At 50.4% G+C, this 59,125-nt stretch overlaps 6 protein-coding genes and 1 long non-coding RNA gene across 28 annotated transcripts; 3 read left to right on the forward strand and 4 right to left on the reverse strand.

Annotated features, from left to right (window-relative positions):
• The first annotated feature begins 337 nt into the window (after nucleotides 1-337).
• PRRT3 (proline rich transmembrane protein 3) lies at nucleotides 338-7,850 on the forward strand. The gene is made up of 4 exons (XM_045861853.2): nucleotides 338-714; nucleotides 3,682-4,759; nucleotides 4,973-5,128; nucleotides 5,714-7,850. The coding sequence occupies exons 2-4, from the start codon at nucleotides 3,739-3,741 to the stop codon at nucleotides 7,471-7,473; spliced, it is 2,937 nt and encodes a 978-aa protein (XP_045717809.2). The 5' UTR covers nucleotides 338-714; nucleotides 3,682-3,738; the 3' UTR covers nucleotides 7,474-7,850.
• A 617-nt stretch (nucleotides 7,851-8,467) lies between these two features.
• CRELD1 (cysteine rich with EGF like domains 1) lies at nucleotides 8,468-16,669 on the reverse strand. Of its 4 annotated transcripts, none has more exons than XM_045861867.3 (11): nucleotides 16,544-16,669; nucleotides 15,830-16,022; nucleotides 15,514-15,596; nucleotides 13,036-13,146; nucleotides 12,610-12,701; nucleotides 11,727-11,903; nucleotides 11,547-11,642; nucleotides 10,561-10,644; nucleotides 10,259-10,354; nucleotides 9,919-10,053; nucleotides 8,468-9,110 (listed from the first exon to the last, which is right to left on the reverse strand). In XM_045861867.3, the coding sequence occupies exons 2-11, from the start codon at nucleotides 16,001-16,003 to the stop codon at nucleotides 8,896-8,898; spliced, it is 1,263 nt and encodes a 420-aa protein (XP_045717823.1). In that variant the 5' UTR covers nucleotides 16,004-16,022; nucleotides 16,544-16,669; the 3' UTR covers nucleotides 8,468-8,895. The 4 variants fall into 4 exon arrangements, with proteins under 4 accessions (XP_045717823.1, XP_045717825.1, XP_045717824.1 ...); XM_045861869.3 differs by lacking the exon at nucleotides 16,544-16,669 and adding an exon at nucleotides 16,457-16,479; XM_045861868.3 differs by lacking the exon at nucleotides 16,544-16,669 and adding an exon at nucleotides 16,222-16,387.
• LOC135364538 (uncharacterized) lies at nucleotides 15,657-45,962 on the forward strand. The gene is made up of 2 exons (XR_010411868.1): nucleotides 15,657-15,860; nucleotides 45,762-45,962. It is a non-coding gene; the product is annotated as an uncharacterized LOC135364538 (long non-coding RNA).
• On the reverse strand, nucleotides 16,804-28,412 carry IL17RC (interleukin 17 receptor C). 14 transcript variants are annotated; one of them, XM_064592542.1, is made up of 19 exons: nucleotides 28,095-28,411; nucleotides 27,783-27,804; nucleotides 27,433-27,585; nucleotides 27,072-27,146; nucleotides 26,871-26,980; nucleotides 25,805-25,916; nucleotides 25,422-25,466; nucleotides 23,575-23,714; nucleotides 23,291-23,350; nucleotides 21,478-21,532; nucleotides 21,210-21,391; nucleotides 21,063-21,113; nucleotides 20,159-20,207; nucleotides 19,874-19,995; nucleotides 19,565-19,687; nucleotides 18,994-19,042; nucleotides 17,683-17,778; nucleotides 17,553-17,591; nucleotides 16,804-17,457 (listed from the first exon to the last, which is right to left on the reverse strand). In XM_064592542.1, exons 1-19 carry the CDS (start codon nucleotides 28,197-28,199, stop codon nucleotides 16,847-16,849), a joined length of 2,199 nt encoding a protein of 732 aa, XP_064448612.1. In that variant the 5' UTR covers nucleotides 28,200-28,411; the 3' UTR covers nucleotides 16,804-16,846. The 14 variants fall into 14 exon arrangements, with proteins under 14 accessions (XP_064448612.1, XP_045717815.1, XP_064448632.1 ...); XM_045861859.3 differs by having other exon boundaries at nucleotides 20,159-20,204; nucleotides 28,095-28,410; XM_064592562.1 differs by having other exon boundaries at nucleotides 19,565-19,624; nucleotides 28,095-28,410.
• On the reverse strand, nucleotides 28,486-40,489 carry IL17RE (interleukin 17 receptor E). 6 transcript variants are annotated; one of them, XM_045861857.3, is made up of 16 exons: nucleotides 40,126-40,484; nucleotides 39,760-39,775; nucleotides 39,065-39,184; nucleotides 38,145-38,242; nucleotides 37,738-37,897; nucleotides 37,503-37,642; nucleotides 36,570-36,638; nucleotides 35,570-35,636; nucleotides 34,445-34,620; nucleotides 34,312-34,359; nucleotides 34,184-34,229; nucleotides 33,864-34,012; nucleotides 31,550-31,618; nucleotides 30,999-31,050; nucleotides 30,816-30,914; nucleotides 28,492-30,299 (listed from the first exon to the last, which is right to left on the reverse strand). In XM_045861857.3, the coding sequence occupies exons 1-16, from the start codon at nucleotides 40,255-40,257 to the stop codon at nucleotides 29,704-29,706; spliced, it is 2,037 nt and encodes a 678-aa protein (XP_045717813.1). In that variant the 5' UTR covers nucleotides 40,258-40,484; the 3' UTR covers nucleotides 28,492-29,703. The 6 variants fall into 6 exon arrangements, with proteins under 6 accessions (XP_045717814.1, XP_064448584.1, XP_045717811.1 ...); XM_064592514.1 differs by having other exon boundaries at nucleotides 28,487-30,299; nucleotides 33,864-34,229; nucleotides 40,121-40,488; XM_045861854.3 differs by having other exon boundaries at nucleotides 28,490-30,299; nucleotides 33,864-34,229; nucleotides 40,126-40,486.
• Nucleotides 45,611-48,725, reverse strand: JAGN1 (jagunal homolog 1). The gene is made up of 2 exons (XM_045861870.3): nucleotides 48,503-48,725; nucleotides 45,611-46,559 (listed from the first exon to the last, which is right to left on the reverse strand). Exons 1-2 carry the CDS (start codon nucleotides 48,589-48,591, stop codon nucleotides 46,097-46,099), a joined length of 552 nt encoding a protein of 183 aa, XP_045717826.1. The 5' UTR covers nucleotides 48,592-48,725; the 3' UTR covers nucleotides 45,611-46,096.
• A 3,237-nt stretch (nucleotides 48,726-51,962) lies between these two features.
• LOC123833576 (intraflagellar transport protein 20 homolog) lies at nucleotides 51,963-52,498 on the forward strand. Its single transcript, XM_045861871.3, has one exon. The coding sequence runs from the start codon at nucleotides 52,065-52,067 to the stop codon at nucleotides 52,410-52,412; it is 348 nt and encodes a 115-aa protein (XP_045717827.1). The 5' UTR covers nucleotides 51,963-52,064; the 3' UTR covers nucleotides 52,413-52,498.
• The last annotated feature ends 6,627 nt before the right edge of the window (nucleotides 52,499-59,125 follow it).

A 59,125-nucleotide genomic window follows, 5' to 3' on the forward strand; every position in this document is an offset into this window, starting at 1 on the left:
TTTACATGTCCAACCTCAGGACTGCATCAATAAAAAATTACAGGCTGCCTATATGCTTCAGTTCTTAACAGCAGATACAAGAAATAAGATGGATCTGTAGAAATTTACATGGAAAATGTGCCAGGATATATTTCACAGTGAAGAGAAAAAAGGCAAGTTACAGAACAGTATGTACAGTATGATCTCATTTCTATTTAAAACGTATATGTGACTGTGCATTGAAAAAGATCTGAAGCTACCTCTGAAACTAATTTAAAAAAGTAAAATAAAATAAAGAAAAAGATCTGAGGGATAAACAGCAAGCTGTAGGTAGGATTTCCCTATAGGTAGGTATGTGTGTATGTATCCCTATATATATATATGTATGTATGTATGTATAAAGGAAGTGAGCTCCACGTCCCATGGGGTGTGCAAACCAGGATTGGCTGTCCCTTATTCAGGGATGCTGCGGAAGGGATTTCCAAATCTCTCGGAGGTACCTCGGTTCCCCTCTTAGCCCTGAGAATCTCTGTGAGAGGGGAGGTCGGGCCTGGGAGAAGAATCCACCCCTAAGGGGAAAGGGTTAAGCGGGGATGGCCTTCCTGTGGGCGGGCTCCGCGATCGGCAGCGCCGGGCTCTGTTAGCCAAGTCTGAGCATCTCGGAGGATGCGGCGCGGCGAGCGGCTGCAGGGACGCGCGCAAGGTGAACGCGGGGGCTGCCGGCGCGGCGCCCAGGTGAGGAGCTGGCCCAGGGAGGGGGCGATGGCGGGGCCCAGGCAGGGAGCGTGGCCGGCAGCCCCCTTTCTGGGCACGAGTGGCAGGGCCTGCACCAGCTCCCACCCCCACCCGGGACACTGCGGGAAGGCGCGGAGCCAGCGGAGAGAAGCCAGAGGAGGAGAGGTAACCCGAGATGGACCAGCTCCCGAGGCTGCCCTGCGGCGGCCCTCGCCCTGCCCCCAGGCCGGCCTCTCCCCAGTCCCTAGGGCAGAGAGATACCCCCATCCCTCACCCCACCACCCAAAAAATCTCTCCTGTAGCGGGAACCCAGGACTGGGCAGCCCCCTCCTTGTCCACAGATGCCTACATCTCGTTTGAATTGCGGGTGGTGAGCAGATGGCATATGCTTATTGAAGGCCTAATCAACTGTCTCCTCTGGAAAGCTTTTGGACCCCCTGTTCAAAATGAGCCATTGCGGGTTTCACAACGCCTCGTGTGGCCATTCGCTGGCTGTGTGACCTTGGGCGATTTGCTAAACCTCTCTGAACCTCGCTTTCTTCCCCTATGATATGGTTATACCCACACCTGCTTGGGTTTGGAGGGTTGGATGACATGGAGGACACGCAGCTAATCTTAGCGCAGGAGCCTAACTGGGTAAGTGCTCAACACAGGAGCACTATTATTAACCAGGACATGCGTTAGTGGCCGTTCAGTCCTTCCTCCTCAGCTGGCCCCAACTCCTGACACCAACTGAGGCTTCTCTGCGGGTCCCCAGCACCTAATTTGGGCCAGGAGCAGAGCATGGGGCTCAGTGAACATTTGAGAAATGAACTAACAAGACTTTAAGGCAGAATCTAAACTCAGTTTGGGGGATGGGTTTAAGAGATCTTTGAACCCCCTGAAATTGTCCACAACCTTTGATGAACCTGGGCATTTCCTGGAGTTTTCATTGGCTTCTCAAGGTGCATGTGAACCACCAAGGATGAGGAGCCAGGGAGCTCTGGGCACACCTGCTTCCCAGGGAGAAAAGGAGCAGGGCTTCTGCTCCGAAACACACCCCGGCCTCTCTTCTCTCATGGTTGCTGTGCTCCTGCCCTCTGTCTCCTAGCCATCGGGTCCCTTCCAGCCTCCCTGGCTTAACTAGGGACTCTCGGGAAGAGGAACCTTTAGGGGATATCTACCTGGGGCCAGGCATATGCAGGGGGCTGGAGATAAGAAATAAAGATGCAGATGCAGCCCTTGAGAAGCCCTAGGCCAGTGGAGGAGACAGGAGATTACATTATGTGGCCAGAGTGATGGGAAAGGGTAGAGGGGGTATCAGGGAAAGAAATGTCTAAGCTGAAAAGAGCCACCATCATATCTTACCTGGATTTCTGGACTGGCCTCTCTCCCCCTTTTAAAGATCTTATTTATTTATTTTCTTTGAGAGAGCGCGTTTGTGCGTACGAGTGGGGCAGAGGGAGAGGGAAAGAATCTCAAGCAGATTCTGTGCTAACCATGGATCCCAACGTGGGGCTTGATCTCACGACCCTGAGATCATGACATGAGCCGAAGCCAAGAAACGGACGCTTAATCGACTGAGCCACCCAAGAGCCCCTCTTACCAGACCTTGTTGCCCCCATGCTTAACATCTGCATTGGCTTTCTGTGATACTTAGAATAAAATCCAGGTGCCTCCCTGTGGTTTACAAAGCCCCTTGTGATCTAGCCCTACCTTCCTGATTTTATCTCCCTCTGCTACTTTCTCTTTCATTTGCTATGCTCCAGCCACACTAGCCTTTTCATTTCTTGAATTCACTTGTTCATTCTGCATCAGGGCCTTAGCACTTTCTGTTCCCTTTGCCAAATACTTTTCCCCCATATCTTCAAATGGCTGGCTCCTTCTCATTCAGCATCTAGCTTAAATGTTACCCCAGAGAGGCCTCCTGCTACCCACTGTGTAAAGTAGCCCCCCATCCGTCTGTCTCTTAACCCTGTTTTATTTTCTTCATAGCTCCCCTTATTTAAAACTAGTCATTGTCTGTCTCTTACCCTAGAATGCCAGCTCCGTGAGGGCAGGAATCTTGTCGGTCTGTTCACGGCTTTATCCCCAGGGCCTGGCACAGAGTATGCGTTCAAATTATTTGTTGAAATAGTGAAGGGGGCTGGTGGGAAAGAAAGCTTTCTGGACAAAGGGAAAAGCAAAAGGGCTCTAATGCTTATTAAACCCCTATTATGGGCCTGGCCTATAATGTGTTTTGTTAGGTAAGTTTTGTAAGAGCTCCTTTGAGTTAGGTACCCATTTTACTGATGGAAAAAAACACAATTTGGAGAGGTGAAGTAACTCACCCAGGAAATGGCAAAGCTGGGATTCAAACCCAGATCGCTCTGTCCCTCTCCCTCTCCACCTCTCTGATATTTGAGCCAGGCCTTTGAAGATAGGATTTCAGAGGGCATCTGGGTGGCTCAGTAGCTTAAGCATCCCAGAGTCCTGGGATCCAGCCACACATCGGGGTCTCTGCTCAGCGGAGAGTCTGCTTCTCCCTCTCCCTCTGCCCCACCCCCTGCTTGTGCTCTCTCGCTCTCTCTGTCAAATAAATAATAAAATAAAATCATTAAAAAAACAGGATTTCAGCCAGTGAAGGAGAAGAGAGAGGGCATTCCAGGCTGAGGGAACAGCAGGAGCAAAGGATTGGGGCATTGAACAGCCCAGTGGGTATTGAAGGATAGGTGAGCAGCCTGGTGTGGCCTTGGAAGGCTAGGAGAGGAACTTATATTCTTTCCTGAGGGTGATGGGGAGCCATTGAAGGTTTTGAAGTAGGGCAAGTGGCATGACCAGAGATGCAGTTTTAAAAGGTCACTCTGGGCAGCATGAAGAGGTTGAACAGGAAGGGGCTGCGGGAAGGGGAGTTTCTCGTGTCTCTCTTCTTTCTTTCCCACCATCCCTCTTGGGGCATCTATGGGCACTCCCAGTGTTCACAAGTCATCCCCCTTCTCCTTGTTTCAGGCTCATCCAGAGAGGACTGGACGTTGAGTGTTCTGGGCCCAGGCATCAGAGTGGACCATGGCTCCCAGCCCGTGGGGCCGTGTCCGTGGCCCCCTACTGCTGTGGCTGCTGCTGTCCCAGGGGGCTGGCCCTGCCCTTGGCCAGGGCCTTCCCAAGCCACTTGAGGACTCGGAACCACATCTGATCCCAGGAGACCACCCCCAGGGCCCTATGGGCACAGAGCCCCAGGCCCGCGACTTCCTCTGGGAGAAGTCCAGGGATGAGAGCCCCTGGAACTCCAATGTTCCCCAGGCCCCTGCCGAGAAAGTACCCGAGGAGCCTGCAGACTCTCCCCTTGGCCCAGCCCTGCATGGACCTAAAGCATCCCACAGGGCTCAGAGAGGAGGACTCCCAGTAACTGATGACCTCCAGATGGCTCGAGGGTCAAGTTCTCATGGCTGGACAGGACCTCCTGACTCACAGGAGCCTATAGAGCAAGAAGCACCAGCCCCCCATCCAGTAGGCCTCCCCCATCTCACTTTCATCCCCATAACTCCCAGACTCCAACTTAGGATAGCCACAGTTCCTCCCTCCCCAGGGCCAGAGGAGCCTGGAGGCCAAGTGGAGCAACGACCACCTAGAGATGAGGGTCTGGTGGACAAAGCCATGATCAGAGTCTCAGAGATATCCCCCTTAGAGCACCAGGGCCCTCCTCACACTCTTGCTCCCCACTTGGGAACTACCAGGAGGCCAGTGCTGGAAGAACAGGGTGGGGGTGAGGACTTCCAGGAGGCAGCTCGAGGCCCCCTCTTCACCCAACAGGATCCAGCGGTCCCTCATGTTGGCTTGGTATCCCCAGCTGAGGTGGCATCCTCTCAGGAGCCTCGGTCCCAGCCACACCTGGTATTGACCAAAAGCCTTCCTCCTGCTGAGGAGCTGCCAATTGAGCTCCCCAAGAAGACCAGAGGTGAAGAGACCTGGGAAGTCAGTCTTCCAAGCCCCTCGCCCAAACAGGCTGATCTTCCTGATGTTAGGGACTCACCAAGACCCCAGCCCTCAGGTCCCCCTGCCACAGAGACACCTGATGGGTCTAAGCCAGGTGGGTATCAACGTGAGGGTGCTGAGCAGTGCTGGGAGGGGGACAGTGTTACAGGGTAACTGGATGCCCCAGTTTCTGTGTGACCTCTGGTCCATCTGGGTACCATTTTCCTCATTCTGGCAAATGAGGGTGATTGTGCCTCCCTTTTGGGGGATTAGACCTTGGGGACTGCTGGAAGGTCAGGCAAAGTGATGACTGCTTTTGTTATTTCAGAAATAGCAGCAATGAATGGAGCAGACCCTATCTCCCCCCAGCGGGTGAGAGGAGCATTGGAGACCCCAGGTACCCCCAAGTCCCTCATCCCTGGCCCCTTGGACCCTGGCCCAGCTACAAATCGAACAGAGAGCCCTGTGGGGGCCCTGCAGCCAGGTGAGGGCATGGCTAGGGGTTTGGGAGACAGTGGGTACTCTAATAACTAAAAACCTGTGTGGGGTTTATGGAGGGAGTGAATGGGGACAAACACCTGCTTAAAGGAACTGGCCAGGACTTCCTTCAAAAAACTCAGGATAAATAAACTAATGCTCACTGGGTACTCTGGGACAAGTCATTTGCCCTTTGGGGGCTAGAATATTCTTAAATGTGACTTGGATATATTTAGTGCAGTTTCTCTAACCCCTGCAAATCAGTGGAGGAGATTTTTTAAAATTCCAATACCCAGGCCCCATCGCAAGGAATTCTGATTCACTTGGTCTCCAGGTGATTCTAATGGGCAGCCAATGCTGAGAACTGCTGGTACATTATTAGTACAAGCGGTAGGTCACATCGTTTAACATTACTGGGTGTTGGGCACTATGCTAAACACTTAATCCTCCCCACAACCCAATGAGGTAGGCGCTATTACCATCCCCATTTTATAGATGTGCTTAGAAAAGTTAAATAACTTGCCCACCATACTAGAGAGTGTGAAAAATCAAAAGCACTTTTCAAAGGGCTATTTTGATATTGTTATTGCAGATGAAGCCGAGGAGTGGCCGGGGCGTCCCCAAAGCCATCCCCCAGCACCCCCAGTCCAGGCCCCCTCGACGTCACGCCGGGGCCTCATTCGGGTCACCACGCAGCGCGCCCTGGGCCAGCCACCCCCTCCGGAGCCCTCAGCCAGCTCCGTGGCATCAGCCCCAGCCACCAGTCCCCCGGCCAATGCCACCGCACCCCCTCTGCGCTGGGGTCCCCTGCGGCGGGTGCTGAGCTTTTCCTGGGAGCTGCACGTCTATGGGGTGGGGGTGCTCTTCCTGTTGCCCGCATTGTTGGCACTGGCCTCCCTGGCAGCCGCCCCTGCGGGGCCGCGGCTGGCTCTGGTGGCGGCCGTGCTGGTGCTCCTAGCATCTGGGCTTCGATCTGCCTACATGCTCGCCGACCCGTACGGCTCTCAGGCACGTCTGGGCTTACGCGCCGGCCTGGTACTCTACAACCTGCCCTTCCCCTTGCTGCTCACTGCGCTGGCGGCCCTGACCCTGCTCGGGCTGGGCGCGGGGCTGCCACAGCAGCTGCAGAGCCCGCTCCTGCTGGGAGCGTTGGCGTTGGTGCACGGCGTGGGGTTGCTGACTACTGACCTGCTGTCGGTGAGTCCTGCGCTCAACCTCCTGGCTCAGGGCTTGTCGTGCGCCTGGGGCGCGACCGTGTCTCTGGGCACGCTCTGCCTTTGCCGTCGCCGCCTGCTGGACGGGCCTCGGGGCTGGGATGCCAGCCCGGGCCCGCGGCTGCTGGCCGTGGCGGGCGCGCTGGGGCTGCTGGCCAGTGGCTTGCAGCTGGCGGCTGCGCTCTGGCTATACCCGGGCCCAGGCCGGGTGGGTCGCTTTTCGTGGGCCTGGTGGGGCGTCCACTTCTGGCTGCGCCTGCTGGAGCTGACATGGGCCCTCACCCTGGCGCTGGCCGCTGTGGCCGCCGTGCGGCCCCGGCCGCCCACGGAGCACGCTTGCTGGGCGAAGTTGCTCCGCCTGGCGTGCCCCACGCCCTCGGGCAAGAGTGAGGTGCCTGAGCGACCCAACAACTGCTATGCGGGGCCCAGTGGCGTCGGCGCAGGCGGCTTGGACATCAGCAAGAGCCTCATCCGCAACCCCGCGGAGGGTGGGCCGCCTGCCACGCCCAGTTCAGGCGCCTGGGGCTCGGCTGCGTCTTTGGGCCGCGGCCCCCAGGGTGGCCCGGGACTGTCCCGCAACAGCGTGGGGCCGGCGCCGTCGATGAGCGAGCTGGACCTGCGGCCGCCATCACCCATCAACCTGAGCCGCAGCATCGACGCTGCGCTCTTCCGAGAGCACTTGGTGCGAGACAGCGTATTCCGGCGCTGCGGCCTGCGCGGCCTGGCCTCCCCGCCGCCTGGGGGCGCGCTGCTGCCGCGGCGGGGCAGCCACCCCGACGCCGAGCTCGACGGCGCCGGCTCTTCGCTCCTGCGAGGCCGCTGCCACTCTCTCAGCGACGTGCGCGTGCGCGGCCCGGTCCCGCCACACGTCGCCGATGACCCTGACGGGGCGGCTTCTCGCAGCTCCATGGACAGCTTTTCCCGGGGCTCGCTCAAGATCAGCTGGAACCCGTGGCGTCACGGGCTGTCATCGGTGGACAGTCTGCCCCTGGATGAGCTGCCCAGCACGGTGCAGCTACTGCCTGCCCCAGCCCCTGCCCCGCCCCCCGCCCGGCCCGGGGAACCTGAGAGCGAGGTCCAGCCTCGCTGCAAGCCCGGGGACTCCCGCAGCGCCTCCAGTGACACCATTGAGCTCTGAGGGGTCCAGAAATGCAGGACCAGGGCCCCACCCTCGATGGCCATATGGCGTGGCCCATTAGGACAGAGGAACATTTCAAAAACTGGCATTCCCGGGCTTCCACCTGACAGCCACCCCTGGAAACAGCCGGGCATGAACCTACCCCCGTTCTTTTGTTTGTTTTTTTTAATCTTTTTTTTTTTTTCCCCAGCGGGTATTTTGCACAGAGTCTGTAACTTATGCGGAATACAGGGTGGACATGCATGGATTTGGGTGTGGGATATGGGGTCCATGAACCCCCAGACACCCCTCCAGGCTCCCCAGTGTGGAGAGATGAGGCTTGCTTGTCCAGAATGACCTTCCTCTTTGTGCCAAAGAAATAAACCCTTAGGAGTTGGCTCATGCCTCCCTCTGGCCATGCCAGGATCCTGTTCAGAGAAGAGGTAGCAGTCCCCACCCTCCAGCAGTCCCAAGTCCTCTCTGTGTATGTTGGGGAGGGGATGACTTAAAAAGGAAAGCTACACCACAAGTGTAGCTGCCGTCTGTCACCTTACAAGGCTATTCCAGTACCATTGGCCATACGCTGTGCTGACCCTGGGAGGCTTCTGGAGTAACGGCTACCAATATTTCATAGCACATCTGTCTGTCGTGCACTGTCTTCAGCTCTTCACATCCATCATCTTACTTCTCATATTAAGCCTGAGTTGAAAGCATTACCATGCCCGTTTTAGAGATGGGAAGAGTGAAGTTCAGAGACAAAAGTCATTTGTCCAGGGTCTTTTGGCAAATGATAGCTGGCACTGAACCCAGGAGTCCCACTCCAAAGCCTGGTTCCTCCATCCCCCTTCTCCTAACACTACTTTAGGCCAAGCCTCTCTGTCCTCCCTCTACTGCTCATCCATCAGGATAGCCCTCAGTTTCCCAGGGTTTTCAAAAGTTTCCCCAAGGGCAGGGGCTCTCAGTAGCTCAGGCCAACCGATGGGGAGTAGGAGGCAGGCAGGGAGACTGAAGCGTCTCTCTTTTCCAAGACCTTTATTTCCTGAGATGAATAAATAACCAGTGGCTGAGGGGCAGGGCGTGAGTACGGGACAGGAACTTGTGGCATGCTGCTGGCAGGAGGGGCTGTGACGGGCCCGCCCCTGGAGGGAACCCCCCTCATCCTGGGCAGGGGCCAAAGCCCATCAGCAGCCATCGCAAGGAGATACTTTTTAAAAATTCACACATGTTGTGAAGCCTGCCCACTTCCCCCAGGCCAGGATCTCAAGGCATCCATATTTAGAGCTACTTTTTCACCCCAAGGGCCTCACCTGCCCAGGCCTGGTGGGTAGGGTATGCTTACCCCGCTCAAATATAAAGCAAGCTGCCTCAAGTGTCCAGGCGGGAGAGAGGCCTGACCTCTGGAGACAGCCTGGATCGGAGGAGATCCTGCAGGTGTGGCAGGGATTATCTGCCCTTGATGAAGCCCTCCAGCACACGGTCACTGCGCTCCGACAACCAGTAGCCAGTCATGGCCGCCACAGCCCCAATGAAGATGGCGGTGAAGACCAAGTCGCCCTTGGCGGCCAGTGTGGCCAACGCACAGATGATGACCCCAAAGAACATCTGCTGCAGCACCACCAGCTCGTCCTCTGTCATCTCCGAGAAGAAGCCAGCTGACTCTGTGAAGAACAAGAGAAGCACCTGTTACTCCTCTCCTATTCCTGGAGCTTCCCACATACCTCATCACTGCTGCCACATACCTGCCCGCCTGGCGCACGATGTCATTCACTGCTGAGAACAACTCCAACAGGGGCAGTCATCCCTATCTCACTAAGTGGGACACTGAGGCTCAGAAAAGGAAAGAGGTTTGCCCAAGGCCATGTAGTAGGCAAGTCGGGACAGAGCATGTGTACTAGGCCCAGCTCCAGAGCCAGACTGCCTGGCTTGGGACTCCCAGTTCTGCGACCTGCTTGTCATGTGGCCCTGGGCAAGTTATTTCATCTCTCTGCATCCTAGTTTCCGCTGTGTAAAATGAGGATGAGAATAACGCTAACAACACTGGATTTGTTTTAAAAGTGAAGGACGTTAATACATGCAACATGCTTGGAATAGCATCTGACACACGGTGAGAGCTGTGCAAGTGGTACCTATTGTCATCACTGTGATTGTCCTTCATCTCATCACACCTACGGCCTGCGACCGCTCTCAGCAGTCCAGGGCAAGGACTGGTCCCACTGGACAGATAAGAATGGAGGTAGGGTGATTTGACACCAAGTGGGATTTTCTTTCTACCTTGGGAGGTGTGAGGTGGCTAAAAGTCAGCCTGGAATAAGATGTAGGGTTTGGGTCTCAGTGCAGCCTCTCCGGGGCGGCGTGGCCGTGGGGATCGGGCAGGGCCTGTGGTTGCCTGGAGAAGGGGCTTGCCTGCCTGCCCCTTGGATGAGCACCTCCCCTCCTAAGGCTTCTGGGGGCCACTAGGGGGCTCACCTGGGATCTGCTCCTTCACACAGATGCCCTCGATCTCTTTGTAGCCCTCGGCACAGACACAGCGATAGCTGCCCTCGGTGTTCTCACACTGCTGGTTCTCTCCTGGACACACCTTTGTCTCACATTCGTCTACATCTGGAGGGAGGGTGAGGCGGGGTCAGGCCCCCACTGCCAGGGTCCCACACACAGCAGCCCTGACTCCCATCTCACTCACATCCAGACACTCCAGACAACATTCCACCCTTCCTTCCCATGCCCTGTCCATATGCCCCCAGCTGTTCTCAGTTCGTGGTGGGCAAGGCACTGCCCGGTGTCTGCGCCCCGCTGGCAGGAGACTCACCGAGACACTTGGAGCCCACCTGCTGGTAGCCAGGGCTACACTTCTTACAGCGGCCTGGCCCTGCCCCCATGCAGCCCAGGCAGGCCTGGGAACAGTCTGGAGAAGGAAGAGGAGAGAAAAGGCTGAGAGCTGCCCTTGGGCCCAGTGTGGATTACGGAGGGGGAAGCCCTAGACCAGAAGAGGTCGGGAGTGGGAGGGGAGGGGATGGGTCGGTGCCTGAGAAGGCAGAAATTCGGGGGGAAAGGCATGGAGCAGCTCCTCCTACCCTCCCCACACCCCTCCCCTACAGGATTGGCACTTACCTCGGCACTCATAGGAGCCCTCCGTGTTCACACAGAACTGGTCGGCTCCACAGCTGGCTCGCTCTGTGCCACACTCGTCGATGTCTGCAGAGAGGCCAGCAAGGTGGGAATTTCAGTCCCTACTGCGCTGGCAGGGAAGCTGAGGCAGCGTTGTCGGGGAGTGGACCTGCCCACACTGACAGTGGGCCCGAGAGCGCGGGCTGTGCGGATGCACGGATGCCGCTGGGCTTCGGGCCGCCCAGCCAGAGACTGCGTTTTCTAATCTGCCTCAAAGCTAAGTGTGGCCTGAACCTGAGTTCTGGCCAACAGGATGTAAACAGAAGTGATGTGCTCCACTTTTAGCTCGGCCTTAAAACTACAGAATTGGACTCCTCCATGCACTTTCTTCCCTTTCTCACTTCCTGAGTGTCAGGTCTGGGAACATGGGGGTACCTGTAACCCAACCTCGAACAACAGAAACATCCCCAGGGGATGACCACACAGTAAGACAGGAAGTACTAGGTCCCTGAATGATTCTAACAAGCAGAACTTCCTTGCCAACCTGGACCACTTGTTTCGAGACTGTGATAAGAGATAAAAATAAACCTCTATATTCTTTAAGCCACAGTCTTTGGTGATCTTTTTGTTATAGCAGCTTAGCCTTTACTCTCGTCTATATAAATAGCAGGACAGAGACCAAACCAAGTCTTGAACCCAGGCTTCCTGACCCCAAGTTAAGTATCTTCATTTTCCTGGCTAATCCTTTCCTCAATTTTCAAGACTCGGCCGAAGTGATACCTCCTCCAAGAAGCCTTTCCTGATTCCCCACCACCACAGAGCTGGCTCAGGGACATCTCTAACTGCACAAAGATGAGTCTGTAATCTAACTGCCTGCCTTTCCAACCAAGTTGAGATCTCCATGAAGATGGGGACTGTGGTGGTCTAGCCCAGAGATGTGTGTGTTGATGGGGACCACCTCCCCACACCTAGGGCCAGGCCTCACTCACCTACACACTTGAGGTGATGCAGGGCCCAGCCCTTCTTGCACTGTAAACAGTTTGATTCCTCAGGTCCAGAGCAGCGGGCACAGGGGCCAAAACAAGCTGGGGGCAACGGGGAAAGTGTGAGGATGGGCAGACAGGCACCCCATCTGCTCCTGCCCAGCCCCGCACCTCTTGGCTACCTACCCGAACATACCAGATGGCTGGAGTTGCGCTCGGCCTCAAAGTAGCCGAGGCCACACTGGCCACAGGCCTCGCCCCCGTAGCCGGCTTGGCAGTCACAGTGCCCGCTGCCCCCTCGCGTCCCTTCCCCTTCACACTGCCCGTAGCCACCGCAGGGCTTCTCTGCGCCCCCAGGACAGGCTGTGGGCAGACACCAAACCAGGTAACATCACAAATACAATCGTGAATACAGAGAATATTCCCCCATATCATTAAACATTTTTGGAGAGGAAACTTAATTTTCATGGCATAATACTTTGTGTGGCACGTTGTTAACCAATATCCTCCTGTGGAACAGATTATTTACAGATCTTTCCTTTTAGAAAGACTGAATTAATCATCTTTGTCACTAACTCCCTTTTTTGTTTGTTTTCAGTTTATTTATTTTTTATTCTTTGTGTCACTAAGTGTTTATCTGAAGCTTCCAGACAGATTTTTCTAAAAGGGGCTGGTAGTAGGTACAGCTCCTCCCTCAGGACTGTGTGTAGAAAAAGGTGACCATGGGGGCTTCAGAGCAGCACCTGCCTGTCCCCAGGGAGGTCACTTTAGTCCAGGGGATGGGCCTGATCTGATCCAGGCATGGGAAATGGGGGTGGGGGTGGGGGCATTTCTCACAGGCATGATAAAAACCCCAGTCCCATCTGACTGTCTAGCCCTCTTATCTTTTTTTCACAGCCATTCCCCCCTGATTTGCTCATCTCAACAGCCCTGTGAAGCAGGTAACTAACGTCCAGAGAAATTATCTGAGCAACCTGGGCTCACACAGCCAGCTATAGGACAGAGCCAGGACTGGATCCCTGGCTTTGGCAGTCCCCTCTGATACCCCGAGAGGAGCTTGAAAACTCACGAAGGCAGGAGGGCCCGAAGGTGCCTGAGGGGCAGCAGAGCTTCAGGGAATCTGAGCAGAGCCACTGGAAGAGGTCTGGGGCTTCATGCTGCCTGAAGGGGGTGGGGGTGGGGTGGGGATGACAGTAAGGGGGGCTGAGACTGTGCCAGAGTTGCTGCCCAGCCCCCAGCCTCCCAAAGAATCTGTGATACAACCCACCTTGGATAGAAGACCCATAAGGCTACCTGACCAACACCCTCTCCCCATTTGGCAGAGGAGTAAACTGAAGCTCAGAGTGAGAACCTGGATCCCCCCCCCCAAGTCCTTAGCAGATCTAGGTTTGGAAGAAGGAGCCAAACCAGGACATAGACCCAAGCATGCAACCCCCTCCTTTACCATCAGGCCCTGCCTGTGGCCCCCTCCCTGGGAAGCGCCCCAGCAACTCACTTGTGAAACCACCAGCTCTCCACCAGTTCCTCACTCAGCTCCAGCAGGCGGTGGCACTCAAAGTCTGACTTGCTGCACACGCTCTCAAGCACCTCTACCAGGCGGGTCTCGCTGACCAGACAGGTTGGGGTGATAGGACTATGTTCTACCCCATCCACCACCCTCCTTTAGGGTCTCCTCTCCCACCCCCCTCATGCCATGACATCAAAGGGAAGGCGAGAGGGCGTACTGATTTGGGGAGTCAGATACTGGGTTTGAATCTAGTTGAGTGACCTTGGGCAAGTCACTTAACCTCTCCTGAACCTCTGTTTTCTCATCTGTAAAATGGAGACAATATCTGCCCTGCGGATTTGTTGTAGGATACCTCAGTTCCTGCATTTGCACAATGGAATATAATACCCTTGCTGGGTATATGTGATTAAAAATACATCACATAACAAGTGTTGGCAAGCATGTGGAGAAATTAGAACCCTCCTACGTTGAAGATGGGAAAGAAAAATGGTGCAGCCACTGTGGAAAACAGTTTGGCTTCCTCAGTAGGTTACACATGGGATTACCATATGAATCAGTAATTCCACTCCTGGTTATATACCCCAAGGAATGGAAAACAGGTGTTCTAACAAAAACTTGTACACAAACATTTGTAGCAATACTATATACAATAGCCAAAAGGTAGAGACAACCCACATGTTCATCAACTAAAAAACGAATAAGCAAAATGTGGTAAACCCATACAATGAAATATTATTAAGCTTTCAAAAGGAATGAACTACTGACATATGTTCTGTTATGGACGAACCTTGAAAACAATACACTAAGTGAAAGAAGCCAGACACATGTAGATTCCAATGGAATCAGCAAATCCACAAACACAGACAGCAGAGTAATGGTTGCCAGGGGCTGGGGGAAGGGGAGAATGGGGAGTGACTGCTTAATAGGTAAGAAGTTCCTTTGTGGGGTGATTAAAAATGGTCTGGAATGAGACAGTGGTAAAGGTTGCAAAACACTGTAAATGTACTAAATGTCTCCAGTGGTAAATTTTACATTATATATATTTTACTACGATAAATTTTTTAAAAATACATATATACATACACACATATATTACGTATTTAAAGGGTCTGGCATGTGCCTGGCATATAGGAGGAGAGTACTTAAAAACCAAACAAACAAAAAACAGGAGCCATTATACAGCTAGATGTGCCCTTCGGGTTATCCTTGGCCATTCCCCTCATTCCTAAATGAGGAAACTGAGGTCCATTAAGGGAAAGGAAAATGACCAATGTTACATAATAACAAAATCTTTTGTATCTAGTGGGCATCACAGTTTAATCCTTACCACAATCCTATGAAATAGGCAAAGCAAGTATTAATATCCCCATTTTACTGATGAGAAAACTGAGGCTCAGAGAGGTTAAGTGACCTTCCCAAGGGTACACAGGGTCAGAACTGACAACCAGGTCTGTCTAACTCCAAATCTTGCTGATTCCTTCTCCTTAACTTGACTTTGAAGAGCAGGAGAGCCTAGGACTCAGGCCTTTCATCTCATGGTCTCATCTCATCCCATGGCTTTATGCTAATGACTCCCAAACTCGGGTTTCTAGCTCCTACTTTTCCCCTGAACCTCCGACACCTAAATTTAACTCTACTAGGCTGTATAATGGACATCACAGCCCAGTATGTTGAAGAACACCTAATCCCACCCCCTGCCAAATCCTCTCCTGCCTCACCTTCACCCATACCAGAAAATATTGCTCAGGCCCAAAACCTAGTAAGTACTTGTTATTCTTTTTCTCTCCTACCCCATAATGATTCCATCATCAAGCCCTATCAGTCCAGCTGCAAAATATACCTAATATCTGACCCGTTCTCACCATGCCCACCACTAGACACCACACTAGCTCCCAAACGGTCTCCCTGCTTCCTCCATTCCAGCCCCTACAGCCATTTTGCTACATCGCAGTGAGTGATCTTTTAAAGGTAAAAATAAGACCACATCACTTCTCTGCTCCAAACCTTCCAATGGCTTCCCATTACACTCAGAACGAAATCTAAACACTGTTCTGTGACCTTCCAGGCACTCTGGCTTCATGTTCTACCACTCTCGTCTACTCAGTCCCAGCCAGCCTCTTCTCAAATACACCAAGCTCAGTCCCGCTCTGTCCAAATCCCTTCCCTGTCACATAGCTTGCTTCTTCACTTCAGGTTTCTGTTCAAACGTCACACCTTGAACTCCACCCCACCCCCACCATTCTGTAGTCTACCCTGCTTTCCTGTTCTTCACTTGGTATGACATTATTTATTTACTTATTCACTGTCTTCTCAACTAGAATGTAAGCGCCGTGAAGATGGGGTTTTGCTTGCCTTATTTACTGCTGTACTACAGATGCTCAGTGATATTTGAGAGTCTCTAGGCTCCCACCAGTAGAGCAGAGATTGGGAGGTGAGGTATACAAACCCACCTCTCCAGCCCCTTACCTGTCTTTGTATTTGGACAATTTCTCCTCCTCCCAGGCAGTATTTCCACCTCCGAAGTTGTCCCGGATTGTTCTCTCCAGGCCCTGGAAATGGAGAACATGAGTAATAGCTAAGTACAGTGCCTGGCACATTCTAGCACTTCAGTATTTCACTGACCAGGGGACTGAGGCACAGAGAGGCAACCTGCCCAAGGTCATACAACTAGTAAGCAACCAAGCTGGTACTTGACTCATGCAGACTTGCATTCCACAACTCCTCTCAAATCCCTGTGCTATCATGGTTCGGCCATCTCCCACAAGGCTGCTGGTGCACCCACCTTGTTGAAGCTGTCGACCAGTCCCCGGCAGGTATGACATGGGTGCAGCTCAGTTGGCGGAGAAGAATGGGGAGGCGGAGAGGGTTGGAGCCAGACGGGGCCTGGGAGGCTAAGGAAGAGACTCAAGCCCCAGAGCAGAGGTGGGACCAGGCCCCTCCGGGGCAATGAGGCCATCTTTTCCCAGGCTGGGAACCTGTAAAGGGAATGGGAATGACTCACTGGAGGAGCCAGGTGAGAAAGGAGAGGGTTGGTTCGGGGGTGCCGCGGGTCTGGGAGCCCAGATGTGTGTTGTTATAAGGAGGCTAGACTTGGGGGGACAGCCGGGGGAGGGGAAGTGGTGAGGAAGGAGCCTGTTCTGCAATTCCAAGACGGGAATAAGTTATCCTCCTCACCGTGGGAGAGGTGGCCTGAATCCTTAGCAAGGAAGAAGTCAACTCATTGTTTTAAAGTCTGAATATGGGTTATTAGGGCCAGGATCAGCGGAATTTGGGAGAATGGGTCAGAGTCCAAGTACTAGCGGAGTAGAGGCCGGATGGGCGGTCTCGGGGGGGAGGAGTCCGGAAAGGAACCCGGGTCTAGAGGGGAGGAGCCCGGATCCGGATAGGAAGAGAAGGGGGTGAGGCTCACGGCCGGCAGGCTGCAAAAGCGCGGCCGCTAGCAGGCAGGGGAGGATCCAGACCCGCGTAGGCTGCGTGGGAGGAAGAGACGACCCACCCAGCCCGCTGGCGCCGACCGCTCAGTCTCCCCAACGCCGCAGCAGCCGCTGCCTGCGTAAGACGTGCCGCCTCGGGCGGCTCCGCAGCCTGGGGGGCGGGGCCCGCCCCCCAGCCAATGGTGGCAGTCCATGTGCCATTGCGTCACCTCACGTCAGCCACCCGCCGGCGGTGCCGGGCTGCACCTGTCCGGGTGTTAAAGGGCCGCGGGCGTCGTGCTAGGCCAGCGATGCGGTCACAGACACATGCGAGAGACACGGGTAGAAAAATAGCGTCTGCCTTTATTCGAGTCGTCTCCCCTGCCTCACGTGCCATCCCGCGTGCAGTCCCCAGGAGCCCCGGGAGCCTGAAGCAGCTGGTCCAGGGCGGGCTGCAGGGCCCGGGACACTTGCTTCGCCTTCTCCCCGAGCCGCCCGGGACGGGGGGCGGCAGGCCCCTGCAGGGTCCCCAGGAAGTCGGGCAACTGGGAGGGCAGGGAGAAGACCGGTACGCTGCGGAAAAGGGCGGGCACGGCCTCCGAGTGGAGCAGTCCGTCGAAGTAGGCCCCCACGTAGCGGCCGGGCGCCCGGCCCTGCAGGAAGTCGGGCAGCACGCAGCTCAGCGAGGCGGCATAGGCGTCGTGCGGGCCGTGCGGGGCGGACGCTGCCGCCCCGTCCTGCAGCCACTCGTGGCACAGCGCCACGGCCCCGGGCGAGAAGAGCAGGACTACCACGCCGCCGTCCTGCAGGGTCTGGCGCCGCTGCGCGTGGAACCAGGCCAGGGGTCCCTGCGCACTCAGTTCACGACGGCTCCAGAGGTCCACGGCCACCCGCAGCGGCAGCTGGCACAGCGCCGAGGCCAGGGCGCCCACCAAGCGCTCGAAGCCCGGGTCCTCCGCCGAGTAGAGGAGCAGAGCCGCGCGGCCCCTGGGGGCAGCTGCCAGAGAGAATAGAGGGGAAAGGAAGACGTGAGAGGGCCCGAGGTCCGGCCCGCTGGGGGCGGCCCCCCGCCCGGCACTTGCTCACACTCACCCCCCGCGCGGAGGTCCTCCTTCAAGAGCCTCAGCCACCCTGTTAGGGGAGACGGGCGGGGCGGCCCATGAGTTCCGCCGCCACCTTCTCGAGGGGAACTCCCAGCCCTGGGGGGTCGGGAAGTGCTCACCTTTCACGTGGTCCTTTTTGAAAAGGAAGAGAAGGAAAAGCACAGAGGCCAAGAGTAGGCAGGCCAGCCACACCAGGGCCCAGCGCTGGTGAACGTCTAGGCGACCCAGGGGAGAGGACAGCCTAGTTAGGTACCTCACACTTTCAACCCACTTCACGAAGGAGCAAACTCATTTAAAAGATCTCTGGGGCTGCCATGTGGTGACTGAACTGGCTCAGAGGAATATGGAAAGATTTCTCCCAAATCCACAGCATATAGTGTCAGAGTCAATATATGGACATAGATCCATCTATTTGGGTGAACTTGGACAAGTCACTTCACCTTTTGCCTCAGTTTTCACCTCTGTAAAACTGGGTTCACAATAGTACCTACTTCATAGGGTTGTTGTGAGGACTACATATATTAATACACACAAAGCACTTATGCTGGGCATATAAGTGCTCAAATGTCAGCTAATATTGTCTCCTGAGCCTAGGGTTGCTGGGCCTTTGAACTCACTCTCTTGATGACCGCAACAGCCTTCTAACTGGAGTCCCTAACCTCTTTTTTACCTCCAAGTCCTTCACTACATGGCAGCCCCAGAGATCTTTTTAAAATACAAATTTGATTATAGCCTTTCAGGAAACTCCCACTGCTCTTAACATAAAATCCAATTTCCAAGGGGGCACCTGGGTGGCTTAGTCCGTTAAGGGTCCGACTCTTGATTTTGGCTCAGGTCACGATCTCAAGGTTGTGAGATCATGAATGTGGACTCTGCTTAAGATTCTTTCTCTGCCCCTCCCCTCTCTTTCAAAAAAAAAAAAAAAAAATCCAATTCCTTGCATCAGCTCCCAAAGTCCTAGATGGCCTTTGCATCCTTGTGATAGAGGTCTGCCTTCTAAGATCTTCCAGCCACTCTGGCTACCTTGGAGTTCCTCAAAAAAGCATCTCTCCCCCCTTCACCTAGCTCAGCCTTCAGAACAGCCAGAACCTTTTCCTGGCCTCACCCCACCTAAATCAGTTCCCCAGTATATGCATTTATGGATTTGGACACTTTATAGTGAATGCTTCAATAGCTCACATTTACTCAATGTAAGTGATTGTTTAGCTAATGTCTTCTAGCCTTCTATGGCTGCGGTGGGGACAGGGATTGTGTCTTTTTGGTGATGCTTGAATCTCTGTAAGCTCTCTTCTTGGTTTTTGAATGAAGGAAGGAATGTCCCTCTGACTGATCTGAGCCAGAGAAGGACAAGGCCATTGCACGTGCCCTGTAGGAATGTCTAGATTCCAACTCTTGGTACTGAGGGGAAGGGCAGTTCTTGTAATACTCACACTTGTCCATGGGGCAGGCCCATAGTGCTCTCAGGTCATCTTCCCACAGCTGTAAGACACAAACAAAACCAAGGCCACAGCCCCAGAACACCCACCAAGTTCTGGCCAGCCTGATCTCCAAATGCCCAGCCTCAACTATGCATACTTCACACACATACACACACACACAGTAGGTCCCTGCAAGCTGCTCTGCCTTTGATCACGCTATGCCTACTCCATGCCAGATCTGGCCCATGTGAAATCACCCTTCCTTGAAGCTCTCCCTGGAACCCAATACTTAGCACATATGAATTTTGTTATCTGTTTACTGTTTTCTAGCCAGCAGTGAACAACTTGGGAACAGGAACTATGCTTCTTCAATTCTTGGCTTCCCCAGGGCTGGACACAAAATAAGCAGAAATAGATGGTGAGTGGGTACTAGAGGGACAGTGAGGAGGCCCCTGCCTAGGAATAGTGAGAGTTTCTCTGGTACCTTCAGCTAGGCACAGGAAGAGATGGAAGAAGTTAAATACAGAGTTTTAGGCCTATTGGCCCTGGGCATTGGGGCAGGGCCCTCCTGCCACCTACTCACCTGCAGACACTGGCCTGACTGCAGGTCTTGTAGTAACTGCTCTCCAAGGCGAGCGGCCCTCTGCCAAGCCAAAGGGAGGCTGTCACTTAGGGGCACCACACTTAGGAGACCATCAAGCTGCAGCTGAGCAGAATAGTGGTGGGGAGGGGCTAGAGACTTGTAAGAGGTCACTAAGAACGGGGTCTAGGTCTGAGTCACCCCCACATTCCCAGAGGCCAGCACAGGGTCTGGCACAGAGGAGGGGAAATTTGAGGCCAGGCTTGAGATGGAACTGGAAAGGTACATGGAGGAGGGTCCCCTCATCCTCACCGTGGAGGCCCTGCTGAGTAGTGGGGTGCAGCCACTGGGCTCCAAGGCACAGAGTGATCTGTTGTCCTGGGGGCCTCGTGTCTCTACCAGCAGCATATCATCCTTGAGGGCCCCAAGGGAGTCTGGAGGGGTGAGAGCCCATTCTGAGTGAGACCCAACTATGCTGGAGGCGGCCACTTGCCCCCACCCCTTCCCATGCCTGACCTTCACCCCCATGAGGTGGCTCTTCTAGGGTTCACCTCTATTGCAATAGCCCTGCCCCAGCCTTCCCCAGGCTTCACTCACCAGCCCACAAGCACTCCTGTAGCTGCAGCTTCTCCCAGCTGCTCACCTGCTTAGAAGGAGCCAAGGTTAGGGGCACAGGAAAAGCAAGAGGCAAGGCCACAAAGAAGAGAAGAGAAGAGAAGGACAGTAAGGGGAGGCCTCTCTGGCGGGGTGGGCGCGGGGTTCTGCATCCTGGACCTAATGTTAGGCAGATCGGGTTCAAGGCTAGGTGATTAAGAGATACTTTGTTTTTCTCAGCCTCAGCCTTGTGAGGGCATCTGTGCTAATGAGTCTTATGACCCTACATTAGCTCTTTTCATGTCTGGCAAAGCACTTCCTACACTCCTTTCTCATCTAACCACCCTCACCAAGAGGCCTCATGTGACCACTCCACTTGGATACTGTATTATTCACTCAGTCTGAGTCTTGCTCCACTATTTTCTTTTTAAGATTTTATTTATTTGTCAGAGAGAGAGAGCACAAACAGGGGGAGTGGCAGGCAGAGGGAGAAGCAGTCTCCTCCGCTGAGCAGGGAGCCCAATGCAGGACTCGATCCCAGGACCCTGGGATCGTGACCTGAGCCGAAGGCAGATGCTCAAACAACTGAGTCATCCAGGCCCCCCTGTCTTTCTCCATTAGAACATAAGCTCTATAGGGTGGGAATATTTATTGGTTTTATTCACTACTGTGAAGTAGTTACTATCATCCCCATTAAACAGATGAGGAGACTGATGTTCAGAGTGGTGAAGTGACTTGCTCAGGGTCCCACAGCACTGCTAAATAAATAGTACAACTCCCAGAGGTAGCCCATAACAACTTTGCTCCAGTGACCCAAGGATAAATTGGGTCCAGAAGACAGTGAATTATCTGGGGGGGTCCACTTGGGGTCCTGCCCCTAGCCCAGAGCTCTTTTGCCCCTTCTTACCTGGACACAGAGGTTGGGGTGGGCATTCAGCAATGGCAACTCAAGTGTTTTCTGTGGAAAAAAGGGTCATGGGTGAGGTCAGGAAATGTGCTCCCCTGAGCTCCCCTTCCTTTCCTGATCCCAGGAGCCTCCCACCGCTTCACTTACGTTTACAGTGACATTTGCTCGGGACAGCGGTGGGACCAGCGACTGGCAGGGGACGCCGCCTGGTGCCTGCCAACACAGAGTGGCCTCAGCAAGCAGTGAACAGGGTGCATTTAGCTGCCAGCCCCGGGGGGGCAGTAGCCTCAGCCGGGCTGCACGCCAGAGGTTCCTGTGTGCCCGGGGATCTGCAAGGAAAGGGCTGGGTCACTGGGCGCCCAGCATGTGTCCACCTACACCATTCCTACCCTGGCCCCAGCCCTGGTCTTCTCACCCTCCCTAAAGGGGCAGAGGCTCGTCCTGACAGAGTCGGGCTCTAGAGGCCACACCTGGAAAAGAAACAGGGTTCTATTAGTCCATTCAACCCAGCTGACCCTCCAAGAGTATGTGCCAGGCCCTCTGCTAGGCACTGGGGATGCATTCATTCAACTAATATTTAATCAACACTTGCCCAGTCTTTCTGCCCTTTGTAAAGCCCTAGAGTTGCACACATTTATTTTTCCAGCAAACCCTATACCAATATCTGGCAACACCTTCATTCAACAGACCTTTAATGAGTACCTACTATGTGTCTAAGCACCATGGTAGGCAGTGGGGATGTTGATAAATCCACAGTCACTTTATGTGAACCTACTATATGCCAGGTACTGTGCTAAGTGTTTATATACATATATAAATATAGTAAACTATATATATATAGTAACCTATACCCGCTGTGTGGGGCTCGAACTCATGACCCTGAGATCAAGAGTCACATGCTCTATCAACTGAACCAGCCAGGCACCCCATTTCTTTCAATAAACTTTTAAAGCACATCTATTCTGTGCTTAGCCCTGTGGTAAGCAGTACAGATAATACATTAATCTATTCAGCAAACTTTTAATTAAGACCACCTACTATGTGGCAGGCATTGTGCTTGGGAGTAGGGATGTTTATATCAGAGCAAACATTTCATGAACATCTGTTATGTGTTCTATCACAGTGCTAGTTAGTAGAGTTTCATTCATTCATTCATTCCTTTAACAGACTTAATTAGCACCCACTACATGCTAGACATTGTGCAAGTTTCTAGGGGAGTTACTAAATTTGAATTAGGTATTATTTCCTTGCCTTCAAGGAAATTACAAAGTTAGTAAGGATAAAACATGTATAAATTAATAAACTGATCACTCATTTATTGAGCATCTGTTGTGTGCAAGAAGAAATGAGACAGGTGCCCAAATAAGAAAGGAAGTGATAAATGAACAAGAAAAGATAGAAGTGCAAGAAGATTGGAAGACAGGAGAGGCCAGACAGTTGAGGAAAAGCTTTGGGAAAGAGGTAACATTTGAGCTGGAAGGATTTGGTTGTATAGAAAAGAAGTGAGGGCATTTCAGGCAGTGGAAATGACAGGCATTAATGTCAGAGATAAAATAGATGGGACCTGATCACCATTTAAATGTGCAATCAGAAGAGGAAAGACAGGTGCCTGGCTGGCTCAGTTGGTAGAACATGTGACTTCTGACCTCAAGGTTGTTAAGTTCTAGCCCCACGTTGGCTGTAGAGATTACTTAAAAATAAAATCTTAAAAAAAAAAAAAAGAAGAAGAAGAGGAAAGAGCCAACATATAGAAGCTTGGATACTTCCTTTTCTAACAGTCCTATGAGGCTGGTATTGTTATTTCCATTTTATAAATAAGAAACAGGCTCAGAGAGGTGAAGTGACTTGCACAAGATCACACAGTTAGCAAATGGCAAGAGTCAGGATTCAAACTGTCTGAGTTCACAGCACATGCTCTACTTTCCAGAAGAGTACAAAGAGGCAATTGGAGGATTACGGGAAGCCTTCAAGGAGGAGGTGGCATTTGAATGGGGCCATGAAGAACAAGTAGGAGTCCTGTGGATAGAGGATCAGGAAGAGCATTCAGAGACTGCAACAGGCAGAAGACAGGACAGCAAAGGTCAGGAAAGGGCTAGTCACCTTAGGGAGCAACAGTTCCGACCTCAAAGAGGAATATGGAGGATGGCAAGACAAGGAGGGTAACGGCCACCCCCCTCACCAATTCCCCAATCCCCTTCCCCTGGCACCTAGCTGGACTCTTCTCTTACCTGAATACAAAGGCAGGGAAACAGGTCTGTGTGGTTCAAAGTAATGTTCTGTGGCCCGGTCTGTGGGACAAACAGAAGGCGAGAAGTTGGAGAAGATGAGGAGCAGGAAGGCCGGAAGCCAAAGTTGAGGAAACCAGGCAGGCAGCAGTGCTGCCACCAAGGTTCCTTGCTTGGGGTGTGGGTCGCTATATCCTCCTCAAGGGTCCCCTCTGATAATGCGCTCGCATCCTTAGCATGGGCCTCAGCCTAGAGTGGGAGTGGACTTGGGGAGGGGGAGGCCTCACCAGGTTGCTGTGCCACCAGGGTTTTGTAGGGCCCTGGACCTGGTTCCAGTACAGGGAGAGGCCAAAGTGCTGCTCCTCAGAGACGTCCAGCACCAGGTGCACATCATCGCCATCGGCAGACACACTGAGCCAGGGCAGGGCTGGGGGGAGGCAAAGAGAGGGGGACTTCCTTCACCTCTTCTGCATACCCACCCCTGGCCATGCCCCTCCGACTGACCCTTTAGTTTCCTTCATATCCCTGAGACTGGAAGACCCCTGGAGGTGACAGCCTGTGTCCTCATCTCTGACCAGACTTTGTCCCTAGCAGCCAGCCCAGTATCTTGACACAACTCTTCTCCTTCTGCAACCAGAAGGATCCTGTAACCACTGTAAGATATATCATGCTCCTCTGCTCAGAACCTTCTGATGACCCCCTGCCAAATTACTCCCAGAGTAAAAGCCAGAGTCCTTACAATGGCTTGCGAGACCCTACCCACTCTAACCTCATTTCCTAGCACTCTTGTCCTTAATTAATCTGCCACAGACACGCTGCCCTCTTTGCTCATACTTAAACACACCAGATATACTCCTGCTTCAGGCCCTTTGCACTGGCTCTTCCCTCTGCATATGGAATGCTTTTCCCTCAGATACCCACAGGGCTCCTCCCATACCTCCTCAGGGGTTTGCTCACCAGAGGGAAGCCATCCCTGACTGCTGCAACCCCCAACTCCCTTATCCTCCTTCCTTTCCCCAAATCTTCTCCATCACACTAGTCACATCTTATTGCATAGCTTACACCTCCATGTGTTTATTGTGTCCTCCATCACCCCTATCCTGACTCTGACTCTCATCTAGAATGTCCTCTCTGTAAGGCAAGGATTTTTGTCGGTTTTGTTTATTGACTTATCTCCAGTGCCTAGGATTATTTCTTGGGCAGAGTAACTACTCAATAAATATCCTGTTGAATAAGTGAATCAGTGTCTACTGAATGAATGAAGACATGAGATGCATGATGTGTATCTGTGTCCTCAAAGCTCTGGTGCTGAGTAGTCTCTAATGAATTACCAAAGAGGCAGGCCAAACTTAAGGAACGAAAAAGGAAATAAAATTGAAAAACTTTAAGAGTTTGGGGTGCCTGGGTGGCTCAGTTGGTTGGGCATCTGCCTTCGGCTGAGGTCATGATCCCAGGGTCCTGGGATCCAGTCCCACGTCAGGCTCTCTGTTCAGCGGGGAGCCTGCTTCTCCCTCTGCCTGCTGCTGCCCCTGCTTGTGCTCTCTCTCTCTCTGACAAATAAATAAAATCTTTAAAAAAAAATATTTAAGAGTTCAAAAACAACACTGCTTATATCTTGATTATATCTTGATAGTTACGCAAGTGTATACATATGTAAAAATTAACTGAGCTGGACTTTAAAAGTAGTGCACTTTACACACTTTTCTGTATGTGTATTATACCACAGTAAAAAAGAAAATACAACACGAAAAATGAACAAAGCTAAAATAAAATTCAAATAGTGCCTGGGAAAAATCATCAGAGCCTTGACTTTCCTAGCCCTTATTTTATGATTTAATATTATTTTTATTTTGATATATAGTAGATAGTGGGGTGTACCATAATCTTGACAATACTTTGGGCCTCTCGATGTCCCTGGTACTAGTAAATACATTTGTTATAAAGAGTGAGAGATTCACCTTCATATTCCCAACGCCTGGCACAGAGTAGGAGCTACTGCAGATGTGTGATGAATTAATGAGCGCTATGAGCATCTGGATTGTGGCAAGCCCAGACCTGAAGCCACCTCCAAGGGTCCCTCACACTCCAGACCCTGCCCCTCCCTCCTTCCAGCCCTACTGGCCATAGCCCCTACCCCAGCAGCTCTGGATGCTGTCCCGGACTTCAAGCCCCTTGCAGTCTGAGGAGAGATCACAGAAAAGCCTCCAGTGGGGCTGGGGGCCAAAGAAAGAAGGGGGGCAATCCAACCCATGGGGAGCACTGGGAAGGGCTCCTTGTCCCTTAAATACCACCCCATCTATCTAGTGCCCAAAGCACCTTCCTCAGGCATTGGGAAGCAATATCACCTGGGGAGAAGAGACAGAGGAACAGATTCTGGGGAAGATGGGAGCTCAGACCCCTGCCTATGAGTGGATGGGACTAGGAAGGGGGTGAAAGCAGAATGGCAGTGGCCAGAGGAGAAAGAGACTGGTGGGGAGGGGCAGGACTTGGGGCCCCTGAGGCTCTGGGGCCACTTACCAGGCAACTGTTGTGTGAGGTTGAGTTCCTTCTGGTACCTGGGCTGAGTGTAGGACCAGAGTCGCACCTCAGCCCCCAGAGCAGCCTCGAAGCAGTCAAATACTACAGAACCCTGTGAGGAAAGGAGTGGCGGAAGGCTGGTGGTATAGGGCTCAGAATACGGGCCAAGGGCTCTGAGCTTCTCTGTGGACCACTCCACTCACCTCCTCCCCCAACCAATGACTCTATACTGTAAGGCCCCAAATTCTCCCACTAGTGTTTCCTTTAAAAGCCCCCAGCTCTAAAGCACACACCCTCAGTAGGGGTATCAGCTGGGCAGGGATAAGGGCCGTAGCTGTCTGAGTCCCTGTCCCCACCTCTGTTGTCCCACATCATGTGGCCAAAGCTAAGGTGATCAGATACCCCAACACAAATGTGGGACACCCCTTCCCACACCCAATGCCTCAGTGGTCCTCACAACTACCCTTTGAGGTGGACCAGCAGATTTTCTCCCATTCTACAATTTTCCAGGCAAGAAGAGATTGGCTGGGAGCTGGGGGCAGGAGGGGAAGTCAAACGGTTTGAGTGATTTGGCCCAAGTGGAGCTACATCTTCCAAACACATGTGGCCTCCTGAAGTAGGGAGAAGCCCCAACACCCTGCACCACGGTCAACACACAGGGCAGACATGGTATAGCAGGAAGTCCAGAGAAGTGGATCCAGCCCACAGCCTTCCCCTCTCCAACCTCAGTTTCTCTCTCTGGAAAATGAGGGTAATAATAATGCCTAGTTCATGTGTACCTCTGACGATTACAAAAGAAAGGGAGAATGAAATCTCCTGAGACCCTTCAGTGCTGGGCATTACATCAGCTGTTTTACACATACCAACTCATCTTTTCCTCACAACAGCCATATGAGGTAGGATTATTCTTATTCCCGTTTTACAGACAGGAAAACAGAGGCGGAAAGGGCGGAAAGGGCTTGCCTACAGCCCTGCCAGTCAGCATACAGACATAACACGCACATGAGAGCACTTCAGGACATCATACTTAGAAAACGGCTACTGCTACGATTATTATTTCGCATACCACAGACTGACCAGGCTGCGCGAGGGCAGCACGCACTTGCACCTCCAGCAGGACGCAGCGGGCAGTGGGGTAGGCCTGGAAGGAGAGCACCACTTGGGCCTGGAGAAAGGCTGTGAGCAACAGGGCAGGGCACTGGTCAGGCTCCAGGGCCGCAGACAAGGCCCTGGCTTGGGGCAGTTGGGCCAGCCGGGTTCTCCTCACCGTTCCTAGGCTCCTCAAGCTCTGGATCAGCTGCTATTCCAAACTTGTCCTCATCTTTAAGCTCTTCCCAGTGCCCTAGAAGGACCCGAGAACAAGGCCCAGGTCAGGCCCCAGCTCTGGGCCGGCTTTGGGCTTGGCTTCCTTCCTGAAAGCCCAGTGCTGAGAAGCAGGGGCCAGGCCTGGGGCCTTGGGGTGGGGGTGGGGGGAGACAGGGAGACCAGGCTGACCTGGGGGTCCTTTGGCCGGTGTTCTCCAGGAGAACACTGAGGATGCACAGGACCGCCTGACAGATTCCCCAGTCCTTGTGCCCATCCCAGACACGCTGACATGTGCACATACAGTTAGGGGATGACCTGCTCACCATGCACAGCCAAGTGGATGGCCACACGCACGCAGAGGTCACAGTCAGTCTCCTGGTGGCACCTCAGCACCAGCTCTGTCTGCAGGCGCGTGGGCACCAGCACAGGGCCCGGGGCAGACACGATGCTCCCAGGCAGGCAGAGCACGTCACCATCTGTGCACGAAGGGTGGGGTGGGAGCTGAAGCTATTCATCATCCAGAGGTTAGTTGCACCTGACACCCCCAGAGGGCCAAGGAGCTTTGGGCTCTTTCCTGGGCTGAGGGTGGGTGGTGGGGGCAGAGAACTGGAACATCTCCCCTCCCTCCGCCAACCTGGGCAGTTCTTTCCTTTCCAAAAGTACAGCTACTCACCCCAGAGGTGGCAGGAAAGGCCCTGGGAAGGAGGTAAAGACAAGTCAGAGTTTATGCCACTGAATCTAGCCATTTTTTCCCTGCCTTGTATACCTGCCCACCCTTCTGGGGCTCCCCATTCAAGCCCCTCCCAGGAGAGGACAAATCCAGCTCTTGCCCCCTCCCCATTCTTCTCTTATCCCATCAGCACCAGACAGACCAGCCAGGGCAGTTCTGGTGGTAGTGACAGTGACAGGAGCCAGGCTAGGGCCTCCGATAGGCAGCAGACTGAACCCTGAGCTGTCCCCAACCCTCCCAGTACCCCAGACTTACTGGAGAGCAGCGGGCAGTGTCCTGAGGCCCCATAAGCTTCTCCAAAGAGAGGACCATGGGGCTTCGGCCCAGTGCCAAGGACAACAGGAACCAAGGCACAGGCATCTTCCAGGTACCAGGAGGCACCAAGGCCCAAGGCCCTGTCCTGCCCCCCCCAAAGGGGGGGGCAGACACGGTACCTCTGCTCCCACTCAGCCCCAAGCCTGTGGGCACGAGGGGCCGGAATCCCTCTTCAGCCTGGGGTCCCAGTGCGGGCTTGAGCACCCCCTCTCCCGGGAGTCCTGAATCCTGTCCCCGTCCAGCCGGAGTGCTTTCGGTTTGGCTCCCGGCAGGCAGCTGGCTGTTCCCGCCCCGCCCTGTCCCTCCCACCAACACCAGGCCTGGGAGCCAGCAGCCTTGGACTGGGGTGGTGGCCTCCTCTCCTTTCCCTCTCCTCCTCCTCCTTCTCCGCTGACACCTGGCTGGGAGGGGCCCCTGAAGAGGGTGGCGGCATCACAGCTGAGTGAGGGAGCTCTTACCTTGGGAGTCCCTAAGGAAGAGGGCCTGGGCAATGCTGGGGCATTTCCACTGCCACCGTGAATCCGGGATTTTGGTGCCCATTAGGTTCCCTCATACAGGGCACCCCCGGTCCCTTCACACATCTGCCCTGGGACTCAGTGACCCTTTATGGGACAGGAGCTCTAAAGGCAGGGACAAAGGGTATCAGAAAGTGGGCTTTTCACCACTTCCTGGCCTCTGCTCAAGTGTGGTAGGGAGGGAAGGAACTCAGAACTCAGAGCCAGGCAGACAGGGGTCCCATTTGTGCTGTTGCCATGGGCTGGCTGCATGACAAATGGACCTTTCTGAACCTGTTCACAGTGAGGATCAAGATTTCCAGGTCCTCCTTTGCCTTTTCAGAGGCTTTGCTTGTGAGAATGTGAAGGATGTGGTTGTGGGTGTGGACGTGGAAGACTGGAGCCCACAAACAGAGGCATAACAATCCCCAGGCAGGGCTGTGCTGACCCCTCCTGCAACTCAGTACCCTGGGCACCCTAGAGAAGCACACCGTGTCTCTTAGCTTATCCATTATGTTGGCCTTTATTCATTTTTCTTGATCTTGGTTTCTACTGTCCCACCTCCGCCCTGGATACCCAGGGCCAAAACCTCTTTACCTGGGTCAGGCTCCCTCCCTCCCTCCATCCCCTGGGCAGGGCTCCAGTCCGGGAAAGCAGTATCCCTGCCCCGCCCCCCACCAAAGGGGTTTTCTCCCCTCTCCCCCTCCCCCCACTGGAGTTACGCCTCACTCAGAATGGCCATCGCTCCGGCCTCCCCTACCTCTGTCCCACACCTCTCTCGCTTGGACTGGAGCATGTGCAGACTACTCTTCCTGGAATTTTGAAGAAAAGATTCCCCCACCCCCAACAGAACTGGGAGCAGTGGAGCCCTCAGTAAACAGCGACTCTCCCTGCTGGTTCCGAAAGGGTAAACAGGAGGAAGAAGCTAGACACGTAGGGAAGGGTCTGGGACAGCGAGGGAGGTGCTCTGCTCCCAGGCTAGCAGACAGAGCATAAGGATTTTTGGCCAGTAGTCCTGAGGAGGCACCCCAAGGATTCTAGGGTAGAAGGCTCATTCAGGGGATCCAGCCAGTACCCCTACGTCTGCCTCTGCTCAGCCTCGGTGGGCAAAATTTGGCGGCCTCGCGTTCCAGCCGGTGGCACAGCTCCAGGCGACCCCGCAGGCAAGGCCGATCCCCGAGGCGGCCTCGGCTGGTGGCTTCGGCGGAAGGCCGTGCGTCTAGCGCCCGCAGCAGGCGTGGCAGGTCGCGCAGCAGGCGGTAGCGGGGCAGGGCGCGCAGTGGCGGGGGAATGTCGCCCTTGGCACAGAGGCGACTGAAGTAAGCCAGCAGTAGCAGGGGGCGCGGGGCGGCGCGGAGCAGGGCGCGCAGGGGCGCCGAGTGGGGATCCCGGGCGCGGGCTGGACTGGGGCCGGCACTGCTCCACAGAAGCAGCACGGTGCCCCGCTCCCGCGCCACGCGCGCCCGCGCCGCCCACAGCCACGGCAGCGGGCCCACGCGCGCCACGCGCGTCCCCTCCCACAGGTCCACGATCACGTCGCGCCCGCCGCCCAGCGCCGCCCGCAGCAGTTCAGCCAGCGCTCCCACCAGGCGCCGCTGCGCCTCCGAGTCCGCCACGTGCAGGAGCAACACCGGCCGCGCTCGGCCAGGGCCTGGGGGCGGGAGCAGCAGATGAACAGGGTGGGGGGCTAAGGGAGAGCCCAGCACTTCCCCTCCTCTACTCCACCCCCATTCTACCCCTCCTCCCCGCCTTGGGGCTAACTCATCCGGTGCCCCACCTGGTTCCTTATCTGCACTGGGGGTGAGTACCCAAGGCAACTTTAGCCTATAGGGTGTCTTTGGCCTAATTAGATAAAAGCGCCCGGAAGGGGCCAGGTCTAGGGCGCCAGGTTTGGCAGGTGCAGCGCCCGCTGGATTTAAGCCTTACTGGTCTCTTCCCAGAGACCACGAACAGTGAACCATCTGCTCAGAGGGACTTTTGCTCTGCCTTAACCACTCCTGACCACTAGGGGGCCTGAGGCTCACCACCTTGGGTAGCAGAGAGCCTGCCGCAGCAGCAGGGGCATGGCTCTTCCGCAAGAGAGCCTAGGCAGGGGAAGGGTGGGGGGGCAACTAGCTTAGGCACTGGGCAGATCTGAATCCTCAGGTTACCCCCAGAGTGAGCTTACCTGACAGTGGGCGCCGGCGGGTGAAGACCAGAACAATGCCCAACAGGGTGGCGAGGGCCAGCAGTGCCAGGATCAAGAGCCCCAGATGTCTATGAGAGACTGAGTCCAGCAGGGTGAGGCCAAGCCAGGCTTCTCAGGGCCCAACCTCCTTTTTATCCCACCCCTCCTCTCCCAAGAACTCACCATCTGGACACAAGAGGTGCTTCCAGGAAAACTGAACATCTGACCTCCACACCTGAGGGCACAGAGCCCCCCGACTGTGAGCCAGGGTAGCCCCTCCTCCCAGGGGAAGTTGAGTGGGGACAGAGAAGGGGAGTCCCCCTAGATAGGGAATTTCTCCAGCGCAGGGTTTGTGTTTGGTCCAGCTCTGGCTGGGCACACAACAGGTCAAGAGTGGCAACCCAAAAAATAAACTTGAAGTTGGCCAGGGCGTCCATGAGGACCGGGAAGGCACAGGCCCTGAATGAAGTAATCAGATGCCACTGAGTTCAAGCGCATTGTCACCATGCCTGAATGTGGACACAGAGTACCAGGTTTTCTGATTTTTCCAGGAGAAGCCAGAAATCAGCTTTTTAAAATATGACCTGTCCAATATTTAAATGGTAGCAACTCATTCCAATTTCAAACACCATGCTGGCCAAACCAAACATTTTTGCAGACTGGATTTGCCCCATCTGCCACCTGTAGAGTAGATGCTAGGGGGCTGTGTACAGAGTGAGGGCAGGATTCCTTACCAGGACACAGCTCCCTGGCTTCAGGAAGGGAATGATGAGATCTAGTGTCACTGGGCTTGAGCCCTGAGTCTGTGGGAACAAAGAGCAGAATGACTGTCCCCATAGAGTCAAATCTGGCTCTGTCCAGTCTGAGTCTTTGCCCACACTCTTCTTCCTTTCTACCCTACCCCCCTCACCCAAATCCTACCCAGGCTTAAGGCCAAGTGCCACTGCTGACAAGAAACAAGTCTTCCGGGATGCCTGGGTGGCTCAGAGGGTTAAGCGTCTGCCTTCAGCTCAGGTCATGATCCCAGGATCCTGGGATCGAATCCCGCATGGGGCTCCTTGCCCAGAGGGGAACCTGTTTCTCCCTCTGCCTGCTTCTAGCTCTGCCTTTATTTATTTGAGAAAGAGAGTGAAAGAGCACAAGCAGGGGGAGAGGCAGGCAGAAAGAGAGGGAGAAGCAGGCTTCCCACTGAGCAGGAAGCCTGACGCAGGGCTCGATCCTAGGACCCAGGGATCATGACCTGAGCCAAAGGCAGACGCTTAACAACTGAGCCACCCAGGCGCCGCCAAAATAAATCTTAAAAAAAAAAAGAAAGAAGTCTTCCCCCTGCTTCATTCTCAAGCATCCCACTGATCATTCCCAGATCAGGCAATCAGGCACACATCAACAAACATGCTCTGGGTGTCTACTTTGCGTCAAGCCCTGAATAAGAACACACAGATGTTGTCTCTGTCCTCCAGCAGCGCATAAACCAAGGAGCCTAACTATATAACCTGCCTTCCTTCTCTGTCCCGCATATCTGAAGGGATGGCTTGTTCACTGGAAAGAACCTAAGTTGTGAAGTCAGACCACAGTTTAAAAAGTCAGGCTTAACTATTGCCTTTGTGGTTCCTAGCTGTGTGATCTTTGTATGGAGATAGGTTCCCTCCCTCCCTGACCCTCAGTTTCTTTATTTGTTTATGAGGACTAATAATCTTTATTTTACTGGGTTATTGAGAGCATCCCATGAGAATATGCATGTTAACACCCTTTATCATACACAGTGCAGGGTGTATTCCTTCAGTAGTAGTAGTTATTATTGCACTGTGGACTCCTTAAGGGCAGAGACTGTGTTATATACTTTTCTTGTATCTCCCAGGGCCTAATACAGGGTAGGCACAGAGTAGGGATTCAATAAATGCATGCTAAATTGGACAGAATTGATTGCCATCTATATACGGGCAGGATATGGCTCCACCCTGTGTTCTGGGTGTTGGTTAGGGAGTTGACCAGAATCTTCATCCAGCAGATGCTAACACAGTGACTCTCAAACCATGGCTGAACTCAATGAAGGTGGTCTTCTCCCAGCTCACAGAAACAAATGAGTCCATGGATTTAGCTCTCAATTTTAGGTTATCCCATGGGACTTTGTCTTAAATCTTAAGCAATGCTTGGTGTTAAATCTTAAACATTCTTAAACATTTGCTACCACCTATCTGCTTGGGAGCTCTCATAGAATGCAAGACAAATAAGCAAGCTACAAGTGAGCGTTTAAGAAAGAATTGGAAAGAGCTAGTCATGCTTAGTCAGATTGGCGCTGTGGTTTGACGGATATATTTAATTGTGGTTTTTATATCAGATACACAGAAGAGAGTCTGCTAGTCAAACTGTTCTTAGTTCACATAATAAAGTTAAATCTGTTAGTAGTTCACAGTATTCTGCAAAGAGCACCTCAGCTTCCAGGGGCTCTGCTTCCCAAGATAGTCAGGGAAAGTCTGCCAAGTGCCTTGTGGAGACAAACAGGAACACAGGGGTAGAGGAAAGCTGGGTTCAAGAGAGGGCATTGGTACAAAATGTGGCGACAGATTGAGTGGGTCAGAGGACAGCTGGATGTGGGACGGCCAGTCTCTTGCCTCTGTTTATCTCCTGTAAGTTCAGAAACTAAAAGGATTAGAAACTGCTCCATGGAAGGCCTCACTGACTGGCAGAGGAACGAGCTGAAAAAAGGCTGATCGGGGTGCCTGGGTGGCTCAGTCGTTAAGTGTCTGCCTTCGGCTCAGGTCATGATCCCAGGGTCCTGGGATCTAGCCCCACATTGGGCTCCCTGCTCTGCGGGGAGCCTGCTTCTCCCTCTCCCCCACTCTCCCCCCTGTGTTCCCTCTCTTGCTGGTCTCTCTCTGTCAAATAAATAAATAAAATCTTAAAAAAAAAAAAAAGGCTGATCAAGTAAATAAATAACCAGATGATATAAGTTAAATATTTGCTGGCCTCCACTTGCTGTGCTCTGAGCAACAAGACGGGGGGTGGGGGGTGGGTAGGGGGGTGGGGGGGGGCCTGGCTAGGCCATACCTGGCTGATGCTGTACACAGGGTGCACCAAGCTGTCCTGCCCCAAGCTTGGTTGGCTCCAGGCAGCACTGAAGGTGGCGTGAATCCTTGAGGAGAAGTGAAGGACCAGCTGCTGGGTCTGGGTATCCATGCTAACATTCCAGGATGGGGCTGCCAGGGTGGGAAAGGGCATCATGGGAGACATTCTGTTTGCAGGAGGTGATAGGAGCTGGGCTGTAGTTGCCAGAGAAATCAGAACAGGGCTCCAGTCTGGCTTGGTCACAGTTGGGTAAGGGTTCAATGGTGGAAGGGGGTCCCAGCCAGGGTCACTTAACGGCTCACCAGTCCGGTGGGGGCATTCAACATGGCTGCTATTTCCAAACGAGAACTGAGAAATCCAAGAATGGCAAGTCAGCAAGCTCCAGGAACCATCCATACCCCTCCCCATTCACTGTCACCCACGCTTGTACCTTGAAGCAGAGCTGGGGGTGCAGGTCTACGCCCTCCAAGACATACCACTGTGGTAGGAGAAGGGGGTTAGTCAGGGAGCAGGGCCCTGGGCCCCAGCCCTGCCCACTCAAGTCCCGGGGGGGCCTGTCTCACCCCCTCTGACTCTTGAGCCGTGGCATTGGGGAGGTCTTTGCAGATGGTGTGCCAGCCCTGCCTCTGGCAGAGGGAGGCCTCCAGCTTCAGCGGGCAGCGGAGGGTCAGGGCCATGACCATCTGACTGTGCTGGCTGTAGTCTGTAAAGTGCACTGACTTCCAGAAGTCCGAGCCATCTGGGCGGGCGGCAGGCAGGGACAGAGAGTGAGGCCCGGGGAGGCCTGGGCCCTGTTTTGGCCTCAGCGTCGTTTTGCATCCCCATCCCTGGGGGCACCAGGGGATGACTTTGTGAAGGTGCCCAGCACGGTTGCTGGTATGTCTAGGTATCCAATAAATGAGCATGCCTTCTCCAGACCTTTTATGACTTTTCTACTTCATTGTCTCACCTCCTTCCTGTGCCTCCATTCTGGCCAGCTCTCTGCTGCTCCCCAAAGTCAAAATCTGCAGATCTTTGCTTAGGTTCTTCTCAGAACCAGGGATGTTCCCCTTGCTACTCTCCTTTGGAAATACTGCCCCTTTTCTGAGCCCACCTCACATGTCACCTCCTGTAAGAGACCTCTGATCAGACTGCCTTCATGGGCTTCTCCCTTTCCTGAGCTCATGGCCTACAGCCCAGTCCTCAATTCTAACAGTGCCCTGGACTTTAGGCTGCTTTGCGCTATTCATTTGCTGTGTTTCAGGGCCCTGTCTCTTTAACTTGGGGATGACAACATGCACAGAGCATTTCAGACATCACCAGCCACTTTCACATCCAATATCGAATGCAAGCCTCATCAACGGTTGGAAAGTAAGGCAGGGCAGGTATCACTACTTTACTGATGAAGAAACTGAGGTTCAGAGAAGAATAAGTGAGGTGTGACCCCAGGACTTTGGGGCCATCCTCTTAGGACACTACCTCCCGGGTCTCATATTCCTGAACCTCTCACAGCGCCTAGTACAATGTTCAATACTCTGATTTATTGGCAGGTGATTGGTAGATACGGTAGCCCTTTCCCCCAACCAGCTCCAGGGAAAATGCCTGCATGCCTTCTGGGGGCTTCCTCCACAACACAGGTGTGCAATGTGTGTGCGCGTGTGTGTAAGAGAGACTGGGAGAGGCTGTGAATGCACATGTGCAGCACTTACAGGCTTCAGGCCAGTTCCGGAAGGGACATTTTTTGCGCCTCACGGTGTCCTCTTGCAGGTAGGATGCCTGAAGAGACAGGGGAACAGTCGGGGAGGGTCATAGGAAATTCTTCTCCTCTATCACTCAGACCTGAAACTCCTGGCTTGACCTCGCTCTGATGCAAGCTGCCTGAGCCGGTGGGGCATGGAGGACGGGAAGCTGTGCAGGGTGTGGGCGAGGGTTGGTGGGGCATGACCAGAGTCTAGGAGCAAGATCAGTAAATGGGAGGCTGAGTCCTCTTCTCCCTCGACAGGAGAACCTATCCTCCCCAGAAAGAGGGGAGGTCCACATTCCTCCACTTTTAGCTTCCCTGGCTTCCCACGGAATGCCCTGTATGGACCCCTCCCTCTGGGCCGCCCAAACACCCGGGGGGTTGTTCACCCCGGCAGCTGCTCCCTGCCCCACGTGTCCTTCTGTACCTTCCCTTTTGTCTCCTCCTGGTCGACAAAGTCCCCTGCATTTTCTGTCTAGTCCAAAAAAATCTTTTTTTTTTTTTCTTTGTCCACCCCCCCCCAAAAAAAATCTTAATGCTAGGCCCCTGAGCTTTGTAAGGAGTGGGAGACTGCCATTGAGGGCTCATGGGGACGAGCCATACGGGACGTGGCAGTAGCCACACGTGCCCTCCCCGTCCCCCCTCCCCCCGTGACTCCTCAGAACACACGGTGAAGGCAACTGTGTATTCCGTCTCTGTGGGCTGAGGCCAGTCTGAACCCAGGAAAGCTGGGTTCGGGTAGGACTGAGGTTGGAATCACCCACCCCAAATATCTCATGTTCAGCAGGACACTTCCATCTCTGACCCCGTGTGTGGCTCACAGTCAAGCTGGTAGCCATCTTCCCAAGCATCAACTCAGCACCCAGGCTTTTTAAGACCTGACTTACTGGAGATACGGTTGGCCAACTGTGCCTCTGGGGGACCTAGAAGTGGAGCCATGGACAACCCAGACCTTTTCCTCGGCTCACCTCTATGCATAGACAGGGCAGAAGGAATTCATAAGGCAGTTCTACGGCATGGCCCCCAGACACAATTTTCTGTTGACGAAGCAGCAAAAGGAGAGAAGAAAGGCCTGATAAAGAGCTTAGGTACCCTGGACAAGGGCAGTAGGAAGCTGGGACCTTGGCCAACACATCCTATTTTTCCTCTTATCTGAGAAATTTCCTTTTGGGGGGGGGGGGCGTGTCCCTGCTCTGTAGTCTATTATTTGCTCTAGGTATCTCAATATATGGAGTGGGGAGAGGGAGAGAATAGGGAAAGGACGATACATTTATGGAGCCCCTACTGTATGCCAGGTAGGGTGCTAGGTGCTAGAAGCATTAACTCAACTAACTGAACACTAGCATCACAGTGATCTTCATTTAGAAATGAAGAGAGCTGAGAGCCTCTGAGGTACATCTCAGTCCCTGCAAATGGTACCAACCACATACCAGGGCATCTACAGCAACTGGAGGTTGAAGAGGGGTATGAGGCCTGGGCTGAGTGAATGGGGAACATCTCATTCTCTGAGGGGCTGCAGCAAAAGGAGGGAGATGGAAGGGTACCAAGACAGATGTGACCGCTTCTTGGGGGAACTGAAAAGCCTTCTAAATGCAACCAGGATCTCGCTGAGGGTCTTCTCACTGGGGATATATGCTGTATTCATTTCTCTGCTAGGCATTCATGGTTGCTCCAAGTCTCTCTTTGCCCTTTCCCTTCCTCTCCTCCTAGGTGACAAGGACCCCTGCATTTTCTGTCTAATCCAAAGAAGGCTTAATGCTAGGCACTTTGGACTTGTAGGGAGGTCTTAGACAATGACTGTCCCTCTCTGGGCCTTAGTCTCCCCATGTATACAATGGGGACGTTCTTTTTGCTCCAGAACTGTGTGATCTGGCTTTTTAAAGGGAGACAACAGTCCATACCTGGGAGTCGAAGGGACTGCTCAGCTCCTCACATTCTAGTACCCACTGGTGACAAAGACGCACGCTGACCTCAGGTCCCGGAGGAATGGTCACTTGAATAGCCCGTGCCTCAGGCAGCAAATCAAAGGAGAACTCGGGCCCTGGGGAGAAGAGAGACCTGGTAGCCTTGTCTCTTGGCCTAGGCCTAGGCACCAATACTTGGCTGCACCCATCTCTGGTCACACCCTATGCCTACCTTCATGCCTTTGTGAGCTGGGTCTGGGGAGAACTTCCAATGCCTTTAGATCTGAAGGTTGGGTCCTTTTAGAGCGCAACCCCTTGTGAGAGATGTCTGGGGAGGAGACAGCGATGTGATGACCCTTCTGAGACAGGCAACAGCTACTCAGCAGCTTCCTCTGTAGGCAGAGAACATGGTTGGCCTTAGGCCAGGAATCAGGCTTTTATTCCTGCTTCTGGAACCTGAGGCACCACAGGCAAGTCACTCAATCTTTAGACCTTGCTTTCGCTAACTGTGTAATGGACAGAATAGTCTACTTCATTGCCATGCTTTCTACCTTTCACGTGGCTAGAGAACAAAACAAGAGGCTGGGAATGAAAGGGTTGTGGGGTGGAGGGCAGGGCTGGAACTGGCAGGGGGAGTACCTGAGCAGATGTTGGCATCTTGTGTCTCCTACAGAACCGGAACTTATAGGACTTTTTGTATTTCTGCACCAGGAGGTGGAACCAGCCCTCCCGGAGGCCTGTGTAGGAAAGGACATATTTACTATCCAGCCCTTCACTGCCCCTCTCCTACCTGGAAATGTGGCCTGATGTTAGATAGTAAGTCATTTCAGATCATGGAGCATTGTAATGGTATCAAGTTCTTTAGTCTTGAAAGTTATGATACAGCCAAAAAAAGACTAATTCCTTAAGTAGAGAAAAAGCTATATATACACAAAAGTGTCCATTGTAGCACTATTTACAACAGTGAACAATTAGAAACTGTGAATTCTTAAGCAGTGTTTGGACATTTAGCATGTGCCAGGCACTGAGCTAGGCAATGAAAATACAGAGTTGTATAAGAAAGATCGGGGCGCCTGGGTGGCTCAGTATTAAGGCGTCTGCCTTCGGCTCAGGTCATGATCCCAAGGTCCTGGGATTGAGCCCCGCATCAGGCTCCCTGCTCAGCGGGAAGCCTGCTTCTCCCTCTCCCACTCCCCCTGCTTGTGTCCCTCTTTTGCTGTGTCTCTCTTTGTCAAATAAATAAATAAAATCTTAAAAAAAAGATCTTACTTTGCAAATAGAATGTAATAATAGTAAACTCATAGAACTAAAACAATTTAATCTCAAGCATCCATACCAGTGGAAAGGAGAAATACCTTCACAAAATGATACAACTGAACCCATGAATATAATTCGTGGTATGCTATTTTAGGGTGACCTGTCTCTGTTGAGGTTGACAATAGGAGAGACATCTGTTCTAGTATGATAAATCCCACTTTCCTCAGCCTGGGCCTCCCCCCCAAAAAAAACCCCTAATTCACATCTCCACTGAGAGTAGCCCAAAGGGCTGTTTTTCATACCTGAAGGGTCTGACACCAGATGCAGGCACAGATAGGGGCAGAGCCAGAGCTGAGCACACCAAGGCTTTAGGGACACAGGAAAGGCCAACTGGGTATGGCAAGGAATATGGGCAAACCTTCCTGGGAAAGATGAAAAGTAAATCAAATGGTAAGATCCAAGGAGGTCCCTCCTGCCTCCGACAAGGTGGACTTGAAGCTGAGATGTGTGGCTTTGGGCAAGCTACGGACTGCTCTAAGCCTCAGCTTCCTCGTTTATAAAGTAGGACTGTTGTCAAGATCAAGTGAGGTAACGTGTGGGAAAATGATTTGTAAATCAGAATGTACCATTAGATATGAAAGATTGTTGTTGTAGCACTGACAGGAGTGAGGAACCAGTTAAGGGCGAGTGCCTAGAGGTTATCCTGTCTCTCCTTTAATCCTCCCCACAGCTTAGGGGAGGTGCAATCATTTCTACAACCCTGCTCTACCCCTGGGAAACGGGGAGTCAGAGGGGCTAAGTGCACTGCCTTCAGCTACATGTGGAGTATGTGGTGGAAACGCAATGCAAACCCAGGCTTGTACTGATTCTAAACCCTGTGTTTTTTCCTTGATATGCTACTTCCCAAGTTGGGAGCCAAAAATTTGAATGGAAAGTTCGCTAGGGATCTGGAACAAAAGGGACGCAGAAGAGAAGCAGGGCAGGGAATGAGACTCACCAGTGAGAGTGTCTTCCTGAAGGCACAGGGCCCAGTAGGGGCAAGAAAGGAGAGAAGAATTATTAGTAGGGATTCCTATGGGGGTGGGGGATTCTCCCTGGGGTCTTTGCCTCAAATCACCTAATTCCAAGGCCCATAACCTAATAGCCCATCCACTCTGGCTCTTGTCTTCCCAGCTCAACCCTGCCCAGGCCCTCAGCACACAAGAACCTTGGCTACCCCTTCAAGACCAGATAGAGGACACACTGGGGCTGCTACCAGGGCACAGGGGATTGGGAAACATGAGAGGACAGGCAGAAGAGTGGGGAGCTTTACCAGCCTGTGGCAGGGAGATGTCCCTACTGGGCAGCGGCAGCATTACCTTACCATGTGGGAGGCCAGCAGACAGTGGGTGCTCCAGCGGGGCAGGTAGGGGCAGCCAATTCCGGCCAAGGCAGAGAGGCCAATGAGGAGCAGGAGGAGAAGCAGGAGCGAAGCTGCCCATCTGGGGCTCCCCATGGACTTCCGTGGGGTCAGAGCGCCCAGAACATGGCTGCACAGCCCGAAGGTGGGCAGCGGGCCCTTGCTGTGCAGCTGCGGGGAGGGCAGCGAGCAGGAGTCTTCGTCTCTGCCTGCCCCTGCCCCGCCCTGCCCCAAAGCTCCTCCTCCATCCTAGATCCTAACCAGCCAGCCAGGCCACATTCCTTCTTCTCCTAGTGGAGGGACAGAAGGACGGTTGCCCCCCAGAAAGCCCTACTGCTCCCACTTGGAGGGCAAAGGGCTCCTGCTCTGGCAGAGAAATAACAGGAAAGAGGCCAGCACAGGGTTAGGGGGATGGAGGGCTGTCCCCACTTCTTAACCCCTCCTACTCCTGCAACACCCTGCAGATCTGACCCGCCCACTAACGCTCTTGGACTTGGAACTTCGTTGGAGATTTGCTTCATCCCCTCACTTAGAGAATTAACGGAACTATTAAGCACTATTCTACAATGGGGTCTGGAGACAGAGGTGACTGAGGCACCATTTAGAGTTGAGCAGAGCAACAAAAAGTCACTGTAGGATGCACATAAACCTCACATGCCCCCATATGCATCCTACTCCCCACCTGGCTGACCCTCAAGACTATAGCCCAGCTTTCTGTCTCCACCCAGCTCTTCTGGGCAAAGGGCTCCATGCCAAAGGGGCCTCCAGCTTCAAGGATCCCCTAATCAGTACCATCTGCTCAGGAAGCCCCAGAGCACATAGCTGAGCCCTGGAGCTGAGGGAGCAGGCCCCACGCACTGACCTGGTTTCCTGTGGTTTCCGATGCTGACGAGGCTCCAGGCTTTGTGGGGACCCTCCCCATCATCCCACAGCTTCCTCCTGCTCATGGAGCGTTTGAGCTGCTTCTGTCCTTACCTTGGTGACACACATAGAAAGCAAGTTTGGGGCACACGTACGGGGTTAAGTCATTTTGATATTGTTATTGTCCCTCTGCACCTTTCAGTAGCCTGGTCCTAGCTTCCCTGAAGCCGATTCTAGGTCCTGAGTCTTCAGGTCCACTGTCTGAAGACCCATCGTACTCATTATCCTAGAAATACCCTCTGGCTTTTGAGTTCCTTAGAAGATAAGGACCCTTTCCTATTCTTTACGTTCTCCAATGCCTAGCAGTGGATGTCAAGAAATAGGTGTTTTTGTAGTTGAATAACTGTAAATAATGGTACGTTTCATTTAAGCAGCAGTTTATCTGCTTCACATTTTACAAGCACTTTCATGTTTGATCCACCTAATCATCTTATGAGACAGGTAAGTGAGAATTTTTCTTTTCATTTAGTAAAGAGAGGAATCAGGAAGCAGAAAGAAGAGTGACTTTGTCAAGGTCTCTAGCCCAGAGAGCTCCAATTCTGCCACTTCGCATAGTTCATTTCTCTTTCTACCAACCTATGGTTTCTTTTCCCACCGCCTCACCTCCTTCTGCTCCTGGGAACCCAAAAGGCTTTGCCTGGCACAGTTCTGTGTTTTGGCCTCGGAGCCCATCACTTTGAAAATAGATCAGTAAGATACAAAGGAAGAAAAGGGTGGTCTGGCCATACTAAGAATGGTTAGGGACTCTTCCCCCTCAATTTTACCTAACCCACAGTGGTTTAGATCTACATAAATAATGCATTTTTCAATGCTGAGGGCATGAAGTGAGAAACTTGGTTCCATTCTAGAATACTTCTTTCTTTTTTTTTTTTTAAAGATTTCATCCATTTATTTGAGAGAGAGAGAGAACACGGGTGGGGGTGGAGGGGCAGAGGGAGATGCAGGCTCCCCACTGAGTAGGGAGCCAGACGTGGGGCTCAATCCCAGGACCCTGGCTGGGATCATGACCCAAGCCGAAGGCAGACACTTAACCAACTGAGCCACCCAGGCATCCCTAGAATAATTCTCTTTCTTGACCTCTTGTATTTTCTGATCTGTCACTGAAAATATTTCCTTAATTGCTCCTGACCCTGGCTAAGGTATGGTAGGAGAAGCAGAAAAGAAATAAAGTGTCCCACATTCACACATACAAAAGAAAAAAAGAATAGAAAGGGAAGAAAATGAGAGCATAGAAAAGGAAAAGGAATTAAGGAGAGGAAGAAAGGGGGAAAGAAGAGAGAAAAGGTTTGTGCTTTATTTATTGTCTTGCTGGTTTGCCTATTGATTGTGCCTATTGATTATTGATTGTGGAGCCTAAAAAAAGATTTAGGGTAATTAATTTTCCAGGCGAATTCAGGCACATCTGGGAAAGAGCAGGGAATCAGTTCAAGATTTGCTAAACTCTTACTATCAGACTGGAGGCCATATGCTTTGCCCACTTATCCCATTTTATTAGTACTACAACCCTTGAGGTCAGTCTTTTTAAATCATTCTACAGACTGGAAAACACTAGGAATTTTAAGTAACTTGTCCAAACACAAAAATGGAGATCTGGGACTCAGCACCGTGTCTGCCAGAACATACTGCTTGGGGAGATCTGTGAGAAGTCAGAGGGTTTGTGAGCCCTAGAGTCCACAGAATTACTAGATTTAGCAGTGCAATGTAGTTGGCAGGGTTAACAATGTGAAGGAAGAATTTGGAATAGTTGAAAAGAACAAAGGGAAAGTAGGTCTTATTATAGTGAGTTAATGGTTCAGACTCCCAGACTAGTAGGAACTGTTTGGCAAGAGTCAACAAGGGAGGAGTATCTGTGGCTGGAATTCAAGGTAGCCAACTGTAATAAAAGCCAACTGCAGCACAGAGGCCCTGTCTTTTTGGAAGATGGCCGAAGCCTATCTTACCTGTGGTTTGTGTCTGAACAAGCTAACTCAGACTTCATGCTCTAATAACCTTTACTTGGGGACCAAGCCAGGAGCTCCGGAAGTCTTGGCAGGCCCCTGCACATGCTCAGAGAGAGAGCACACTGTGGGGGCCTTGGACAGCTGTTTTTCTTGAGCCTTACCCTTACGTGGACTCTTGTCAGACCATGCAGCAGCATCTCTAGGCTCTTTCTGTAACAGCTGATTCTTAAAGTCTCTTGGGGCAACTGGGCCTGTTAGCGCACCTTAGGCAGGAAGGGCCAACACATTAGACCAATGTAAACCAAGAGTGGACGAAGTGTTCCTTCCTTACTTCTGCTCTTCCAGTAGGGATCAACCTCCAGAATTCCAAGGCAAGAGATTATGCCTAAGAGGAGATAGGGACTCCCAGTCTGAAAGGGGAAAGTTAACAATGCTCATCAAGGGAAGGCATTTTGGTATTTACTCAGCAGCTGCTATGTACTCGACAATTCATATACATTATTTAATCCTCACAATCTCAGTAGCTACTATGATCCCCGTGTGTCAGATCAAAATCAGAGACTCAAGTATCTTGCTTAAGGCAAAAGGCAGAATTCCAACCTAAGTCAGTCTAATATCAGAAGCTATATTCATTCCACTATGCCACACTCCCTTTCTCATGGACTAGATGCTCTTTAAGAGTCCCTCCAATACCTATAGTCTAAATCTGCAAACATGAGGGAACAACCATTCCTCACATTTATATAGTGTTACATAGTTCACAAAGCACCTTCATAATACTTCACCTTATTTGATCTTCAAAACAATCCTGTGAAATAGGCAGTGTTGATTTTAGCCATACGATTAGGTGTGCTGGTACTCGAACCCGTCTTCCGCCGTCCAAATACAGCATTCTTCCCACTAAATCAAGATCTCTTTCAAAGGGGATCTTGTTTGCTTCAGGGAATGTAGTGTTAACACTGAATGTTAACACTACAACCATGAAGCAGGAAAAAAATGATTGGAAAAGCAGAATCCCAATAACCCAACAAGAAGAAAACTAAAATAAACCAAATGGCTTTTTTTTTTTTTTTGCATTGACAGTAATTTCCATAATGGGTCTTCAAAAGCACTCTAAGACTGTAAAGTATCATTCCAATAATCAAAGAAAAGTTTAACTTAAAAAAAATTATTTGCATCCCAATACTTTGAAAATTAGCAATTTGTGCCTGGTACACGTAATTCCATTACTCACACATTTCCATCTGCTTTCCTTTGCTCTCCAAATTCTACCCCTGCCTCAGTCTAATTCTTTCCTCTGTGCAATACATCCTGTCTTCGGTCTAGAATAGGACAAGTTACTTCATTCAATAGAGTGCACACTATGCATCAGGTACCGAGCAAGGGGTGAGGAAAAGACATATCAACAAATAATTGTCAATAAGAGGTAAAATAAAAATGTCACACGGATTCAAAGAACTCTTACTCCTTGAATGGAAGCAACCGGAAGGCTCCTGAATTACCATATAAACTGAATCTTGAAGGATAAGTAAGAAAGGCATATAAAGGTCTAAAAGGGGAATTTTTAAACAAACTAGGAAAACATGAAAGTGATATGGGGATTCATGAGGTTCTATTGACTGAGAGACTGTGAGAGTATGGTGAGACAATACTGGTGTGCACTGAAATCACACCTCGGAAATGTCTGAGAGATTAAGGTATTTTGATTGTTCAAAAAACAATGGCACCTAGTAGAGATTTGATGATGATCTAGAACTGTGCTTTTGGTATACTCACTTGCACACAGGGATGCAGGAAGAGGTATGGGTATGAGGTAGAAGACAAGGAGTTAAGTCTGGGACACACGAAGTTTGAGATGACAGTCAGGACATGTAGAGGAAGAGGTTCTCCAGTATAAGCACTGCCAGTATCTAAGAGTGACCGAGTATATACCTAATGTTTATAGAATAAAAGGACTAAAAACAGACAAACAAACAAAGATGGCTAGAACTCTGGACAGGACAGAGGTCTGCAATTAGAGATCTGGACATCATCCAGAGACAATAAAGTCAAGTGGACAAGAACAAAGGGACATGCATCTTTCCTGCAGTAAACATTTACTGTGTCAGACTTTTAGATGTGAAAAGGGACTTGAGTTCACACATCTCTTTCCCACTTCCATTTTTAACTTATCTGCTCCACGCCATTAGATACTGTGTTTATTAGTTGCTTCACATGTATATCATGTTTCACCCAGATTACATGCAGGGATACTTTAAAATTCTTTTGGATACCATATTATTGGACACATAAATGACAATTTGTTAACACTGAATGATAAACATGAATATCCTAGAAGAGCCCATAACCCAAGCAGGGTAAATGAGAATGGACCATTTTACAGGTGGAGAGATTAAATGTATGGCCCGTGGTAGTTTCTGTCAATCAGCCACAAGGCTGCTACTATGACTTAGGTTCCCTACACCCAGTTCACTTCTCTACTGCTACTTCCAGGTTTCTTGGGAAACTTCTAACTACCTCCTTGTGTCTACGGCCACTCAGGCAACACACCTCTCACAATTTATCAAATTCCAACACAAGGCACAGGGTTGACAAGGCAGTTGTAATTTTATTGAAGTTCTTTTTAATTAAAATGCTTTGCAGTAGAGACCACAGCCTGCAGGGGGAGCCTCCCAAATGTTTCCTGCCCCACCACCTACAGATGAAAGTAGAATTTGATTTATTCCCTATCTTTTTCAGTCTTGACGGCTCCGGGGTAATGGATGGAAACGGAAAGAATGACCAAGAAGAGGCAAGGATGAGACTCCGTCTTAAAGAAAAACCCTGAAGGGCCTCAACTTCAACCAGTTGAAGTTTGCTTTATAGTTGTTGATCACCCAGTTCCAGCCAACCAGGAATAAATTAAATATAGTTTTGCCACCTCAGCTGGTGGCAACAGGAGCTTTCCAGAACGTGGGCCTGGTTTGCACTAGCTGCCAAAATCACCAACAATTTCAGAACAGCTCCTCTACCTTCTCACTAGGCTCAGTAAGAGGCCCAGGCTTCACCCCACAGAATAGTCCGTCAGGCAGGCTTCATTTACGCTTCTTCTCCTGTGTGCTGGTGAACCAAGAGTCTAGGAGCTTCTTGCTGTAGTATAACTGCCAGGCATGCACTTGAACCGCCAGCACCAACACCAGGTACATGACAGAGACGGCAGAAAAACCAAAGAGGAAGCGGTAAGCCTTTCCATGGCGGTAGAGCTGCTGTGCAGCGGGGAACATCTCCATGCTGCCATAAATGAGGGGAGCTATGGAAAAGAGCCCCATGCTGATCATGGAGAGCACCAGGTAGCTAATGTTGTTTCGAGGGAAGGAGAGGAGGCCCAAGAGAGAGGGCACAATGCTCAGCAAATATGGGTATTCCCACTGATAGGGCATGGCCACCTGATCATGTGACAATAGCCTCAGGTGTCCCACGCTCATCTTGGCAACCAGCAGCAGCCATATGACCAGATGCACGTAGATCAGCTTCTTGATTTCATACTTGAGAGTCACACTGTGGGGCAGAGCAGAAGAAGGACCTTTCATTCAAAATTTTCTGACCACCAGCTATATGCCAGGCAACTATACTGGACACTGGGTTACAAACATGAGTAAGATATAGTCCCTGCCTGGACGCTTGGGGACAAGGAACAAAAGAAAAAATAAGGGGTGTCTGGGTGGCTCAGTCAGTTAAGCGTCTGACTCTTGATCTCAGCTCAGGTCTTGATCTCAGGGTTGTGAGTTTAAGACCCGCGTTGGGCTCCACGCTAAGCATGGAGTCTACTTAAAAAAATAAAAAGAAAAAATAATTAGAAAATGAACTGGAAGAGCTCTAGTAAATATAGGTTGCCAGATATATGAATATCACAGGAAGGAGTAATCAGTTCAGCTTAGGATGGGATGTCTGAGAAGGCTATCTAGAGGACAGGGATATTTGAGATAGGCTCTGAAGAGTGGGTGGTAATTATCAGAGGTAAGAGCATGCAGGCAAAAAGACATAAGCATTGTGTTCCAGGAAAGCAGGTGGTGTGGCAGGAATACTTCGTAGTGGGAAGGGAAGAGCAGAATGTGAAGTTGCAAAGAGTGAGTCAGATTAAAGGCAAAAGAGTAACTCAGTGCTGTGTTTAGAGAGATGACTTTGATCGCACCATAAGAATATAGCCTACAGGAAGGAGATACTGGCAGCAAGAAAATCAACTCAGGCTGCCCATACTTCCCAAGCTAGACTAGATTTTATAGCCAAAGCAAGCACACATATTTCTCTCATTATTCTAATTCTCTCAGGTCCTAAATGTATTCTCTTCACACCCCCGAGGGCAGTTTCTGCTCCGGACAGTCATCAAAACACTTGCTTGGGTTGTGATATCCTCTTAGGTGGGGGTCTAAGGATAAGAATGAAATGAAGATCCAAAGAGCTTGTCATTCTTCAAAACTCTGGAAAGATGTGAAAAACATTCTGGGAGAGTTTGATGGATTTAAGGAAAGAAAATCTTTTTTTCAATATTTTTATTTTAAAAATATTCATTATAGAAAATGAGGAAAGGTAGGGGGGGAAAGCCAGTCACCTGTAGACTTCATGATCCATGAAGGCAGGGACCAGTTTTGTCTTTTTTAAAGAAACTTTTTTTTTTTTAATTATTTATTTATTTATTTGACAGAGAAAGACACAGCGAGAGAGGGAACACAAGCAGGGGGAGTGGGAGAGGGAGAAGCAGGCTCCCTGCCGAGCAGGGAGCCCGATGCGGGACTCGATCCCGGGACTCCAGGATCATGACCTGAGCCGAAGGCAGTCGCTTAACCAACTGAGCCACCCAGGCGCCCTAAAGAAACTTTTTTTTATTGAAGGTATAACATGCATACAAAGACCAGATCTGTTTTTGCTTACTATTATATCCTCAGTGCCTAGCACAATGCCTGATGGGTAGAAACTCAATAAATATTTGTTGAACGAATACCGAAGTTGAAACACCCCTTACATGGGAGTGTTCCTAAAATTCATTTTAGGCGAGGAAAGGCTGGACTTTATGGTCCACATTCCCCAAAATGGCCCGAAATACAACAGCTACCATGTATTGGGCAGACCCTTTACAGGAATGACTAGCTCACTAATTCTTCCCCAAACCTAAATAATGGATTGCTCTTCCCTTCACAGATGAGGAAAGTGGGTTTCGATTAAAAATTGGGTTTCCGAGGTCACAGCAAGGCCAGCATCGCTCAAGACTCCAGAGCCTAGGAGGCAGGGACTGGACCCTCCCAAGGCACAGGGCGGATCACGGGTGGCGCTTATGGGAGCGAAGGGGCTTCCCGAAATTGGGGACAGGGCCTGGGCCGTCACGGGAGGAGGTGCGCGAGGGCCGGCTGGGTGGGTAAGACCCCGAGGCCAGGCCTGTGTCGCTTTCCAGGCCCTCCGGGCTCTGGCTGGGGAGAGGCCTCCGTGCTCCTCGCCTCACTTCATACCTCATCTGGTAGTGCATGGCGACGCGCTCCCGGTGCTGAAAGTCGCTGCCGTCGGTACCGGCCGCTCGCGGGCCTGCCCGAGATGCCATTATCCCCGCCCAGAACCCCAGAGCCCCTCACGCCGACCCACTACCGTGCCGAGCTGCCTGCACACCCCGATAACGCCGCCTCGGCTTGCCACCCTAACAGCCGCGCGATTCGGTGAGGCCAACTTCCGGCCTCTCTGTCTCAGGCCTCTCTGTCTCGGGAGGACCGACTCTGTGGTCCCGCCCTCGCGCACGCGCACGCGCACGCTCTCGCGGCCCCGGCTTACCTCTGTCGGTTTGGAGTGCCCAAGAAATTAATCCGTAGGGATGGCATCTTTTTGCTCTCTGACTGGACCATATCACTTAGACTGTTGAGCATTTTTACCTTTTTTTTTTGTAATATTTTACTTATTTATTTGACAGAGAGAGACGCAGCGAGAGCAGGAACACAAGCAGTGGGAGTGGGAGAGAGAGAAGCAGGCTTCCCGCTGAGCAGGGAGCCTGATGCGGGGCTCGATCCCGGGACTCCAGGATCATGACCTGAGCCGAAGGCAGACGCTTAACGACTGAGCCACCCAGGCCCCCAACACTTTCACCTTCTTAAACTCTAATATGAGTTCAAGACACCGCTGTCCCCACTTCACAGATGGGGAAGTGATATTGAGAAGGGTTCTGTAACTCTCAATAGGACACATGATTGACACAGTCTCAAAATATCTCCCCATGGGTTACTTAATCATTGCAAAGAGAAAATGGTAACTTTACAGTGGAGAAACCTGGGGTGCACTCCCTTAACGAAGTAATCAAAGTTAACTTGATCAGTACCGAGACAAACTTGACATCTGTCTCCTGTTACACTGAAGACACAGCATCACTTCTGTGATATTTCTGCCAAAGATACTTAATTTAACCTGAATCTAATCATGAAGCAATGATAGATAAATTGAAGGACTAGACTGTATTTTTAAAAATGTCAAGGCTATGGGGGTGCCTGGGTAGCCCAGTCTCTTGTTATCTGCTCAGATCTTGATCTCAGGGTGGTGAGTTCAAGCCCGTGGTGGGCTCCATGCTGGCTGGGTGTGGAGCTTATTTAAAAAATAAAAATGTCAAGGCTATGAAAGAAAAAAGAGAATTATGGGGTGTCTGGGTGGCTCAGTCGGTTAAGTGGCTGCCTTTGGCTCAGGCCATGATCCCAGGGTCCTGGGACATGTTGGGCTTCCTGCTCAGCGGGGAGCCTGCTTCTCCCTCTCCCTCTGCCTGCCGCTCTGCCTGCTGCTCTGCCTATCTGTGCTATCTCTATCAAATAAATAAATAAAATCTTTAAAAATACACAATTTTTTTCTTTTCTTTTTTTAAAAGATTTTATTTATTTGAGAGAGAGAGAGAACAAGTGGGGGGAGGGGCAGAGGGAGAGGGACAAGCAGACTCTCTGCTGAGCAGGGAGCCTGATGCAGAACTCGATCCCAGAACCTGGAGATCACGACCTGAACCGAAGGGGATGCTTACCCTACTGAGCCACCCAGATGCCACGAAGATTGCATTTCTTAAATAATAAGACTTGAAAGTCTAAATGACTGCCTGATCCAAGGGCTGCAGGATGAATGTTGTGTTAGCAGGCATGAAAACAACATTAATCTCATTATACATCTCTAGCAGAGCTCTTGGGTGACCAGGGGCATTGTCAGTGAACGGTAACATTTTGAAAGGAATCTTTTTTTCTAAGCAGTGGGTCTCAACAGTGGGCTTAAAGTATTCAGTAAACCACATTATAAGCAGATATGCTATCATCCAGGATTTACTCTTCCATGTATAGACCACAGTCAGAGTAGATTTAGTATAACTTTTAAGGGCCCTGGGACTTCCGGACTGGCAAATGAGCACTGGCTTCAACTGCAAGTCACCAGCTGCATTAGCCCCTAACAAGAGAGTCAGCTTGTCCTTTGAAGCTTTGAAGCCAGGCACTGACTTCTCTCTAGCTCTGAAAGTCCTAGATGGTATCTTCGTCTAGTAGAAGGCTGTTTCATCTACACTGAAAATCTGTTGTTTAGTGTAGCCTCCTTCATTAATGATTTCAGCTAGATCTTCTGGATAGCTTGCTGCAGCTTCTACTTGCTGCTTTATCTTGCACTTTGATGTTATAGAGATTCCTTAACTCTCATGAACCACCTCTGCTAGCTTCAGATTTCTCTTCTGTAGCTTGCTCACCTCTCTCAACCTTCACAGAATTGAAGAGAGTTAGGGCCTTGCTCTCGATTAGGCTTTGGCTTAAGGGAATGTTCTGGCTGGTCTGATCTTTTATCCAGACTACTAGAACTTTCCCTAGGTCAGCAGTAAGACTGTTTCACTTTCTTATCATTCCTGTATTCACTGAAGTAGCACTTTTACTTTCCTCCAAGAACTTTTCCTTTGTACCCACAATTTGGCTGTTTGGTGCAAGAGGCCTAGTTTTCAGTCTGTCTCAACTTTCAACGCGCCTTCCTCACTACGCTGAATCATTTTTAGCTTTTGATTTAAAGTGGGAGACTTGTGGGCGCCTGGGTGGCTTAGTTGGTTAAGCGGCTGCCTTCGGCTCAGGTCATAATCCTGGAGTCCCCGGATCGAGTCCCGCATCGGGGCTCCCTGCTCAGCGGGGAGTCTGCTTCTCCCTCTGACCCTCCTCCCTCTCATGCTCTCTGTCTCTCATTCTCTCTCTCTCAAATAAATAAAATCTTAAGAAAAAAAAATAAAGTGGGAGACTTGTGATTCTCCTTTCACTTGAACACTTAGAAGCCATTGTAGGATTATTAACTGGCCCAATTTCAATATTGTTTAGTCTTAGGAAATATGGAGGCCTGAGGAGAAGGAGGGAGATGGGGAGAGAAATGCCCATTTGGTGGGCAATCACAACACACAACCTTTGTCAATGAAGTTCTCTGTCTTATATAGGCATGGTTCGTGGTGCCGCCAAACAATTACAATAGTAACGTCAAAGATCACTGATCACAGACCACCATAATAAAAAAAATAATAATGAAAAAATTTGAAATATTGCAAGAATTACCAAAATGTGACACCGAGACATGAAGTGAGCAAATGCTGCTGGAAAAATGGCACCAATAGACTTGCTCAATGTAGGGCTGCCACAAGCCTTCAATTTATGAAAAATGCAGTATCTGTGGAGCTCAATAAAGTGAAGCGCAGTGAAGTAAAGTAAGCCTGTATCTGTCTCCTCCCCGTACACTCTCTAGAACATCTTTTCTTGCCCTCTGGAAATTCTGCTGACCCTTTAGAATCCATCTTATTACTCCAGCAAAAATCACCTACTCCGCCATCAGCTCCCACGGCTCCTGCTCAGTAAGTTGCAGTATTTGTTAAGCCTGGTTTAAGACCATCTGTGATAGAATCACCCAGGATTTTTTTTTTTTTAATCACCCAGGATTCTTAGTAGAGGCATATATTTTGGTGGCAGCAGCTGAGGCCGGCGGGCGAGGTAAGATGCGGCTGACCCGGGAGAGAAGCCGCTGCCGGATTCAGCCCGCGCGGTAGCCCGCCGCCACATGGGGTTGGCAGCTATGGCCAAGGACATCCTCAGTGAAGCGGGGCTGCACTTTGATGAGCTGGACAAGCTGCACATGTTGGACCCTGAGGTTACCCAGCAGACCATAGAACTCAAGGACGAGTACAAGGACTCTGTGGGAAAAATTGGCCAGTTTCAGAAAATAGTTGCTGGTTTACTTGAGCTTGTTGACCACCTTGCAAAAGAAGCAAAAAATGAGAAGATGAAGGCCACTGGTGCTCAGAACTTGCCCAAATCTATAGCAAAACAGAGAGAAGCCCGACAGCAGCAACTGCAAGCGCTGATAGCAGAAAAGAAAATGCAGCTTGAAAGGTATCAGGTTGAATAGGAAGCTTTGTGTAAAGTAGAAGCAGAACAAAATGAATTTATTGACCAATTTATTTTTCAGAAATGAACTGAAAATTTCATTTTATAGCTGGAGGGCCAAAAAACAAAACCAAACCCAAAAAACCTCTGTACTGTTCCAGTGACTTGACTAATGACCCACATATGTCCTGAGAGATAGTGCGTAAGGAACGCAACATCTCTAAAGGCGGTAAACAAATCTGGGGGAGCTTGTTGCAGATGTCCATGCACATCTGCTGGTGAACACCCAGTGGCCACGGTGGTCCAGGCTTTCACCTCTCGGCATTCTTAGCCTGAACTGAGCAGTCTGTAAATGCTGATCCTTTTTTTTTTCTTTGTAAATTCACAAAGCTTTGGAAAGAAAGAGCAATAAATTATTGTTTAAAAAAATAAATAAAAATAAAAGCATATATATCTGGGGGTACTTAGGTGACTCAGTCAGTTAAGCGGCTGGCTCTTGATTTTGGCTCAGGTCATGGTCTCAGGGTCCTGGGATCGAGCCCCATGTGGGACTCTGCACTCAGTGGGGAGTCTGCTCAAGGATTCTCTCTCCCTTTCCCTCTGGCCCTCCCCTCATTTGTGCATGCACTCTCTCTCTCTCTCTCCCAAATAAATAAATAAATCTTAAAAAAAAAAAAAAACCCACATGGGGCACCTGGGTGGCTCACTTGATTGAGCATCTGTTTTCTGCTCAGGTCGTGATCCCAGGGTCCTGGGATCGAGCCCCACATCGGGCTCCCTGCTCGGCGGGAAGCCTGTGTCTCCCTCTCCCATTCCCCCTGCTTGTGTTCCCTCTCTTGCTGTGTCTCTCTCTGTCAAATAAATAAATAAAAATCTTAAAAAAACCCCACATATATTTCTGGGCCTTACCCTTACCCAAATAGATCATTCTTCAGAGTTGGGCCTGAGACTTTTTTTTTTTTAAGATTTTATTTATTTATTTGACAGAGAGAGACACAGTGAGAGAGGAACACAAGCAGGGGGAGTGGATGGGGGAGAGGCAGGCTTCCCGCTGAGCGGGGAGCCCGATGCAGGGCTCGATCCCAGAACTCTGGGATCGTGACCTGAGCCGAAGGCAGGCGCTTAACGACTGAGCCACGCAGGCGCCCCTAGACTATTTTTAATCTAAAATGTTGACTAGGTAATGCATTTATGTGGTTTAGAAATCAAACAATATAATAAATTTATGCACAATAAGCACATGATAAGACGTTCAGCACCATGAAAAGAGCCTGCATTGGGCTTACTGCTGGGTGGGGAGCCAGCTTCTCCTTCTGCCTGCCGCTCCCCCTGCTTGTGCTCTTTCTCTCTCTGGCAAATAAATAAATAAAATCTTTAAAAAAAATTTGTACACAAACGTTCATAGCAGCATTACTTATAATAGTCAAAAAGTGGAAACAACCCTATATTCATCAGCTGATGAATGGATAAAAAAGTAGCATCTCCATAAATGGAATATTATTTGGCAATGAAGAAGGATACATATTACTGCATGGGTAATATTACGCTAAGTGAAAAGCTAGTCATAAAGGACCCCATATTTTATTATTCCATTTATATGAAATATCCAGAATAGACAAAGCTATAAAGACCAAAAGTAGAGTAGTGGTTGACAGGAGGAAATAGGGAGTAATTGTAATAGGTATGCAGTTTCTTTTTGAGGGTGATAAAAATATTATACAATTATATAGTAATGATCATTGAAGAACTTTGTGAATATACTAAAAACTATTGAATTGTAGATCTTAAAAGGGTGAACTTAATCGTATGGGAATTATATCTCAATAAAGCTGTTATTTTATTTTTTTAAAGATTTTATTTATTTATTTGAGAGAAAGAGAGAGAGAGAGCAAGCATGAGCCGGGTGAGGGACAGAGGGAGAAGCAGGGATCCTACGCGGGGCTCGATCCCAGGACCCTGGGATCATGACCTGAGCCGAAGGCAGACGTTTAACAGACTGAGCCACCCAGGCTCTCCAAAGCTGTTATTTTAAAATGCAAATGGTCACAGGGAAGGGCAATAATGGAAAGGTGTGATCATTTACAGCAGCAATTTGTTTTTGTTTGTTTTGTTTTTTTAAGTAGGCTCCATGCCCAACATGGGGTTTGAACTCACAACCCCAAGATCAAGAGTCACATACCATACTGACTGAGCCAGCCAGGCTCCCCTAGAGCAGAGATTTGTAACTGCTTTTGTGCCATGGACATCCTTGGCAGCCTGGGGAACCTTTCTCAGAATGAAGTTTGTTTTTTTTTTTTTTTTAAGATTTTATTTATTTATTTGACAGAAAGAGACACAGAGAGAGCAGGAACACAAGCAGGGGGAGTGGGAGAGGGAGAAACAGGCTTCCCGTGGAGCAGGGAGCCTGATGTGGGGCTCGATCCCAGGACCCTGGGATCATGACCTGAGCCGAAGGCAGACGCTTAACAACTGAGCCACCCAGGCGCCCCCAGAATGAAGTTTTTGAATGTACAAAATAAAATATATAAGATTACAGTGAAAGCAAATTGTATCAAAATAAACTTCTCCAATTTAAAAAAGTATAGGCAGTGAAAACTCCTCCTCTCAACTCTGCTCCCCATCTTCCCAGGTCTCAACCCAGTCCACCGGACTCCACCCAACCAAGGAAACACTTTGTGGGTTTTTTAGTGTAGTTGTGTGTATTTCCAGAGTTTCTTTAAGCACATACAAGCAAATGTAAAGTTATATTCTTATTTTACTCTTTCTTAAATACAGAGGGTACTGTATTATACACACTTAAAGACCTTGATTTTTGTTTCCATGTAACAATATATCTTGGAGATTTTCCCCAGATCGGTACATAAAGAACATCCTTACTGTTTTTTTTCTTTTTTTGCTTCCTAGGGTTATTCCATTATATGAATATAAGATAATTTATTTAACCTGTCTCTCTTGTAGGACATTTGGATCATTTCCAATATTTTGCTATTACAAACAGCTTCAGTTAATAACCTTGTATATGTATCATTTCATTCATGGGCAAGTAGATCTATAGTCTGGAATCCCAGAAGTGGTATTGCTGGGTCAAAGAATATATGGTGTCTGTAATTTTGTTAGATCTGGACACATTGCCTTCCACAGAGGTTAGATCAATTACATTCTCACCAACAATGTGTGGGTGCGTCTGACTCCTTGCTTTCCCACAGCTTTGCCAACAACATTTGCTAGTCTGATGAGTGAAGAATCACATCTCTGCGTAGTTTTATGTTGCATTTCTATTTCTTTTTTTTATTTCTATAAGTGGGATTAAATGTCTTTTCATATTTTTAAGGATCATTTGTATTTCATTTCCCTGAGGAGGGAGAACAGAATGAGGAAGAGGGAGAGAAAGATAGAGACAGAGAGAGGGAGAGAGGTCGGGAGAGAGGAAGAGAGGAGGAGAAAGAGAGAGAGAAGATCAGCATCTTGCCTATTTTAGGTGCAATATAGCTTTCTTTTTGTATGTCATTTAACTCTGCTCAGGTATGACAAGTTGAACATGCAGAATACATTTTTTTTTTTTAACTAGGCTCCATGCCCAGTGTGGAGCCCAATGAGGGGCTTGAACTCACAACCCTGAGATCAAGACCCAAGCTGCGATCAAGACTCAGACGCTTAACCGATTGAGCCACCCTGGTGCCCCCAGAATACTTTTTAAATATACTTGAATGCATAATCTTTTCTTTTATGGCTTCTCAACTTTGAGTCATAGCTAAAGTCCTTCTCCACTCCGAGGTATCTCAAATGATTTCTAGGCACTTTAAGGTTTGAGAACCATGCTCAGACATCTGCCTCTCCCACTAGAATGTAAGGTCCCCAGACAGGGACAAGAACTGAGTCATCTGTGTCCCCAGCAGCCCATAGTGCCTGGCATAGTGTAAATGCTCAAGAAAATGCTTGTTGAATAAGTAAATCCCAACTGGTTCAAAACCATCCTCTTCTCCTAAGTACTGCGAAGAATCCTCAGGTTCATGGAGCCCCAAGGCAGATGACCTTTGGCTTTAGCCTGCAGTTATCTTTTTTAAAATCTGTGTCTGCTTCCCATGATGCCTTGGGAGTTCATCATCAGGGCCTGACTGCTTCTGAGTCATCCATTGACGCACAATCACATGTTAGATGTTCAATAAATGTTTGAAGCATGAATGTCCAAGGGAGGGGCCCAACCTGTTCCCCAGAACTTCTTATCTGAAGTATTTGTACTTCTCTTCTGGCTCTTGGACTGCCTTCAAGTTTAATGACTTGTGTTGCTGTCTCCTAACCCTCCTCATTCCTATCCCAGATCCTTTGCACTGATGTTTCCTTTGCCTTGAATGTTTCCCCAGGACTTCAAAAGATTGGCTTCTCAGCAGTAGGATTTAGCTCAAAGCTCACCTCCTTTGAGGCCTTGCCTGAACCCACAAGCCAATGTAGCTCTCTAGCCATTTATTATCATGCCACTTTGTTTGTTTTTTTTCCTAGAACATCATTATCTGAAATCCTTTTGTTTATTTGCATATTTGTACAAGATCTGAGTTCCCCTCTGCCCTAGGAATGTCAGCTCCTTGAAGTGTGGGACAAGGCTGTCTTCTTTCCCGCTGTATTCTCAGCCCCTGGGAGGGCTGGCACATAGTAAGTGCCTAATAAATATTTGCTGAATGAATGAATGATGGCTGTCTGGGAGCTTGTCCAGGGAGGGGTTTAGATATTAATAATAGGGGCACCTGGGTGGCTTGATTGGGTGTCCGACTCCTGATTTCGGTTCTGATTGTGGTCTCTGGTTCCTGGTATCGGGCTCCACACTCAGCATGGAGTCTGCTTCTCTCCTTCTCCCTTTCACTTTCTGCTTGCTCGCTCACTCACTCACATGCATGCTCACTCTCTCTCAAATAAATAAATAAATCTTTAAAATAATAATAATAACAATAGTGATTTATTGAGCCCAAAGGATGCACTAAATTCTGCAGCAGGTACATTTCATGATTATCTCATTCAACCTTTAATGACAACCCAATGGGGTAGGAGCTATTTTTAATCCCTATTTGTCAGATTCAACTGAAGTTTAGAAGAGTTATGTCACACAGCCAATGCTAGACCTCTGGCCCTCAGAGTGGGGTTCCTAGCAGTCACACCTTTAGGATCACCTAGGAACCTCTTAGAAGTGGTTTCTTAGGCTCCACCCCAGTCATACTGAGTCGGAGACTCTGGGGTGGAGCCCAGCAATATGAATTTTATCAAGATCTCTAGGTGATGACACACAGAATGAAACACCTTAAGGTAAAAAAAGATGAGCTTGAACTCTTTTTTAAAAATTATTTTTATTTTTATTTTTTTAAGATTTTATTTATTTATTTGAGAGAGAGAGAGAGAGAGAGAGAGAGCAGGGTGAAGGCCAGAGGGAGAAGCAGACCCCCGGCTGAGCAGGGAGCCTGATGCGGGACTTGATCCTGGAACTCCAGGATCATGACCTGAGTCGAAGGCAGACGCCCAACTGACTGAGCCACCCAGGCGCCCAAACTCTTTTTTTTTTTTTAACAGCTTTATGGATCACTTATAAAAGTAGAAATAAACAAATAACAGCTTTTTGGGGCGCCTGGGTGGCTCAGTCGTTAAGCGTCTGCCGTCGGCTCAGGTCATGATCCCAGGGTCCTGGGATCGAGTCCCACATCGGGTTCCCTCCTCGGCGGGAAGCCTGCTCTCCCTCTCCCACTCCCGCTGCTTGTGTTCCTGCTCTCGCTATCTCTGTCTCTGTCAAATAAATAAATAAAATCTTAAAAAAAAAAATAACAGCTTTTTGGAGATATAATGCAGATCACCCACTCTAGTGATCAAGTCAATGGTTTTTAGTATATTTTCAGTGTTGTACAACTGTAGCCAAAATGGACTGTGATTAGATTAATTGATTAGAACCCTTTTGTCTCTCCTACAAGAAACCCCATCACTCCCTATTAAAATCATTCCCCATCCCTTCTTCTTCCCCAGCTCTAAGCAACCACTAATTTATTTTGTCTTTATAGTTTTGCCTGTTCTGGACATTTCATATAACTGGAATCATATAAATATGTATGTGTTCTTTTGTGACTGGCTTCTTTCACTTTGCATGTTTTCAAAGTTTATCCATGTAGTAGCATGTAATCCTTTTATTGACAAATAATATTCCACTTATGGATATGCCACATTTAAGAAATCCGTTCATCAATTGATGAACATTTGAGTTGTTTCTGTCTTTTAGCTATTGTGAATAACACTATGAACATTTGTGTATATGTTTTGGTGTGGACATATGTTTTCATTTCTCTTGGATAATGTATACAGGAGCAGGATTGCTGGGTCAAGGGTAAGACCTTACACTATTAACCACTACACATTTCAGCTAGCCTTAGTCTCTACTGTTATTAAATAATTATATTATCACACTCATATTCACTTCTACCTATGAATTATCTCTGTTGTAACGCCCTTTACTTTTATTTTTTTATTTTTTATTTTTTTTAAAGATTTTATTTATTTATTTGAGAGAGAGAGTGAGAGAGAGAGAGCACAAGAAGGGGGGAGCGGGAGAGGGAGAAGCAGACTCCCTGCTGAGCAGGGAGCCCGATGCAGGACTGGATCCAGGGACTCCAGGATCATGACCTGAGCCGAAGGCAGTCGCTTAACCAACTGAGTCACCCAGGCGCCCCCGCCCTTTACTTTTATTATCACAAGTCCTCACCTCAATCC

The sequence above is a fragment of the Mirounga angustirostris genome, unplaced genomic scaffold, assembly GCF_029215605.1.
Source record: "Mirounga angustirostris isolate CCGP_5_RB_7025 unplaced genomic scaffold, mMirAng1.0.hap1 SCAF_1, whole genome shotgun sequence".
NCBI lineage: Eukaryota > Metazoa > Chordata > Mammalia > Carnivora > Phocidae > Mirounga > Mirounga angustirostris.

Excerpts from the sequence above, each read along its gene's own strand:
- IL17RE (XM_045861854.3), bottom strand. The coding sequence starts at position 40,257 with ATGGGGAGCCCCAGATGGGCAGCTTCGCTCCTGCTTCTCCTCCTGCTC. Across the intron at positions 31,619-33,863 it reads CTGTGTACAGCATCAGCCAG|ACTCAGGGCTCAAGCCCAGT; the intron begins GTATGGCCTAGC and ends TTGTTCCCACAG. Across the intron at positions 30,915-30,998 it reads GCACCTCTTGTGTCCAGATG|TCTCTCATAGACATCTGGGG; the intron begins GTGAGTTCTTGG and ends TGCTGGACTCAG.
- PRRT3 (XM_045861853.2), top strand. The coding sequence starts at position 3,739 with ATGGCTCCCAGCCCGTGGGGCCGTGTCCGTGGCCCCCTACTGCTGTGG. Across the intron at positions 4,760-4,972 it reads ACCTGATGGGTCTAAGCCAG|AAATAGCAGCAATGAATGGA; the intron begins GTGGGTATCAAC and ends TTGTTATTTCAG. Across the intron at positions 5,129-5,713 it reads TGTGGGGGCCCTGCAGCCAG|ATGAAGCCGAGGAGTGGCCG; the intron begins GTGAGGGCATGG and ends TTGTTATTGCAG.
- JAGN1 (XM_045861870.3), bottom strand. The coding sequence starts at position 48,591 with ATGGCATCTCGGGCAGGCCCGCGAGCGGCCGGTACCGACGGCAGCGAC. Across the intron at positions 46,560-48,502 it reads GCCATGCACTACCAGATGAG|TGTGACTCTCAAGTATGAAA; the intron begins GTATGAAGTGAG and ends TCTGCCCCACAG.
- LOC123833576 (XM_045861871.3), top strand. The coding sequence starts at position 52,065 with ATGGGGTTGGCAGCTATGGCCAAGGACATCCTCAGTGAAGCGGGGCTG.
- CRELD1 (XM_045861867.3), bottom strand. The coding sequence starts at position 16,003 with ATGGCCTCATTGCCCCGGAGGGGCCTGGTCCCACCTCTGCTCTGGGGC. Across the intron at positions 15,597-15,829 it reads TGGTCGACAGCTTCAACAAG|GGCCTGGAGAGAACAATCCG; the intron begins GTGGGTGCACCA and ends CTCCATTTCCAG. Across the intron at positions 13,147-15,513 it reads TTGTCCAAATACAAAGACAG|CGAGACCCGCCTGGTAGAGG; the intron begins GTAAGGGGCTGG and ends CTGTCTGGTCAG.
- IL17RC (XM_064592542.1), bottom strand. The coding sequence starts at position 28,199 with ATGCCTGTGCCTTGGTTCCTGTTGTCCTTGGCACTGGGCCGAAGCCCC. Across the intron at positions 27,586-27,782 it reads CCTTTCCTGCCACCTCTGGG|ATGGTGACGTGCTCTGCCTG; the intron begins GTGAGTAGCTGT and ends CTTCGTGCACAG. Across the intron at positions 19,688-19,873 it reads TACTCAGCAGGGCCTCCACG|CTGCAGCTTGATGGTCTCCT; the intron begins GTGAGGATGAGG and ends TATTCTGCTCAG.